Source organism: Phaseolus vulgaris, chromosome 9, assembly GCF_051622355.1.
Source record: "Phaseolus vulgaris cultivar YP4 chromosome 9, ASM5162235v1, whole genome shotgun sequence".
NCBI classification, from domain to species: domain Eukaryota; kingdom Viridiplantae; phylum Streptophyta; class Magnoliopsida; order Fabales; family Fabaceae; genus Phaseolus; species Phaseolus vulgaris.
The window spans coordinates 30,848,264-30,920,352 of NC_143506.1; the positions used below are offsets into that span (position 1 = coordinate 30,848,264).

Sequence of the window (72,089 nt, forward strand, 5' to 3'; positions counted from 1 at the left end):
CACATTGTTAGGAAAGAATTGAAGAAGGATCTCATACATTTGTTTCTCATTTTTTCACAAAGCAATTGACTGACATTTATACAAAAGTCCTAAGTCCTCAATCAACTTACTATATTAATTAAATTAGGTATTATTTTAAAAATTAAAAAAGTTATTGACATTTAAAATATTTTTTATTAATAAATTTATAAATTTTATTGATAATACGAAATACTTTAAATACTAATAATTTTTATAATCTAAAAAATAATATATGATTTAATCAATATAATAATTATTTTTTTTAATTTAAATTTTATTTAATAATTTTCATGTGATATATTGATTGAAATCTCATTTCGTCACACATAATTCATTGATAAAAATGAGTAAAATTAAAATTTAAAACTTTAGAGTAGATAACAATTAATGTAACTAATCACGAATCGCGAAAATTTATTTTGAATGTTAGATGAGTTTAGTTGAACTTAAAATAAGTAGTTTCTTAAAAATATTCAAAATTTATTTATTTTAAAATATTACTAGTTATAAAACTTTACTTACTTTACTATCCAACTAATCTGAGAAAAAATCATGTAATACTAGTGGATCATGTTCATGAAATAAATAAAAAATTATTTAAACACTTTTTTATTTTTAAATTCAAATAAAAGGAAATGCTATTTTTATATAATTATATAATTAAAACAAAATTATTAAATAATCTTATATTTATTTGTTGAATTCTTGCAATGCACTCTGTTGACTATGGTAGTGACCGCTAGTGGAAGGTACTTCTTCAACCACGTTCTGGCTTATCACACTTCACAAATTTGAAGCTCAGTCTTCGTCCACGTTTTGTTGAATTGAATGTCCCGCTACGTTTATTATTTGCCTTAGGTACGGTTAGGTACGGTACCCAAGAAAATTAATCAATAAATTAACTATTATTTTAATTGATACGTTCAAGTATTAATGAAAGAAATTGTAAAATTGTTAGTGCGAAAGAGGGTTTTTACACTACAGTAGTCTAAATTTTTTTCGTAAAGTATAATTTTGAATATTTTATTTTTTACTAATATGGTATGTTGAGTAGAAGTCGTAAATATGAGTATAAAATAATATAACTAGAATCGTACAATATAATATAATTAAAATCGTAGACACTAATATGTTTTTACTTGTTTTGTTCGAAATTGTATGTTATATACGATTTCACTTTTAATAGAAAATTGTCATAATGTTATACGAATTTTTGTTTTATGAAATTGACAAAGTGGTATTGATTGTATTTAATTTTTATGTAATTTTTTTTTGAATTAATGGTGTGTTTGGATTGGGGAGAAGATTTGAGGGAGAGGATTTAGAATGATTTGAGGAAAGAGAGATTGTTTGGATTGTGATATATTAGAATAGATTTGTGAGGAAAATTTATTGAAGTTTGTAATTGATGTGATATTGGATAAGATTTTTTTTAGTTTTTTAAAATGTAAGATAAATAATATTTTTTTAAAAAAATATTAAAGAATTTAAAAATATATATTAGAATTAAAATAATTTAAAATAAAAAATAATAATATTAAATTAAATAAAAATATATATTAATAATTAATAAAAAAATTATAACATATATTAAAATATAGTTTACCTACATAATCATATATAATTTATTAATTTTTTTAAAAAAATAATGTCAAAGTCATCTTTCTCTACAAATCTTCTCATAAAGAAAGAGAAAGTTTTAAAGCAAAAAGTTCCATCATTTTTTGTGTTTTTACTTTTTTTTCTTTTCGTTTTTTTAACTTTCTCTGCACTCATCTATTCCTCGCTTTTCTACCCGGATACAAACAGACCCTTAAAGTCATATCCATAAAATATGACTTTCACTTCAAAGTAGTCTTGTACAACGTTGTATGGATATGACTTAAATTTTTTACCCAAATTTGTAAAAAATATTACACTACTTTTATGCAAAGAGGAATTTCATATTAAATTAAAAATAAATAATAAATTAAGTGATATCTTTCAATTCCAATTAGATCACATAAATCATCTTAAATTTTAGTTTGGAGTGTTTAGTGGGTCCCAAGGATTCCATCTAAATCAAATAGATTGAGATGAATTTCCTTTGTCACTGGACAACATCCAACTAAACTCAAACTAATTTATCTTTTTTAAGTTGGGTTACATGTAATTCAATCTAATCAAAATTATTATAAAAATATTTAATATTTAACAATTTAGTTATTTATTATTTTTAATTTATTTATAAAAAATAATAGGAAAGGATATAAAGTTGGTAATAGTTGGATAGGTAAAACCATACAAATATCTTGAAATGCTTACAAGTTTTAAAACTCCCCTCTTACTAAAAGAATATAAAATAAATAAAAAATAATGACAAGTGTTAGTTAAGGGTAAATGAAATTTCATTAATGTGTTGAAATCTATGGTCACAATTTATGATGCACCTATCATATATAATTACTAAGATGAAGTTTATATAAAGTAAAATAACATGATCTTTGTATGTTATTTACCGTATTATATTTTTATGGATAAATAGCACACAACACGAAAATTATTGAATAAAAATTATTTCTTTTTTTTTAAAAGTAATTAGTTAATTTAGAGATTAACAAAATTATTGATATCTAAATTAGTTTATATTATTAATAAATAATTTATAAATTGGTATCTAATTAGTTACCAAGGTTTTAGCTACCAACTTTAGAATCTAAATAATTAGTAGCTAAAACCTTGGTAGCTAATTAGATACCAATTTAGAAACTATTTTTCAATAATGGAAACTAATTTAGATAATAATAATTTTTTTAGTCTATAAAATAGTATCTAATTTAATTAATATTGTGACTAATTATTTTTTATCTCTAAAATTAGTCTCTATTTAATGATTTTTTTTGTAGTGGAATAACTCATAGACTGCGAGCAGGAATGACAGAAAATAGCATGAATTAATTGGGATAGGATTTGTAAATCTAAACATGTAGGAGGATTAGGCATTAAAGACTTAGAGATGTTTCAACATGACATTATTAGGAAAATGGGTTTATAGATTGGGAATCAAAAAGAGAAGGTTGTGGATAGATATTGTAAAATTTAAATATGGCTCATGACACTTTCTTTTAGATAGTAAGGACTGTAGGATTGAATCACCATGGTGGAGAGATCTTAAGAAAAATTGTTGACTTGGAGAAAGGGGACAAAAGTTCATGGATAATATCAAATGAAAAGTAGGGAATAAAAAATTGTATTTTATTGTGGGATGATATATGGGTTGGTGATAGACCATCAAGGAATCAATATCCCATAATGTATGCTAATTTAGAATAAAAAGGTCTAATAATAATAGGTTAATTTGGATGATGGCAATCACATCAATGAAATTGGTTCTTTTGTTGGAGAAGAGAGTGGTTTAAGTGGGAGAAATCTATGGTAGAAGAAATAGTTCAACAAATTAATGAAATTAAAACTCAAGCACAAAAGTTGGATGAATGGTCATGGAAGGGGGATGATAAGGGTTGATACTCTTTCAAATCTGTGTATAGTTTGATGGGTAGAAATTTGGATAAGAAAATGAGGAATCCTATATATATTTATGGAGCACTATGTAAGATTTAAACATGAATAAACGTAAATTGAACACATACAATTATGTTCACAAATAGATCTTATCATATCATGATTCTCACACAAAACATAAAGTGAAGAAGGAATAGGCACTTACCTTGATCCACGAGTGATCCTAATTGAGCAGTTACTTTATCTCCTTTATCCCAATCTATCTCTTAGAAATTCCGTACTTGTCACACACTTTCGTGATGGTTAACAGTGAGAGAACTATTATTTGCAGAGACAGAACCCTATAGCCTTTAGTACCCAATCTCCATCAGATGTAGGTTTTCCATTAGGTATATCATCAGATATATATTTCTCACATTAACCAATGGGCCTTTAATTCTATTATTATTATTAAATTATATTTGGGCCCAAAGCCCAAACTCTAAGTCATGTGAGTCACTTTATAGAAATTAATTTACATAATTTCTTACATTCTCCCACTTGACTCATATGAGTTATAATACTTTCATGATTTAATAATGACATAAATGCGCATTTAAAAGGCCTTACATAAATTGGTTCTATCATTATTCATAATCAAGAATACATAAATAATAAGAGTCATGGCGGTTACATGTCATTTGAATCAACACATTTCCTTCCATGTACTACTATATCATTCTTTCTCCTTAATATGACTTTATAGTGAGAAATTCATAATAGGTTCAAACATAATGTCATTGTCATCAATAACAACATAATTTGTTTTCCACAACACAATAACATAATTTGCATGCATATACATAAAGTAGAAAACAACATAAATTTCAGAAACTTTATTTATCAATGAGCTCAAAGTGTCAAATAAGCATTAATAACAACATTCATAATTCACTAGTAACATAATGCCCATATTTACAACATGACCCAGTAAATGTTTTGGGCAGTAACCCTTTTGTTAAAGGGTCAGCAATCATAAGATTAGTGCTAATATGTTTTATTGACACTTTATGTTTCTGAACTTCTTCTTTAACGGCAAAGTATTTCAATTCCATATGTTTAGCACCTTTGGAATACTTGTCGTTTTTAGAAAAGAAGATTGCTGCGGAGTTATCACAATAAATTTTCAGCGGCTTGGCAATACTGTCAACAATTCCAAGTCCTGAAATAAAATTCCGCAACCAATTAGCCTGAACTGTGGCCTCAAAGCATGCCACAAATTCAGCTTCCATAGTGGACGCAACAATGACTGACTGCTTCGCACTTTTCCATGAAATCGCTCCTCTGGCTAAAAGATACACATAACCAAAAGTAGACTTTCGTGTATCCATACAGCCAGCAAAATCTGAATCTGTATATCCAATCACCTCAAGATGATCAGATCTTTTATAAGTAAGCATGTGATCCTTCGTTCCTTGCAAGTATCTTAAAACTTTCTTTGCAGCTTTCCAATGATCCAATCCTGGATTACTCTGGTATCTACAAAGCATACCAACTGCAAAACTAATATCTGGTCGTGTACAAGTTTGAGCATACATTAAACTCCCAACAATAGATGCATAAGGTATATTCTCGATCTGTTTCCGTTCCAAGTCATTCTTTGGACATTGCATGAGACTAAATTTGTCTCCTTTCTGTATTGGAACAGGAGATGTCGAACATTTATCCATTCTGAATCTCTCTAAAACTTTATTAATATATGCTTTCTGAGACAAACCTAACAGTCCTTGTGATCTGTCACGGAATATTTCAATTCCTATCACATAGTATGCCTCACCCATATCTTTCATCTCAAAGTTATTAGAGAGAAACTTCTTAGTCTCACTTAATAGACCAATATCATTAGTTGCCATGAGAGTCACATATAGTCTTAAAGACCCATTTACACCCGACTCTCTTGCATCCTTCTGGCAATTCTATAAGGCCTCATACATCATTCTATGCCATTGATTTAAGCTCATCTTTCATAGCATCTAACCATTATCAGAATTACTATCATTGATGGCGTCTGAAAATGAAACTGGATCATTATCAATACTTAATTCATTTTCTGACTCTTGTAGATAAACCACATAATCATTCGAAATAGTAGATCTTCTTTATACTATTTCTTGTGGTTGTTCTACTACAGGTTCATTGTTAACTTCATGATTATTATTTTGTTGTTCTTCTTCATCGTTGAGTGACTCAACTACATTAGGAACAACAATACTTGAAGTAAAGGTACTAGTTAAAGGAACTTGTACTCTAACTTCCTTAATCTCCACATTTTGTGAAGTATTACTCCCACTGGTTTCACCATTTTCAATGAACCGTGCATTTCCAGATTCAACAATTCTTGTTATGGGTAGGACAGTAAAACATATACCCTTTTGACTTTGCTGGATAACCAATGAAATATCCACTGATTGTTCTTGCATCCAATTTCTTCTCTTGCGGATTGTATATTCTGACTTCTGCCTGACATCCCCAAACATGTAGGTGTCTCAAACTGGGTTTCCTTCCTGTCCACAATTCAAAAGGTGTCTTTTGAACTGCCTTACTAGGAACCCTATTCAACAGATACATGGCAGTTTTTAAAGCATACATCCACAATGAAACAGGTACAGTTGACTTACTTAACATGCTCCTAACCATATCCATTAAGGTTCGATTACGCCTTTCTGAAACACCATTTTGTTGTGGTGAACCTGGCATTGTGTATTGAGCACAAATACCACGTCTCTCGAGGAACTTAGCAAACGGACCAGGGTGTTGTCCACTTTCATCATATTTTCCATAATATTCACCACCTCTATCTGACCTGACAATTTTCACCTTTCTGTCTAATTGCCTTTCCACTTCATTTATATAAACTTCCAAGGCATTCACCGCTTGCGATTTTTCATGCAGTAAATAGACATAACCATAACGTGAAAAATCATCAATGAAGGTGATAAAATACCTTTCTTTATTGAAAGAACTTGCATCAAAAGGTCCACATATATCAGTGTGTATAATTTCAAGAAGCTGAGTACTTCTTATGGCTCCCTACTTTGTGTGTTTTGTTTGTTTGCCTTTAATACAATCCACACATACATTCAGATCAGTAAAATCCAAACTTGGAAGTATTTCATTCTTTACCAATCTCTCCATCCTTTCTTTAGAAATATGTCCCAAACGTTTGTGCCACAAGAAAGCAGAACATTCATTCACTAAACTACGTTTAATGCCAACATTATGATGCGAGGTCATAAGAGTTTCAGAATATAGATTATCGAGATTCAATCTATATAATCCATCATAAAGAGTACCAGATACAATCAAATAGGTATGCTGATATAGACTGAAACATCTATTCCCAAATTTAAAAGAGTATCCGGCAACACATCAAGTTTAGACAATGACACTAAATTCCTAGATATACTAGGTACGTAAAAAGTATCCATCAGGTCTAAATAAAATCCAGTGTTGAGGATTAAACGATAAGTCCCAATTGCTTCCATTGGAACCTTCTCTCTATTCCCCATGAAGACAAACTTTTCATTTGGCTTTATGGTTCGGGTTGAAAGTAATCCCCTTCTTTTCGAACCAAGCCTTACGTTTCAGACAATCCTTTTGGAAATGTCCAGCTTTCTTGCAGAAATGACATTTGTCATTCTTCTTCTGGAGCGTAGTAGAGGACTCATTTATCTTCAATGGTCCTTTACCCTTTCCTTGTTTCTTGAAGCCTTTCTTTCCAGCTCCCTGATTGTTCACATAATGTATGGAGTGGTTTCCTCGATTCTTCAATCTAGTCTCTTCTTGAACTAACATGCTATGCAATTCATGCATATTCCACTTATCTTTCAAAGTGTTATAGTTCATTTGGAAAAGATCATACTCAGACGGTAAAGAGTTCAAAATGAACTGTACGAGAAAATTATCATCCACTGCCATTCCGAGAGACTTAAGTCTTGCCGCAATATTAGTCATTTCAATGACATGTTCGTGCATAGTACGAGAACCATCAAATTCCATGGTGATTAATGTAGTCATTAATGTCCTAGCAAGAGACTTATCAGCTGTTTGGGAGCACTCTTTCACAGACTTCATGAATTCTTTTGCATTTTCGGTTTCGGGAAGAGTAGACTTAATATTGTTTGCTATGCTCATTCGCATAAACATCAGGCTGAGTCTATTTGACTTTTCCCAAGCCCTATAATGAGCTTTCTCCTTATTGCTACTATCATCGGTAATAGCAGCAGGTTTCTCGATTCGAATGGCCAAATCAAGATCCAATATACCTAAGTGAAATTGGACTTTTTCACTCCAGTCAGAAAAATTTAGACCATTAAAGACTGGAACAGACGTAACTTGCTAATGTAAGGCTACAGGAACAGATACTGCAATCACACATGCTTAACATTAATACTTCGAGTCATAAACTAAACATATTATACAGATTCAGAAAACATTCTATGTATACTAATGTTCTCCTTTGGGAGATCCATTAATACACAAAACATAATGATGCTAATAATATTAACTTTATTTGGCAAGATATATGCATTAACTAGAAACACTTGTTATCTTTAGATATACAAGCAAAACTAATAACACATACTCACTACCAACAATCATATCCATTAATTATAAGGACAACTAATCAACCTTTGGGTGATCCAAAATGCCCTATAATAATGAATTTCCATTTACCCATATATATAAATAATTTAGCATCCATTCTATAGGTAATTGGAATAAAATTTATCAGTAATCTGGAATTAAATAAAACTTAAAGATTTGATCACTTTGGTGATTAACAAATCTATCATACAAATAATTCTAGAAATTATATCATAAATTGAAATAAAATTCATCCATAATTTGGAATTAAATAAAACTTAAAGATTTGATCACTTTGGTGATTACAAATCTATCATACAAATAATTCCATAAATAATATCATTAATTGAAATAAAATTTCATCCATAATTTGGAATTAAATAAAACATAAAGATTTGATCACTTTGATGATTACAAATCTATCATACAAATAATTCCATAAATAATATCATTATATGAAATAAAATTTCATCCATAATTTGAAATTAAATAAAACTTAAAGATTTGATCACTTTGGTGATTACAAATCCATCATACAAGTAATTCCAAAATTTCAATTTAAAATTAAATACATAAAGCGGAAAAATAATTTTCCATTCCTCACTTTCAGTCTATTAATTAAACTTTAATTTAATGAACATAATAAAATTTCATTAAAACTTTAATTAAACTTTAATTTAATGCAAATAAAATTACGTTAAAACATAATAAAATTTCATTAAAATTTTAATTAAACTTTAATTTAATGCAAATAAAATTACATTAAAACATAATAAAATTTCATTAAAATTTTAATTAAACTTTAATTTAATGCAAATAAAATTACATTAAAACATGATACATAAAACAGAAAATAATTGTTCGTTACTCACTTTTAATTAATTAATTAAAGTTTAATTTAAATGTAAATTTAATTACATTATAACATAACCTAAATTACAGAAAAGTAATAATTGATTAAACTTTAATATGGGGTGCAGCAAAGAATTCATGCATTTCATGATGGCAGAGAATAATTCATACATGGATTCACTAATTGGATTCTTTTCATGCATTTTATTATATTATATTATATTTCTTTGAATCCAACATTTGGTCATATTTCAATTCCGTGAGGACCTGGACCCAAGCGCACCATCATTCACCCACCGTTTTGTAAACCTTGATCCATGATTATTTTGGAAGACAATCATGTAACCAAGAACATATGTTTCTGCATTAGCGTAAAAGGTTCACTTTCCCTCTTCAACCCCAATTAGGGAACTATTATAAAGGAATGAAAATCTTAATCTATAAATCCTAATTTTAAAATTAGAGTTCTTAAATTGAAAATATTTTAAAATTAGGGTTCTTTGATTTTGGAAAAGCATTAATGGAGAATCACAACATGAGCAACAAGGCTCATGAATAAACGTAATTTGAACACATACAATTATGTTCACAAATAGATCTTATCATATCATGATTCTCACACAAAACATAAAGTGAAGAAAAAATAGGCACTTACCTTGATCCATGAGTGATCCTAATTGAGCAGTTACTTTATCTCCTTTATCCCAATCTATCTCTTAGAAATTCCGTACTTGTCACACACTTTCGTGATGGTTAACAGTGAGAGAACTATTATTTGCAGAGACAGAACCCTATAGCCTTTAGTACCCAATCTCCATCAGATGTAGGTTTTCCATTAGGTATATCATCATATATATATTTCTCACATTAACCAATGGGCCTTTAATTCTATTATTATTATTAAATCATATTTGGGCCCAAAGCCCAAACTCTAAGTCATGTGAGTCACTTTATAAAAATTAATTTACATAATTTCTTACACACTAAACCTTTACCATCAATTGTGTTCTTTGTATGGCGTATGTTCCACAATAAGTTAAAAGTTGTTGATAATTTCATATATAGAGGTATTTATGTACCTAGACAAAGATTTGTTATGTGTGATCATATAGAAGAATCTACTAGCCATTTGTTCTTCATCTGTAAGGTGAAAAGCCAAATATGGAATATGTGTGACTCATGGCTTGGGGTAACACAAGTACATCACAACAATGCTAAATCTCATTATCTAGTAATTTTGTAGTCTATTTGAAACCTCATAAATGATATTATTTTTAATAATAAAAAAATTAGATGCATTCAAGTGTTTATGATAGTTTAAATTACGTCTCGGGCTTAGATAACAAACAAATAGCCAAAAGCAGTATTCTCTTATTCTGATTGGTGTTTGTGCCCCTTTATGTGTATCAAATCTTGCTAACATCCATTTCATGCATAAAGTCTATATAATTGTTTAAGGATAACATATTTATCAAGCTACCTAACCCAGATGAGTGTTTTGTAGGTATGACACTGATCTCCATCCATTAGCTTCCTGTTGTTAAGGTCTTGCCCCTATGCTCTAAAATCCATATTTTTGGGGATTTTTTTGGTGATCTTGCCTTCAAGTTTAGTTTGCTATGCCATCTTCAGTTGTCTCGGGTGTTGGGTGTGGAGTTCATATTGTCCCTCTCTTTGTAGTTGTTGTTGCACAAGATGACTTAATTACTTTTTATGGAGAGCGTCTCCTCTATTTTAAGCAATATTACTACAATAGCAATAATCTTTTTTCACTCCACCATGATTTCCATATAGAACTTTGGTACAAAATGTTTTAGAGGTATAGCATTTGTAGGCGGCTGAACATGTGGATTGATATGTTAGTACTGGGTAGGAAAATTTTCTTTTAGTTGTGATATCTTTTATTTGAAGAGTTTTCTGAATGATATACAAGTTTTCTACAAGGTATCTTTTGGTTTGGGGATTTTGTTTCTATTGTGGCCTTTGAGTGTAGTCCAACTTTTAGATGTATAATATGTTGGGCTTAAATAACATTTAGATGGATCTAACTTTTGTATATGGGTTGAAACACCACTTGTGTTTTTTTAATTCATTATTGTGGATAAAAAAACTTATAACTTTTGACCTAATGATAAGCACTCGATCCAATAAAAAATGTTTAATGTTAGGAATTCAAGTATGAGTTTGAGTTTCAGATATAGTAGAAATGAGAAAGTTGAACAACATATAAGGAAAAAGACACAAAAACTTATTATCTTAAGGTTTTGGGTAGGAGGTTTGGTGTAGTGTCTTATATAAGTTTATTTATGACTTGTTGGTGTCAGATCTCCTTGGTGTATTTCACCCCTAGAAAGATCCAACATTGGTATTAGATCCAGTATTGTCGTAATGGTCAACTCAAAGAGTGAGTGAAGAATCATAGGTTTATGAATTTCCTTCTATTGAAAGCCTACGTGTTCCAGGCAAGCCTGTCCCATTAAGATAAATGGAGGTAAAAGTAAAGGTCAAAGTTGAGGGCAAAATGTGGAAGAGACTCGCACTTTATGGGGAGATTGATAGGAATCCAAGTGCGAGTTTGAGTCTCACATTGCTTAGAAACGAGAAATTTGAGCAATATGTAAGGAAAAAAGATGCACAAACTTAATGTCTTAAGATTTTGGATTGGAGGTAGTGTCATGTCTCTTAGATGAGTTTGCTTATGACTCATTAGAACTGAATTTCTCTCTCGTGTATCTTCTCTCAAAAGATCCAAGTGGTATTAAAGTTAATGATTTATCTTAGTGACTAATTCATAAAAGTACACAAAGTGACTAAAGAATCCAAAGTTTGTGTGTCCCATTAAGATAAATGACACTACAAGTAAATGTTGGGAGTATTCCAATGTAAAAATAACTCACTTAAAAAGAAGATTTTTAGAAATTCACGTGTTAGTTTAAGACCCACATTGAGTAGAAATGAGCAAGTTGAACAACATAGAAAAAAAAAAGACTCAAAAACATATTACCATAAGATTTTTGGTAGGAGATAATATCATAGTATCTTATATGTATTTGTTCATAATTCATTAAACAATAATAAATTAATCTATTAGATTATTTTATTATTATTTAATTACTTTATAATACATGCGTTTTTTTTAATAAATAACACACATTATCTTATACCAAAAATAAATAAATTGTCATAAGTAATAAGTAAGAAAACTGTTCATTCTTCCTCTTCATTCTGAACTTCCTATTTTTCTTTTTTTCACTAATATGCCAAGGTATAAAAGTTAAACAGAGTTAATCAATAGATGAATTTAAACACTCCCATATTCTTACCAAACTAATTAAGAAGTCATATTTTATCTAGTATGTGAGCAAAACTTTTAACTAAGTGTCATATTATTTCACTTAACTCCCATTAACATTTTTAAACAGAAAAACTAACATCCCAATAGAATTATAATTAAAGAATCCATGAGTATGAATTTGGATTCTGAAAAAGAACATTATAAGAAGAGTGGTGTTTGTTTGAGGATTGCAATATTTGCATGGCATGGCATTGGGGTAAAGGAAACAGAAAGGAAAAAAACAAGAGATTGAGACAAAGAAGGGTCCCAGTGTTGTGGAGACATGTGTGTGGTAATAATCCCTATTGCCTAATGGGCAATCAAACGTGTTTGTTTGGTAGGACTAGGCTGTAACTAATGGCAACTGTCCAACAAAACCATCATCACATCACATGACTTTTGTCCCTTCCGCACCCTCCCAAACAAGGTACAATCCGTACTGTTCCGTGATACCCGCTTCTAACGTTTCTTTTACCCACATTCTCTTTTCTCTATCTGTCAAATAATACTTTTATACATTTCTTTTAATCTCCCTTATTTTAAAATATCAAATACTGCTAAACAAAATTTTACTTTATTTTTTTACTGCTAAAGTTAAATTGTACCTCTTGTTAAGTTTTTTTTTTATTCTCAATAATCAAAATATAAATTAATTCATAATATAGTATACTAGTATTGACAGACAACCATATTCTTAAATACAAGTATTTCTATCATTGATAATAATGTTTGACTTGATCCAAACACACATATGAACTTTTCTAACCAAACTTTATCACAATTTTTAAAGAATATAAATGTTCATGGTTAGTTAGCAAGTCTTTAAATAAGAATTGAGAAAAGGTAGATTTTTCTTTTTTAAAAAAATAGTTAAAGAAATGAGAAACGAACACATGGGAACTTGCACACTTATGTTCCACAACTTAGTTAATTCAATTCATTTGAAGGAACAGTAACAACCTATTTTTAAGTTTAAATTAGAAAACACCATTGTGTATAGTGGAATATTTTAGAGCTTGAAATTAAGAAATAAAAAATATATAAAAAATATATAAAAAAATACCCTAATGACGAAACAAAATGTTTCACTTCCTACTCTCTTTGAAAAGAGTTTGCATGAAAATATGTATCAATTTAAAGAGTTGTTGAATATGTGAAACTCATTTTGTTCTTGGAATTTTTTTATTTGTGAAATATTTTCATGGTTTGATATTAATGATGAAAACAATGACCTAATTAATTATTTGAAAATTTTGAAAAATAGATGTAACTCCATCCAAACTATACCTTTACTTGAGTAGAATAACATAGATATTTACAAATTGCAAAATGTAGTCTTGTTTAAGCAAGTAAGATTACTATTGTAATAAAATCATAACTACACACCTAAAATTTAAACTCAAAATTTGAAACAATCTCACTCTAATTAAGTAGGAACCTATAGTTATAAAAATTATTTGTTGTCACCAAAATAGGTTATTCATTTGGAAAGAGAACCATACCAGACGGTGGATTCTTAACTGTTTTGTTTTTTTTTAACTTTTATATAAAAATAAAAAAACTTTTAAATTTGAATTATTTTAGTACTTAATGATTAGATGAATCATGGATTGTGTAGTGCACATGTGAGCCCCTTGCAGAGATATGCTTGTCTCAATGTAACTTGTTGATTAACTTCTTCTTGTCGTGTGACCCACTTCAAAATTTTTAAAACATTTTTCTTTTATATTCTTCAAAATGAACTGATAAATAAAATATTTTCACAATTAAGAACAAAATAATTGACGTTGCATTAGAAATGAGAACATTAGTTTTTTGTTTTTTTTTTACAATTTAATGTTGTTGTTATTATGGAAGGTAGAAAGTAGAAGAGAATAAAATCATTTTATTTTAATTATAAGTTACTGATAAAAAATACTGTTACGTTTTATTTATGTGTTGAGAAGTTTTCATAGAATTCTTGTATCTTTGGTTATAAATAGCGTTTACAATTTCTTATTAATTTCGTAATAAATTCTCTCTTTTTTTCAGCTAACTAATAATTTCATATTTATTGCATTTAAAGCTAAGTGGGAAATGGAGAAGTAGGTAAGAATATGATATAAATTCTCATTGTTCATCAATGTGACTTTGAATTATCTCTAACATCACTTTCTTCACTTAACGGATAATCTTTCCTAAGAAAATTCAATTAGTATTAGTGAAATTTAAATAAAATTATCACTTAATTTATTTGTTAAGTTTAGTTATGTCAAACTTCTTTATTAAAAAGATAAAATATTAAATACTTATTTAGAGATAGTTTTGGTAATATATTTACAATACTTTATTGTAAATTAAGGTTTCTAATAACCTTACAAGTCAAATAGATTTTTAAAAGTTTGAGTTAGGTATTCATATAATTAAGGTAACTAGATTAAGTCTGACTTTAAGTTTAAAAAACTTATTATGTTTAAAGGCTTAACTATGGTTAAATATTGTCCTTTTCTTGCCCAATAAATTGTGTCCTTTTCCCTCTTAATGATGATGTGTTTTGTGTAGGGTTTTAGTTAACGATAATAAGAGATTATTAATACTTGTGGGACATCGTCAATTTAGTCTTTAAAGGAAAAAAAAAAAACAATTGAATCTCTAAATATGTAAAATAATAAAAATAAATTTCAGGATATCATAGCTAAAAGACAGTATTGTCTTTGAGTTTTATTAAATTAGTTCTTAAAATTGTAATTAAATAACAAAATTTTATCCGAAATTTAATATCACGGAAACTTAATATCAAAATGTAATGGTAAGATATTTAACATTTCAAAGATTAAAATATATTTTTTATTATTACCGAAAGTGCACAGTATAAATTGCTTAGGATAAGGCCTAATCCTTTTAATGATTTTTTTTAAAATTATTTCTTCTATTATCATTCTTTCTCAAAAAAATATTTCATGAACAGAATAGAAGTTATTGAATTCTAAAACATCTTACCTTATTTTATTTTTAGTAAGTGTTTTTTTACTTTGAAAATCTATTGATTTTTTAGTGTTTGGACTATTTTTTATTTGATCAATTAAAAAATTTATTACATAGATAAATTGATTTTTTTGGTAATGTTTTCTATTGTTTGGTTATATTGCACAAGGTTTCTTAGACTTTGGTGTCATCTTGTTTTTTTTTTAGAAATTACTTAAAGTGTATGTTAAAAGGGGAATTAGTGAAGTTACTTTATTTTAGTTGATTTCGAATTTTTGGTATGGAGTTGTATCTTTAGTTGTAATTTTTTTTAGAATATGTAAAAAATACAAGAAGAAAGAGTTTAATCTATATTTAAAATTTTTGATTTTTTCTTGCAAAGATTCATCATGATAAACATTAAGAGACAAAGTTTAATGTTATTTTTCTTAAGTCAGATGCAAGTTCAACAAAACAAACACAATGTTAAAAATTTATTTTTAAAAACATGTTTTAACAAAACTTCTCCTTACTTTAGTTGCAAATAAATAACATTCAATAAAAATAAGAGATAAAGAGAATTACACACATGATTTTTAGTTCATCTGAAACACAAAGACTACATCGAATTCTTTATAAACCTAATGAAGTTTTCATTAATGCACACTACTCTTGTAAGATACAAGTATTACTTAGACCCAATCACTTCTAGCTAAACTACAAGTATTACTTGGACATGGTATGTTTGGGCACAATTACCTTTAGCTAAACTTGAGTATTATTTGGATCAAACGACTCTTGGCTAAAACACTTTGATAAACAAAAGGTTGTGATCTAAAAGATCACAAATTTTCTCACTAAAATTGATTAATATCCTAAAATAGATACAAGTTTAAAAACACTCTTCTAGTTAGCTATGAACACAATTAATGTTCTTCCTTAGACACTATATTGTTTGGACTCAACCACTCTTGACTAAAACACTTTGAAAAACAAAGATTGTGATATAAAAGTTCACATAGTTTTTCTCACCAAAAGAGATTAATGTCCTAAAATAGATTCAAGTTTAAGAACACTCTTCTAGTTAGTTATGAACGCAAATAATGTTCTTTCTCACACATAAAAGGCTTAGGATTGCTGCAACCTTTATTCTTCACAAAAATATTCTTTATAGAGTTGAGAAGAAAAAAGTTGTTGCAAATCCTTTTGGAGTCGTTGTAAAGTTTACAAGCCTTTCATCTTCTTTGGTTATCGTCTAACCATGTTTAAGTATGTAGACACACTAAATGCTCTTCAAGAAACATTGAATGCATGTGGCCTCTTTACACAACTTCTCTAATACACAACATGATTTATCAAGTATAGGCAAGTAGCTTCTTCCCTTTTCAACGAAATGCATAGGGCTTGATATAGTTTGATGACCTTGCAACTCTAACATTTTGTCTTTTCAGAAAATTTGTTTGTGTGAAGCTACTTTAAGCATATTTTTTAGGATATTTTGATGTAGACATTTTCATTGTAAAAAATAATCTTAGTTAAGGATGATTGAAAGTTTCCCACTCAATATGAGAAAAAAAACCATGACCAACTTTTAAAAAAATAAAAGTGGTGGAGTGAATTGAAAAATAATTTCTACAAACAATGATAAAAAAAATCCTCAATACACATCAATAAAAAAAATAATCTAGCTAACTTGATTTATAAGAAACAACCACAACTAAAAAATAAACTTAGTTGACATTATATTTCAAAGTGTAAAATAAGTCATAGAAACCTCTATTAACTCTCACGACCTGATATCATTTTTTACATGAGTCCAATAAATAATAAAAAGTAGAATAATATCATTTTCTACATGAGTCCAATAAATAATAAAAAGTAGAATAATCATTTTACAAGCATCACGAATTCAATATAATTCATCATTATACAACACATGATATTACCTCTTTGATATTATGTCTACATCACATAATCAACCATCAATTTATATCAACTTACATTCACAACTAATATTTTTTTTATACAACTATATAGAATAATCATAGTTATTTAATTAAAGAAACACATTTTTAAAACCAAAGTAGTTTTTTTTTTTTAAAAAAAAATAGCTTGAGTTAAATTTAAGCATATATTGTCTTTGCTTGATTAATACAATTCCCGCTTAAACAAAAACTGAGTCGATAGAAAGTCTATTTTATCGTTTAATTTTCGCTTGAGTGATATATTACACATTTATGCAAGAACTATGCTATAAAAGCAAGATATGTATCGTTTAAGAAAAAAAATCATGTACAGAGCAAAACCAACTTAGTGTCTTAACTTTGCTTGAGTAGTGTATGTCTCGCTTAAAAAAATTCTTGTACAATTTGAGTATTCAATACATACCAATTTATCCTATATTTCATGTTCCATTATTTCAACCTAATTTAATAAAACAAAATAGTTCATCAACTATTCAAATCAAATATCTATTTCAAAGAAAAATAACAAAAATCAACAATAGTTTCTCAAGTTTCGAACTCAATCAAAACTTTACTTGTGTTATAATCTATTCTTTCGTCAATAAAAAATTCATCCACATTTATTCAACCTTTCAAAACAACCTTCACAATATCAATTCATAATTAAAATGTCCAAAAATATCACACCCTTATTTTACATTTCCACAAACAAAAAAAATCCAACAATTCATATAAAATATATCATTCCTAAATGAATCAATGTATAAATGTGACCAAGTCTTATCATGTAAATCAGATCTTCTACTCTAAGGTTCTATCAAAGTCTATTTAACTTTCCTTACCTAAAATTATAGCTATTTCAAAAAAAATAAAAAAAATTAGACTATCACCTTCAACATTGAACCAAATATATATTACTATCACTTTAGACTAGCAAAAATTATCTTTTCCCATCAAATCCTACATGCAAACATATATTTTTAAACATAAAACGTAATTATATACAAACAATAAAAAAAAGTTTAATTATTGAAAGAATATTTTCTGTTTTATTCAATCTGTCTTTCATCTATAGCAATGATACATATATATAACCATAGCATTAGAACCGTACAGAACCGTACAAATTCTTTTTCTAACATAACATCTGTAATTAAGACTAATTATAGACCCATTAATAGATTAATAGTGATTATATTCCTATAATTAAGTCTAATTATAGACTCATTAATAGTGATTATATTCCTGTAATTAAGTCTAATTAAGTCTAATAATGATTTTGTCCGGTAATATCCCCTCAAGTTGGAGCATGTAAGTCTTGAATGCCCAACTTGACCAAGATGGCTCCAAACTTTTTAGCACCGAGAGCTGTGGTGAAAAGGTCAGCTAGTTGTGTATGTGTGGGCACATAGGATGGAAGAAGGCGCTTGTGAATGATTTCATCTCGAACAAGGTGGCAGTCAACTTCAATGTGTTTGGTGCGTTCGTGGAAGACCGGGTTTTTAGCAATGTGAAGTGCTGTTTGACTATCACAATAAAGACGAATTGGGTCAGGATGAGGAACATGTAGAGAAGCGAGAATGTCTTTAATCCACTTTAATTCTCGGGTGGTCTTAGCCATTGATCGATATTCAGCCTCAGCAGAGGAGGCAGAAACCGTTTGTTGTTTCTAGGTTTTCCAAGAGATTGGGGAAGTGCCGAGTTGAATAAACCATCCGGTGAGAGATTTCCGTGTCAGTGGACAACTTGCCCAATCAGAATCACACCACCCAAAGAGTTGTAAGTTGTTCTCTCGAGGTAGGAGTATTCCTTGTCCAGGATGCCCCTTTAAATATCGAACAACACGAAGAGCAGCTTGCCAATGCTTGGAGCGTGGATTTTGCATAAATTGAGATAAAGCTTGGACACTGTAGGCAAGGTCAAGTCGAGTGAAACACAGATAAATTAACCTCCCAACAAGTCTACGATAAGTAGCCGGGTCAGAAAGAAAAGAACCAGTAGCGGAGCTCAATTTGTGATTTTCTTCACATGGTGTAGTGGCGGGCTTCGCACCCAACAATCCGACTTCAGTAATGATATCTAAGGCATATTTCCTCTGACAAAGGAAGATTCCGTTGGGGGAGCGAGCAACTTCAACCCCCAGGAAGTACTTGAGGCGACCTAAATCTTTCATATGAAAGCATTGATTTAAGTAGCCTTTAAAACATTGGATGGCAGTACCATTATTCCCTGCAATCACAAGATCATCAACGTAGACTAGCACAACCAACTGTATGTCATTATTATTGAGAGTAAACAGGGAATGATCCTTCGGGGATTGTTGGAAGCCGTAACGAGTGAGAGAAGAAGATAGTTTAGCAAACCAACACCTGGGGGCCTGTCGGAGGCCATATAGAGACTTTTGAAGCTTGCACACTGCCCCTGGTTGAGATTCTTGGAAGCCAGGAGGGAGTTTCATATAAACCTCATCATCAAGATCACCATGGAGAAACGCATTGTGAACGTCCATCTGATGAAGCTCCCAATCTTTTGCGGCTGCTACTGCTAGAGTTGTGCGAATGGTTACCGTCTTTACGACAGGAGAAAACGTCTCGTTGTAATCCAAACCCTCCACTTGATGATTGCCTAGAATTACCAATCGAGCCTTGAATCTTTCAATTGTTCCATCCGAGTTGTATTTGATTTTGTAGATCCATTTACACCCAAGTGCCTTCTTTCCAGGAGGGAGAGCGGCGAGTTTCCAGGTGTCATTGAGTTCGAGAGCATGAATCTCCTGTGCCATAGCATCACGCCACTGGGGTTCTCGGACCGCTTGAGAAAAGAACAGGGGTTCCTGCTCGGTGTGTAAAGAGGCAAGAAAACTTTGATGATGTTTAGAAAAGGAATCACAATTCACAAAATCATGTATAGGATATGAAACACCTGAGGATTCTGTTGAAGGAGGTGACGGAACAGAGGGGCTTGACGGTATCGTGGTGGCTGCGACAAAATCGCGTAACCGTACGGAAGGCAGCTTCGCGCGATGCCCTCGCCCAAGGGGAACCGCGGCCGTCAGCGGTGGTGAAGAAACCGACGGCGTCGTCTCCGTCGGACGCGGCGGTGGATCCGCGGGTAGCGTCGAGGCTTCTATACACGGATCGGAGTCGTTGATAGTGTGGTCAAAGTCATCTGTGAGGGTAGCATCCTCCTTGGCTGGGATGGGAGATGCAATGGGTTGGTTGACGATGCATTCATCTAGGTTTGAGGAGGCAACTTCATGAAGAAAATGTGGGTCCGTTCCAGTTTCTAAAGAGTTGGCAATAATTGGGTTTTGCAATGGTGGTGCAGTGTCCATCTTTTTGGTTTCAAAATATGGAAATTTATTTTCGAAAAAATGTACATCACGAGAGACAAAGAAAGTTTCTGTTTCCAAATTAAATAATTTCCATCCTTTTTGGCCATATGGATACCCGACAAACACACATTTTAGGCTACGACTATCAAATTTATCCCGCTGTCTATTTTGATTATGAGCATAACATAATGAACCAAATACTCGTAAGTGCGCGTAACTGGGTACACATCCATGGATCACTTCATAAGGGGTTTTTCCTTTTAGAATGGAGGATGGTGTGAGATTGATTAAGTAGCCTGCAGTCAAAACGCATTCCCCCCAAAATTTAACGGGAAGATTGCCTTGAAACCGTAATGACCGAGCAACATTCAGAATATGCCGATGCTTGCGTTCGATGCGTCCATTTTGTTGCGGGGTCCCGACACAGGAAGTTTGGTGAAGGATACCTTGTTGAATGAAATATTGTTTTAGACACATGAATTCGGTTCCATTGTCAGAGCGAACCATTTTAACACATTTGTTGTATTGCCTCTCAACGAGTGTGAATTTTTTTTTCAAAGTCACTGATACCTCTGTTTTTTCTTTTAACAAATAGATCCAAACTGCCCGTGAACAATCATCCACAATTGTCAAAAAATATGAAGCACCACAGGATGAAGGAGTTTTATAAGGACCCCATAAGTCACAATGAATTAAATCAAAAATATTCAAAGCTTGATGCGCACTTAAGAAAAACTTATCTCTCGTTTGTTTCGATTTTTCACAAACTTCACAAACTTTATTCAACTCATCACGAGTACATTTCCCACTTATATCAGGAAGCATTTGCACAATCTTAAATGACGAATGTCCTAATCTTTGGTGTCAAAGTGCTAGTTGATTTTCCATCTTGACATGACATGCTTGAGTCTTCCGTACCCCACGATACCAATAAAGCCCATCTTTCCGTTCACCTGCTCCAATCAGCGTCCTCGAAGTGCGGTCCTGTATAATACACAATTTATTACAACACAATTTTCTTCATCCGTCAATTGAGGTACTGAAAGTAAATTGCATTTTAATTTGGGAACATAAAGGACATTTTTCAATTCAAGTCCTTCTTCAAGAGTCACTGTTCCCTGTTCGCAAGCTAGAACACGTTCACCATCGGGTAACCCTACGGGACACCCTTGTATAGTTTTCACTCAAATTTTCCAGTGACCCGGTCATATGGTTTGATGCCCCACTGTCAATAATCCACAAATCCCAAATGCTCTTACCAGTCATTTTCTCTGATTCATTTGATTTTTGTTTGCTGATCATATCAACCAGTAGCTTCCATTGTTCATTGGTCAGACCTGCCATCTCAAGTTTCTTGTCGTCATTGTTGGCTTGACTGTTGCTTCCACTAGCGTGTGCCACATTTGCACGTGTCGGGTTACCTTTGTTTCGCATCCCTTGGCGTCCCCTGCCGTTCCATTTGCCTTCACTTTTTGGTCTGTCACCCCACCATTCGGGATATCCGATCAATTGGAAGCATCCCTTCATGTCGTGACCATTTTTACCGCAATGACTGCACGTCATTAATTTTTCTACCATATCTCCACGCCCTTTTTCTTTGTAGTTGGCCTGCATCGCGAGACCCACGACCAACCCCCTTTCTTCCGTTGATTTGGCCATCATTCTCACTCTTTCTTCTTGTACCAACATAGCATATACGCGGTTCAGAGACGGCAATGGGTCTGAGGCCAAAATGTGCTTGCGTCATCCAACCCCGTAAGGAGTTGATGAACCTTCTCCTCCTCCCTTCGTTTTTCCAACTGAGCACCAATCCCACACTTGCATCCACCACACCTACAAGATGGAATTTTGTCACTGTTAGCAAGCTCATCCCAAAGGACCTTCAATTTTCCAAAGTAAGTTGCCACCACCATTCCCTCCTGCTTGCATCTTGACAAGTCCGACCTTAGTTGTTGAATTCTAGGTCCATTCACGACCGAGAATCTTTCTTTAATGTCTTCCCACAAGTTATGTGCAGTCTCGCGTTGAGATCATATGGCGAGTAGGTCTTCTTAGCACCTCCTCTTTCGTGCTCTGCTTTGTTGGCATTATTCTTTTCTGGTGCATCTGCCTTGTGCACCGTTACCTTTGTTTTGTGTTTGTCGGGTATCAGAGTTTTGTGCTCTGATACCAGGAAAGAATATTTTCTGTTTTATTCAATCAGTCTTTCATCTATAGCAATGATATATATATATATATATATATATAACCATAGCATTAGAACCGTACAGATTCTTTTTCTAACACTATAGACCCATTAATAGTGATTATATTCCTATAATTAAGTCTAATTATAGACTCATTAATAGTGATTATATTCCTGTAGTTAAGTCTAATTAAGTCTAATAATTTTGTCCGGTAATAATTATCCTTTTAATCTTTATATTAAAGAGCAAAATCAATTCAGTTTCAAATTTTTTTAAAAAGTTCAATGATCCGAACCATTTTAAAACGATCTAATGTAATTCTAATAAACAGAAAATTATTTTACTTTTTACTAACGTTATTAAATTGATCTTTAAACTTGAAAAGATGAACCATCAACTCACACTCTAAAAAAATAAAAAAATAGATAAATTTGATTTTAAAGAAACAATCATTTTATTATAAAATAAACTTTAAATAATTAATTTTTTTATTTACAAATTTTTTTAACTAATAAAATATTTATATTCATCTCATTGAAAACATTTTAATATTTAGATAAATTTATTCTTGAGATAAATTCAATGGGTCCTTCAAGAAGTCTAACGTAATTGGCTTGCAATTGCCATAGTCATGTGTTGGGTCACAATATTCGTGATAATTTTACATCGTAAAAATAAAAAATCGCAATTATTTAATTACCCAAAAAAAAGAGAGAAATAGGTATGGAAGTAGACATGGTGCATACTACCTATGTAAGGGATGCCACTAAACATTTATTTCTCTCTTATCATGGATTTCTTATCGAAAGTTTCAACAAATTGTTCTTTAAACAAGGACATTAATTTAAATATAAATATGACTATAATTATATGCATCCATTTATCGAGGTTCTAACTTCTATGTGATGAATCTTATCCAAATCATTTTTATATTATAATATCCAACGGTGCAATTTTAATAGGTTTCTCACAAGCAAGATTTTAGCTTGACCATGTGAGGGGCATTACTATCCTTTAACCAAGGACAACCCTAATCCCTAAAGTTGTTTGTATTCTCAAACCCCTATTGTTGGACAAAACTTGTGAAGAAATGAAGACAAGCCACATCAATTTTTCATAAAGTTGTTTTAAGTTGTTGTGTCATTAGGTCACAAAAGAATCCATTTGAAAATAAAATCATTGAAAAAAAGAGAAAAAAAAATAGGAGTGAAGTTTGAAACATCAAACTCAGTCAAGTTGGATATATAATTTTAGAATTCTACTTTTACTACAAAAAAGCCTTTTAAAATATGATATTTTACAATGGTTACTCCAAAATAATTTAGTATACCATGATACTTGAACAAGTATATATTCTACATCAATTACTTTAAAATTGACTTAGAAAATATTGTTTATATTGGTTGTACTAAAAATTAATGTAAAAAATGGATAATTTTAAACAGCCCTAGTAGAATGTGGATTTTCTTGTAATTTTTTTGTATTATTTTTTGGATAATTTGTACAAATATATACATTTTCAATGTTATAAAAATTTAGGAAAAATATAATTATTGATTATTTTTATTTCTTTATTAATAAAATAAATAAATAGAAATATTTCAAGATACCTCAACTCTTATAAAAAAATTACTGTAGAGAAATCTCACAACAAAATCAGATAATTTTAATATCTCACAATAACAAAAAGAAAAAATACAACAAAAATCTTCCATCATTAAACATTATCAGAAAAAAGTATTATTGATTAATGGTATTAATTATTGATGTAAATATTTTTTGCACTGAATCTTTGTATAATTGTTATGTAACATGTGTTGACGTCTTTCCAATAACACACTCATAATTTTATTTTTTTTAATTACCAAACTTTCTATCTTTGTTTTGGAAAATAATGAGATCGATAAAACATGAATATTTTTTTTATGTAAATATGATCGACTTCGGTTTAATAAGTCTTACAAATATCGATATGTTGACACTTAAAAATTTACTTCCATTTTATAATTTAATATATTATTATTTTAATTATGTTTATTTTACATTTTAATATAAAATTTCAATATATACTATTATATTAGTAAAATAGGTTATAAAGTGGAAGTATCTTATCTTATATAAATGTCAAAGTATAACTTTTTAAAGTTTTATTATAGTACTTCTTTTTCTTTTCGTTTTTTAAAAATGTCTTAATGTTTATCCAAAACTTAGCCTTATGAGATCATTTTCTATCTCATGATCTATTTCAATCTTGCATTGTTTTATAAAACCCTAATCTAGTTATCTCTATTGTATATATAGTTGTTGTTTTTTTCCTAAAAAAATACTTCTAGATTGATTATGTTACAAACTATATAGAAAGTCACTTTTCATATTATTTGGACAAAAATAGATTCTAGGGCAACACTTTCATTACATTTATGGCATGTGCTAATACATCAAAGTAGATAAAATTTATACGCCACTCCTCACACTGAAATCCCTAGTTACTATAATCAAAACTTGTTATACTTCCAAATTCTAGTGAATGAGAGGTTTTTGGTTTAGTATAGAAACATGTCAAAATAGGTAATATGTAGAATCAATTAAATAGAAAAAAAGAAAGTCAAAAATATATGTAATTAAGTGCAATTATCTTGCATAAATTAGTAACATTTATTATAAAAAATATTGTAACAAATGTAATAAAGGTAAATTAGTAAAAAAATTAGTATGTTTTAGTAAATAAATGTTACGAAATTTCATTGAAAATGCATTTGAGAGTATCTAATGTGTTCCTTTTTGTATTGGTTAGTCTTTCGCATGTTGTCGTTAACATACATGAATAATATTAAAATGAAAATTCTATAATGAACATCACAATTGTGTTATTCGATAAATAGTAATTAAATTTGGAACTTTTATTTTTTTTAATAAAACTTTATGTTATATATTATTATGAAATTTAATATTTTAGCGAAATTGACACTTCATGATTCAACGATAATATTTTATCACATAAAAAATTATCATTAAAAAAAATACACACCAATATAAAAAATTAAAGAATTAAGCCAAAATTTATAAAAAAAAAAAAAACCTTAAACCTAGACCAATCGAAACATAATATTATAAAAATCTATTATGAAAAACTGGAAGAAAAACTAGAGTATGAAACTTTTACCATTACAATAAAATTATTAAATAAAAATTAATTTTAAAAAAAAATAATTAATTGTTATTGTGATTAAATTAAATACTATTTCAGAAAGTAATAAAAAATTGATTTCTAAATTAATTTATATTATTGTTAAATAGTTTCTAAATTGGTATCTAATTAATAACCAATGTTTTAACTATCAATTATTTAGATTCTAAATTTGTTAACAAAAATTTTAGTTGCTAATTAGATACTACCATCTAACAATAATATAAATTAATTTAAAAATCAATTTTTTTTTAGTCTCTAATTTAGTCATTATAGTAACTAATATTTTTTTGTCTCTAAATTGGTTTTTATTTTGTTTTCTTTTTAGTGTACGCTTTGCATAGTAGCATATTACCTAAGATAAACTTACTGAACATAACGGTGAATTTCATTAGAATTGGTAGATAAAGAAAGCATAGATTTTGGTTAAAGTTGGTCCTAATTTTTTGAAAAATTGAAGTTTGGTATTCCTCCCATTGAAATGAATGATTGGTTGATGGGCAGCTATGACAGTAACCTAAATGTAATAGAAACTGAGAGAGTGTACAAAAGTGATTCCCTTATGGCAATATTTTCTAACACTGGGATTTTTTCTCTTCTTGATTGGTAAATGAAAAGGAAATTTGGCCGTTTGCAGGAGAAACGTGGTGTCAACTTTCTCGTATAACATTCTTTCCATGCACAAAAGAATAATTTACACAGCAAAATCATTTTTCTGTACGAAAATCTCCACACAAAAACAAAACATATTTCTTTTTGAAAGTGAAATCGTGAGGGACTCAGTGTCTATCAACTTTCACAATTCAGTTTATCTTTACCAAATATCATCAACTTTATAATCTTTATTCTAACAACATAAGAATCACAAAAAGCTATAAATGTTTTTGGGTATCACGAAAACTATCTAAAAAGAGGTTAAAGAAAAAGGTTTCCTAAATAAAGTCATAATTTAATTATTAAATAAAAAATATTTTTACAAATAAAAATACCTTTCATTAAAAAAAAAATACAGGTATATTGTCTAATACTTCATCTTATTTTCTCAGTAGACAATTTTTTAAACTTATCCTAATTCACATAAATATCTTTTATTTATATAAATAAGTGAAATAAATGTTTAAATTAATTTTAATTAATTATTATATCATTAAATTAAATATTATTTTATAAATTATAAAATTATCGATATCTAAATTTTTTTAAATTAGTATCTAATTAACTATCAATTAATTTAGATTCCAATAGATTCTAAAGTTGAAAATTAAAATTTTGGTAGTGATTTAAATTAATTTAAAATTTAGTTTATAAATTTTTATTAATAATAAAAACTGCTTTAATATTAATATATATTTTTTAATTTATAAAATAATATCTAATTTAAATTAATTATTTTTTTCTAAAATTTGTGATTTTCTTTTAATTTTTATTGAAACTAAAATAACATATAACGTAGACATACATTGACATGAGGTGGTGTTATGAAAAACAAAACATGATTCCTAGTCATAAAAAAGAGGAAAGAAACACAATCATAGTTGTTCACCACGTGGTTTGTCTTAGTATGTTTTACATTTTGTTAATTACCACACAATATTCTGCCAGCGAAGAACAGAGAATCGGCTTTCAGAAAGCACTTTAAGGTAATAATAATTTAACAAAATGTGCATGCAATGAATAAAAGAGAAGCAATGATAAACTTGTGAGATATTTTTTCTTTTAATTTTAATTCTTGTCGTTGAATAGACTTTTCAGGGATTCATTGTTCTTGTGGCTGACATGAATATCTGATATTGTTTTCTGCAACAAATTACAAATATTAAATCCACAGATAGATATGATATGCATGTGACATTAAGGGTACAGGAGAATATTACAAAGCAATGTGAGGACTTAAGGAGAAGACAAAATGAAAAAAAAAAAAAAACTAACCATAAAAACAAAGAGAAATGGTTTGTGATTCTGGTTGTGGTCCAGAGAATCAACCAAATGTGGTTAAATTTCTTCCAAAGCCTTCACTTCCACCAACATATTGCCAAGGATCCTATAATCCAAAACAAAACAACCACATCAAGAATATTCCACCAAGATGAGCTTTTCCCACTTGTTAAAAAAAGAGAGAGTTGAACTATACTAGTACACAATTTTAGTAATTTTTACTGAATTCAAATTTGAAATGAACTAATTAGTTGCATAAATTGAAGTATGATGACCTAAATGTTTTAGATATTTAAGGGTGTAATATGATAATTTGAAGATGCAATGTTCAATTAAAAGAGAAAGTTTATGCATAAAAATTGAATTTGAAGTGAGCAGCACAATAACATAAGGATGAACTTGAAAGAGATAAATATGAAGAGCTAAGAATGCAAATAATTAAATAAACAACTAGGATAACATGATTCCAAATCTTGTCAATTACCTTTTTGTTGGAGTTAGGTTGTTACATGTTGCAATACCTTCCCTTGCTATTATGATTGTATATCTCCTATGTACCCCTTTTTATTTATATATTATTTTTGTTAATTAAAAAAAACTATCACTTTTTTCTCAATTCTCTAAAAGTATTTCCTTTTTCAATTCTTTCAAGCAATAACTCTTATATTCGATTATTTATAATTTTGTGGAGTTCAAAGTTCTATCCATACTTTGCTGGACTATAATATATTTTAACTTAACTTCCTTTTTTAATTGCCAACTATGAGATCCTATTTAGAGATATTGGTCTTTATGCCAATATACTCTTCCATCAAAATTTTACTATTTGAAGTAACTCAATTCGTCTCTAACTTCCTTATTCTTTTACTTCTATTGCAAATAGGTACGTTTAGACAAACTTCTCTGTAACATTTTTAGAAGGAAAAAATGAAGTAAGTTTACAAATTAGTTTATGAACAAAATAAGTAGTTTATGAAGATTTTTTTTTTCCTCCTAAATATTGATATGTAAATATTTTTTTCAAAACAAACCCTAAATAACTCTGGAGCAACTTAAAACCTTGTAACCCTTTTAGCTGGTGATAAATAAGTAGACAAATAGAAAACACCTTTTACTTTACGACTTGATTGTTTCGGTTTAATTGGGCCAAAAACTTGTCACACCAGGGAAGCGTGTTCAGTTTTATTTATTTATGCTTTCTGCACTATATAAATTTGGGCCTGCAATATAGAAAAATTTTAAATACCCAAAATATCTTTAAAATTTTGATTTGAATCATTGGAGTGTGAAGCTTGGGTTTTGATAGTGGTGAATTACAATGGAGGTGAAGGGAAAAGCTGAGCTTGGATAAGGTGCATTAGTGATTGTAGTTATGATTGAAAGGTTGGGTTATGTAATTAAGATAAAAATGGATGATTGAATATGAGTTTTAGATAAAATGACGATAGTGATTTCCAGAAATCGAATTTTAGAAAGACTTCCAAAATAAGCAGAAGCATTTGTGTATTTTGTTCTTGTCATTCTATAAACTCTGTTATGGAAGAAGGGTAATTTGCTTACCAGAAATGAGAATCTATAAGTGATTTTGAATGAAAATCATATTGCAAAAAGCAAAATTCGGAATAGTAGTTATAAATCCAGGAATATGAATTCAGAAGAAGAAATTTGGTTTACGGATTCAGGATATTTCTATTATTTGACCTCTGTGACATAGTGCAGGTTGCAAAATGATATAATGCAGGAAACAAAAGCCTTATTTATTTGGAATAGAAATTGAAATAAATTTTATTTAATTAAAAGATTCAGGTGAAGAAAAAATCATATATAATGTTCCTACATATTCTAAGAGATGTAAGGCACCAAATATACGAGACTGTAATACATGCATAAATAACAGTTTAAAAGAACACTTTGCCATACATCAAGTTTCTATGGCAGAACAAACGAGCCGGTAATAAAATCATAGACCAAGTGTTGTACTTCCAAGTTTTAAAAGAACAGCATATCAATAAAGGAACCTCCAATAAAATAAATCAATATATACAATTTTCATGGTATGAGCATGACTCATTGTGATCCTATCAAGACCAGTACCCTTCACGAGTTTAACCAAAAGGCAAAACAAGTTTTATGAAAATGATGGAAAATCAGTTAAATTACCTACCTAACTCTTTCACTAAGATTGACACTTCCAATGATTTCCAAACACTCGTTTATGTTCCTAGCCTGCAAAAAAGTCCAGATGTGAAGATATGGTTTCATCGTATGTTGGCCCTTTATACTCTCAGTTTCACCCGTGAAGTATTCCTGTTATTCACATGCATCAATAGTATGCACATGACATATTTACAATGTGCATTCACCAGTGACACGGAAAACCAAACTCACACTCATGAGATTCCACCTAACACTCTCCTCAGATCAGACTTCTGCTCTGGAGTTAGCCTTGAAGGATACTTGACGTCAAGCTTAACTCTCAAATTTCCCTTCTTCCCAGGCTCTTTTGATATAGGCATTCCTTCATCAGGGACAACAATCTCGGCACCAGGTTTGACAATATCTGTCAATGGTAAGACGAGACTCCTTCCATCCAAGGTGGTAAGGTCCAACGTTTTACCTGTAAGGGCCTCAAGAAGGGTTATCTCCTGGTTGATCACCAAATCATTGCCATCCCTTCTATAAAGAGCATGCGGTTTCTCATCTATCACAAAAATTAGATCTGCTGGGATGACACCAGGCTCCTGGTTACCCTTCTCTGGGAAGGTAATCTTTGTTCCTTTCTTCCAACCAGGTTTTATCTCAATGGTCAAAATCTCTTCCACATTTCGAGGTTTGCTGAAATTTCATTGCACGTTACAAATATCGTCAACACAAATATCCACTTCTCAGATGTAAAAGAAAAAGAGCAAATTTTTTCCTTAAAAGAAACATTTCTAGTGTTGTCGGTACATACATACATACATACAAGGCAAATCTTTCCTATTTTCTGGGATAATCCGGTAATTAGATTAACAGTCTGATTACAATTTTCAAAATACTCTGCAACTTCCATATTTGGATTTTAAGAGACCTCTGTCTAAACCTAGTTATTAGAATCTAAGGATTCAGCTAGCTATCAATTTGTATCATCCGACGAATCTCAAATAACTTTGAATCTTTCTAAACATGAACGAATCAGAGTGATTTCAATAATTCTTTATTTTATCTTTTTCACTTTTCTTTCACTAATTCACTGAAAGAAAATGAAAAATCATTTAATAAGCTCAAATTGTTAAATAAAAAGGAATTGACGGAGCACTTTTGAACCTGTCTTATTGGCTGTTTCATATCATCAATTCCCTTCTTCCAAAATAGTGACTTTATAAACTCAAATATAACAAACAATTCGTTTAACAAGACTTGTTGCTAAGTTGTTTTAATCTATTTTTGGTTTAAAATTATAATATTGAATACTAAATATCACCTGTGTGATACATTCAAAGTCATTTTAGATCATCTAGGATTCCTACAATTTAATACAAACTATGATTCATAATTCAAAAATTAGTTTGGTGATTCACAGTATAAATATCGATTTCAAATGTTGGTCTAAACTGATAATAACAGACGCTCCAACTGCAGAAAAAACAATACTAGATTAATCAAATCACTACAATCAACCATAAAAAAAATGGCTTAATTTGGTCCCTATAGTTCCACTAAAGTTTTGACTTTGGTCCCTCATTTTGCAACAATGCACCCCATAGTTCCAAATTGATGCTAAAGTTTGATACCAAATAAATTGACTCTTTATTCACGGTAAGGAAATAATCTTAATTTAAATATATACAGTATTGCCCAAAAGATGCCAGATAAAACTAGCATTTGTAGTAGTCAGAGTTTCAAGAATATGTAATACTTGATTTGCCATGTATTGAAAAAGAAATAGTTTATCTGTGTTTTATATCAATAGCTTCTCCAACTTGAAAAAATATAAGCCTATAAAACATTTTATTTTTTATTTAATAGCCAAGCAACCCTTTTCAAATTAGCCACATTAAATTATATTTAGAGCTAACCTTCAAATTATATGAATTATGTATATAAACTACGACATTCCATACATTGACATGTGTGCCCATTATGAATTATCTTTCACTAGGATAGGCAAAAGCCAGGGTTGGGAAAATGGTAGGTGATAAAATTATTTTTGAAATCTTAGTGTGGAAGCCTAAAGTTCATCATACCCGTGATGATCACTAAAGCAATAGGTTATAATCAAGGCAACTGCAAAGAAATAATATGTATTCGTCTCAATCAACACATTAGCCAATGCCGTTGTCCCGATAGCCGATTGTCTTAACAAAAGTAAGCACTATCCTAACTAAGTCAAGCTGAAGCAGGTGCAAATTGCACATGACATTCACTACGTGCCTCTTACTGACAAACATAAAATGCATACCTTACTGAATTCCCTTTCACAATAATTTATCGTGTCCACAAGGTCAAAAGCATAACAAAATGAACACTAAGGATTCCAAGATGTCAACGAAAACAACTTTCTGGGATATGTTATACCAACACTTACGAACAACATCCCTTTATCCGTAGACAAAAATCAGTCATGAAATTATTTTCTGTTGTTTAGAAAACAGCCCATGAAAAATTTCTATTTGCTTGGAAATTTTGCTCTTCCAAAATTGAAAGTGCACATATTCATCATGGGATTCATATTTACGTTATACAAGAAACCCCATGTCAAACCTGACATCATCACCTATTCCACAACAAAGTCCACCTTCGGTCCTTAGTTTCAATGTAAATTAAAATACTCAGCCATATCTTTGCAGCCAAATATATAATGCTAAATGACCCAAGCATAGACAAGCCGCATACATACATAAAGTGAATAATGTCAAAAGCAAAAGAGGACCAAAAGAAAAGTCGTTACCTAGTTGGTCAAAGATTTGGACTTCAAGAACATTCAAACAAAAAGGTGTTCAGCAACCACTACATAGTTCTATTCAGTCAAAGGATAAGGGAAGCAAAGTGTAGTAGGCAAACACTACAACTCTGGAACTTACAGCTATGACAATCCTTCATGGTAAAGAGATTTCACACACACGTACACACACAATTGGTCTAGTATAGGTATAGAAATTGGAATTAAAAAAAGTGACCCTAACCAACACCCTTTCAATTTCACTGTACTTAACTTTCACCCTCTGTTGGAAATTACACTAACTAACCTATAATCAACCATTTTGTCACACACACACACAAAAGCTTATCAACCGAAGAAAAAATAAAACCCACGAAACAATCCGACACAAGCACATTGAGTGAAATTAGGTTAAAGATAAGACTGTTTTACCCAAAAGCGTCGTAGACGTTCCTGGAGATCTTCATCTTCTTCTTGACGCCCTTGTAGAGGTCCTCCAAGCTGCAGGGGAGCGCGTTCTCGATCGGGGAAGCCTTCCTCGGGGCGGCGGCGCCGAACGCGGGGCCGCCGTTGGAGGTTCGGAAGAAGGCGTTGCGGCGCGAGGAGCCGACGTCGTCCGGGCCGAAGAACTCAGCGTAGATGTCGTCAGCGTCGCGGGGGTTGAAGCGGAAGGAGGAGGCGGGGGGATGTTGGCGGTGAAAGGCGCGGGAGGAGGAGGAGGAGGACTGCGGCGGCGGCGGAAACTGGCCGGATTTGAGAGCCTCCTCCCCGTAGAGATCGTAGATCTGGCGCTTCTGAGGGTCGCTGAGGACATCATAGGCTTCGGAGATTCGTTTGAATTTGGCCTCTGCCTCGCTCTTGTTGTCGGGGTTCTTGTCGGGGTGCCATATGCGGGCGAGGCGCTTGTACGCTTTCTTCAAATCGTCGTCGCTGGCGTTGCGATTGACTTTGAGTATGTTGTAGTAGTCCATGCCCATGACGGTGTCGTTTGGGTGCTCCGGTGCGGCGGAGAGGAGCGTCGGAATTGACGGTTAGGATTTGGAAGAACGAGATTGGAGGAAGAGGAAATTTAAAAATAAAGAAATAATGAGATAGCAGTTTTTTGGGATTTATAAAGTTGGTGTTTTTAAATCTACGTGCAGCGCACACTTCCAACACTCTTTCTTCTTCACCACCACAACACAACAACAACACAATCTTTATTTCTCACAAAAACAAAACCCTACATTACTATCTTCCTAACTACTTCTTTTACATATTCAAATATCTACAATCTATATTTTTAATAAATAATATATTCTCACATTCATTTTCTTTACATTTTCTCTTTTAATATTAAATATAACTACTTCCTCCCATATAATCTATATATTAATTTATTTTATAATTACTTTCATTTCAGCATCTTATCTATCATAAAAAATTTCACCACACCCAACAAATAAAAACACAAAGTATAACACATTTTAAAGTTTTCATTTTCTTTTTGTAAATTTTTAATTTTAATATTAAATAATAACTCAAATTATTTTTTTAATTTTTTTTCAAAAATGAAAGCACGTCGTGTGTGTTTCTATAAAGGAAACATAAGACTAAGTAAATGTGATAAGAAAAAAAAAACACTTTTGGTTGAAATTAATTATGCAATTCAAACTAATCAACTTTTCGTTAGCTTTTGTAATTTCGGAAACAATTTTATTATATATTGTTTGTTGAACAATCATTTTACCTTGAAAATTCATTAATAAAATAATTTATTAAAAAAATTATGAAATAAAAAATAATTTTAGAGATAAAAAATAATTAATTGTTATAGTTATTAAATTAGATAATATTTTAAAAAATAATTTTTTTATATTATTGTTAAATAGTTTCTAAATTTGATACTAGATACCAATTTAGAAACCATTTAACAATAAATAGAAACTAATTTAGAAATTATTTTTTTTCGCTTCTAAAATAATATCTAATTTAGTCGCTGTAACAACTAATTATTTTTGTCTCTAAAATTAGTTTTATTTCATGATTTTCTTGTATTAGTGATTATAATTATTATCCAACATTATATTATCACAATTACAAATTCGTAAAAGATAATTACTTCTCTAATAAGTCTAAAGATTTAAAAAGTAAAGTGCCAAAATATAACATCTTTTTCCAATAGAAGCATCATAATGAATAATTCCAATTGAAACGTGTTAAAAGAAAGTCAAGTTTTTCAAGTTAAAACTTCTATTATAAAAAAAACTTCATTCGGATTAAACTGATTTTATTGGTAAAATTTGTTTCAAAAAATAATTACACATTATAAAATTATATTCAACCATATTTCTAACCATATATAATTTATAATTTTTGTATTTTATTTAATATTTTAAATAATTTTTCTCTTTTGTGTAATATAAAAAAAGTACAGAGGAAGTTGGCATTTGCTTTGTATTTGTATTTTCTGATTCAAATTATATGAGACCTACTACGTTGGAAAGAAGATTTAAAATTCTTCAATTTCGGCTTTTGAATCAATAAAAATACTTTTGAAACAAATAAGCTATTGTCCTTTCAAATTGGTGATTTTGTTTTGAAAAGTTTGAACAAAATGATTTAGATTCCTTGAATTTTTTATAATAGTGGGTTTGAATTTTTTTTTTCAAAAGTAAATATGTTTTTTAAAACAAGACTTTATAATCTTTCTAATCACTTAAATGTTTTAATTTTTTTTACTTCATTTTATATTTTAAAAAAATCTATTAAAGTTTGAAAGGTTAAAATTATATTGATACAAAATTTGAGGATTTTTTTATGATACATAATCTATAAAGAAAATGTTGACACATAATCTCATTGGAAAGAAAAAATTAACTATAAGAAGATGGTTGAATAGAATTATTATAAACACCTTTAGCAAACTATTGGTGAATGATTTATCATATTCTATGCAGAGATGTATGATGGTTTTATAAAAACATGTTCACAATCCTTTTAGAGGGGATAATCAATAAATAATGTAATATGTAATAAAATTATCAACAATAACACAAAAACAATTTTATATTGGTTCACACCAACTTGAATTACATTCAGTTTTCCAATGCTAACAACAAAGGGTTCCATTAATCAAATGAGACTACTAGGGGTATATAAAAACATTTCTAACTATCTGATTACACAACGTCTCTCAAAGCTAAATACACAATGTCTCTCCAATTTATCAGAATTATTTTGAACAATTATATAATAGTGTAATTCAAAGATTAACTTTAATCTTTTATTACTCAATTGACTTATACTTAAGACATTTGTTTTTATCCTTCCATTAGTTGTTCATACTTGATTGTAACTAAATCTGTTGTCCCTATTTCTCCAAACTCAAGAATCTTGCTTTTGTTGTTGTCATCATAAGAGACAAATCCATTTTCCTTTTCTTTGAATTGGTATAACTTTCTTCTTTCTCTAGTCATGTGTCTTGAACAATTATTGTTAAGGTACATTAAGGAGTTAATCTTAATGATTAAGTTTTAAGGATTACCTTTTGTCACGTAGTAGGTTTCCCCTTCTTGTATATGCTTGTTGTGGGAGATTCTTTTTTAGCAAGACTTTCTTTATTTCCACACATCTCCTTCAGCTTTATCCATATATCTTTAACACTTATGCAAGATAAGATTTTCAAACAAATATCCATAGTTAATGCAGAAAGAATGATATGTTTTACCATTGCATCAATTTGATCATTTTCTTCAAATAAAAATATGCATATTTTTCATCTTGCACATTGTTAGTCTCCATTATAATCTAATCTTTACAACCAACAAATTCTACAAATGATTTCATTATGTTTTTCCAAATTGAAAAGTTTTTTCCATAAAACAAAGGTGGCTTGGTTTCAACCTCCTTAGAAAACAAATTTAACAAAGCCACCTTGAAAAACTCAATATCTTTGTTTTGATTAAGTTTCAAAAACCAACTCTAAGGCCAATTGCTAGAAAAAATTAGATGAGCTAGCTAAATCAAAAGAGGAGTAAATTGGTTTTGAAACTAAGCCGATTTTATAAGGTTGAGTTAAGCTTAAATTCAACTCCCTCCTAGAACAAAATGGTAATATTAACTTTTTTTGTTGATACTTGAGGTGTCAGTCTAGCTGAGATGTCAAGTTTCATAGTGATGCCTAACATGATAGCTTTTATAAAAAAAATGGTTTTGAGACTTTTTGAAAACACATCTTTATAAATAAATCATCAAAACTATTGTACTATACTTATGGACTTTATTTCAAGTTATATAATGATTTCTACAAGAGACACACATTTCTTTGATGTGCAACGAGCCCCTCTATTAGTTGCACATAAACGGTCTTTCAAATTTTTCATGCAAAAAAGTTGTTTTAACCTTCAATTATTCTAACATCATATTATTATAGGTGAGAAATATTTCATTATAGTTTATTCTCACTTGTGTAAAGTCTTTTTTCACCGGTCTTACTTTGAATCTTGCTTCCTGCACACCTAGTATTTCGTCCTTTTTCTTAAATACCCATTTTTATCCAATGACCTTTTGAATTCTAGGTAGATCCACTAGAGTCCATGTGTGATTCCTTTTTAAAAATTCAAACTTCTCTTCCATGTCACATTGTCAGTACTGGAATTTTATGTTTTCATAGGTCTCTATGAAGTTTATAGGTTTTGAACCTTTTATCTCTCCAGTCGCACTAAAAGCATAACAAATGTGATCAACATACCTAAATTGATGTGTTGGTTTGTTTTCATCCTCTCTCTATCATGCATAAGCTAATAGCCGAAGTTTAAGTTTACACATCTCGACTTACTTTGATGATGAATTGTCTCTTAAGTGACAAATCTCATCGCTTGAGCGACTCATAAGTATTTGAGTCAAATTCTATCCGTGAGAGAGATTTGATTTAGTTTCTTCCTTTCTTGAACGATGATTTACAATTTGGATAATGAGACTCATCGCTTGATTGATATTTTGTTGCTTGATCCCATAGTATTACTCAATTCTGGCTACAATATATTGCTTGAGACCAAGTTGTTGCTTGATCAATATATATATATATATATATCAATATACTAAGAAAGTGTTATAAATGAGCTAAACTTAAACATTTACATATTAATTATACTCAAATTAAGCATATTGATCCAATTGATATCAAGTTCTCAAACTTATCTAAAGCTTTGAAATTCAACTCAAAACCAATTTTCATATTGTGAAATCATAAATTTTGAAAAAAATACAAAATCTACACAAGAGTGATTTTTTGTACTCTTTGTAAGCCAAAAGTGGTATATAGAATACTTGCAATTAGTTTGATTAGTGGAACCCTTGATGGAGAACTAACATAGTTCTTGTTGACTAAACTAATATAAAAATTAAGTGTCTCTTTGCTTCTACTATTACACTTGTACAAACTTCTCCTATCTTTCGCATGTTGTTTCTTGTAGATTGTTTTTAACTAGTAAATTATCCATCCTAGACCATCTTCCCTTTTATTGTTTTGCAAATATTGTTAAAAATATTTTAAAGCTATATTCAATTCCTTTTTATAACTAATATGTTATTTTCATTTTTTCCTAGAAAAGGAAATGAATAATGATATTTAGACATCCTCTAGTTTGATTTAGAATGCTCAACCTTATAAACAAACATATTAATACGAACTTAGATTAATATAAATTCATTTTTTCACGTTTGTTCATAATTGCGTCAACTCTAAAGTACATACATGAAAATAAAAAGAGGAGAGAATTGAAAATCAAATAGAATATAAAACGTATCCTCAATAGTAATTTTTTTTAGTTTAAGTATATTTTTTAGCTATATTCAAGCTCATGGCTATGGAAAAAGAAAGGAGAAGAAAGAAATTTAGAATTTCAATAAAAAAGAAATAGAAAGGTTAAAGAGAAATTAAAAAAATTGTGCTTTACAATAATTATGAATTTAAAGAAGCAATAATTTCAAATAAGTTGTGAATTTAAATAAATGATGGTGTTAGATAAATTAAGAATAAATTTGTTTAATTTTATATCTTATAACCTTTATAATATATCTTAAAACACAATTATAAACTTTTTTCTTTAATATTCACAAAAATAATTCGATTATTTTATAAATATAACATATCTAAAAAATAATTTTGCATTGAAAACAAACTTTTGTTGTGTATTTTTACTAAAATATGAAAAAAAATACTTTTTTTTTATAAATTCTTTTATTGTTTAATAAACAACATGAACTAGAAAAAAACATTTTCGTTTTTAGTAAAAGCATAAACATGCTTCCATTGTTTTGTGAATAACGAAAACATGTTCTAATGTACTTTTAGGGAAAATTACATACGAAGTTAGAGGTGAAAAAAAAAAGTTAAGAATAGCAATTGGAGATCTTATTGTCATTGTATTTTTTTTTAACGTTACATTTCATCTTTTTCTTATATAAAAGATATACTTTCAGAGTTCTTGATTGTTATTGTACATTTTTCTTATAACTTAAAATATTTACTATGGAAATTGTGTAGCTACATTATACAGATTACTTATGAAATACAATACGGAACGCAATCATGTACTATGGATTGTTTAAGTCGGAAGTTAGTTCGTGTTACACAAAATTCAGAACATAATTATTGATCTTGAAACTTATAGATTAGTTAATTCGTTATCTAGTTTAAAATACAAAAACTTCACAAATATCTCTTAAAGCAACTATGGGTAAAGACGCAAAAAACTTACCTAAAAATGCCACCACCACGACGAACTGCCACCAACAATCGCCAATTGTCATCAACACAACCCACCACCACCATAGAAACCACCGCCACCTTCAACCCACACACCTTTTTCTCTCAACAACCAATTGTATAACACTGTGTCTTTTATTGATAATTTTGGAATTTTTAAATTTATGGGGTTCTTAAAAAGTCATGGAGGTGCGGAAGAAGCTGCCAGAACTTGGTTAACCATTTTCCTTAAAATCCATCATCCCAAACACATTTAGGCCTTTTCTTCCTACACCTCCTCCATTACGAACTACACCTCACTACTAACGACAAAGACTAAAATACCCTCGTTAACTGTTCACACCGCTGTTGTCGCCCTACTTTGCACCATTGTCACTGCAGAAGAAGAGTGCAAAAATGTTGAGGAAAAAGAAGAAAGAGAGAACGTGTTGCTAAATAAAACACGTTTTAAAAAGTTTGTTAAAAAAGCTCAATCTAAAAAGATATTATATATATTTTTGAAAAGTTTGTTAAATAATAATATATTTCATGCATCCCAAAAGTTATATTATATGAAAATCTCATTTTAGAGATTCCAGAAAGCGTGTTCTAGAAGTTCAACAACACTAACATCATCGACTTGACGATAAATCGTAATTATTTCGATTACTTTTAACAGGCAACTTATTAATTTTGATTAATTCAATTTAGAAAAAAACAATTTGCATTCTAATTAATGTGATTATTATTTATTTAGGAAATGTATTATGATTAATTTGATTTAATTTTAGAGTGTAACTTTTTCAGAAAAAGTAACCCAAATTTCAAAGAAAGTTATAATTAATAAATTAATAGATTTTAAGGCTGGGCAAGGATGGAAGTTTAATAATAGTAGCACTAATAATGGGGATTTACTTGTATTTTCATCGAAATTGGTAATATAGTGAGATTTGGAAGGCCTCACCTTAGTCTGATAAAAACGAATGTATTTACAGTTTAAGGGTGTTCCAGATTATGTTCTACCTCATGCAAATTAACCATAAAGTTCATAACAGGGGGCCAAGAGAGAATGTGTAGACAAAGTGTTAAATAGCTACACTTTCAGACAAATTAAATTGCTTCAACTTCCAGATATCTAGACTTTCTATAAACATGCTCAGAAGTTCATATCGCCAATGAGACAAGTCCTATAACTGGTTTTCTGCACACAAGTTAGTAAAATCACATTTACCAATGGAATTATCAAACACAGATATAACACAGATATACAAAGAATTTGTAATTTTTTTGGGGTATGTAGCTGTAGCATGTGCTCCACACTTTTTGGTGACAGGCTATGAACCATCTTTAGTATGCAATTGCAATCCTCCAACGCAAGCTGCAGGCATCTAACATCCAATCCAACCAAGAAACCTAAGCTAATCAACTCCAACTCAAGATCATTATATCTTAAAATACTAAAACTCGAACCTTCCCAAAACTTGCTTTCATGGAGAGATTCCCAAGACTTCCAAGCACAACAAGTGACGCAAGAAAAATGAGTAACTGAGAGAGCATGGCATCAGGTTACTTTAAGAAATTACTTTACTCTCAAACCACCACAGCTTGACCAGTAATTCCATCATGAAGCTGAAGCGAGCCATCCTTCATTAAGTTTAGGCTCAAACTCTTGAATCTCTCTCTTGAATATTGCCTGGATGCTTTTCTCCAGTCAGTTCCAGTTTTCATCATTGCCACGAACTCCTCATAACTAATGCGACCATCCTGTGAAGTGAAAACACGAAATTGAAAAACGACAGAAAGACTTATAGAGAGGCAAGAACGTGTATATGAGATGTGATAACTGAAGCAAATAATTGTAATTTCCATTGAAATTTCTTACATAGTAAATATAATTACTAAGCAACAGTTATTCTAATAATTGAAAGCTAGTAATACTAAATAACAAATAATGAGCATGAAAGTCAAACCTTGTCAGTGTCTACTTCACGCATGATATCATTTAATACATCAGCATCAGTTTCTCCTGACTCATCTGCTAAGGCTTCTTGTAACTCGCCCGACTCAATATAACCACTCCCATCTTTGTCAAAAAACTTGAATGCTTTGTGGAAATGCTCATCGTTCTCCATTTTTTGCAAGTGAATCGTAACAGCTACAAATTCTCCATAGTCAAGTACTCCGTTCCCATCAACATCAGCCTATGTAATTCAGAACAAAGGAAACCATTTTTGAATCACAAATTTGTAACACAAATACACTTGAAAAGTCCAAGATTAAGGGATGAAAAGCAACTCAATTTATTTGACTTCAGATATATGAATCTCATTTCGAATGACATTATGACTGTCTCACTAACTTTATACAAAGGTATGTTGTGTTTTTAATAAACTGGTGCCACTTTCCTCTATGTCTAAAACAATCTCCGCAAGTGAGACATAAAAAGGTGATATTCATAATTGATACAGCCTTTAGCATAATTTTTTAATACTAATTAATAATTACGAAATATTACCATAAAATAAAGGCTTTTACAAGTAGATTCAGACATAAAATACACCACACTACTAGATAAAATGTAGCATACTGGCATATTAAATTATGCTTACTCATTGCAACATCCAAATAGCAAGACAAGTCACATTTATCATACACATGCCACATTCCTACGTAATTGAGTATATGAGAGAGAGAAATTCTAATTACAGTATAACGCGGTAATGATAAAAGAACTGATATTATTTGAAGTAACTACATTATAAATGATATATAATTATAGAAGTTTACCACTTCCATCAGCATCTTTATCTCTGGCTCAGCCAATTGTGAACCAACTTTCCTCAATCCAGCCTTCAGCTCCTCGAATGTTACTCTGCCATCTTTGTCAGTATCCATCAATGTAAACATATCTTTGATTATTTCTACCTCTTCAACAGATAAATGCTCTGCAATTACCTGAAACATTCATTCAAAGAAACCTAAATCACCAACTTCTCAACTTACTATTTAAATCACATAGAGATTTGAGTAAACAATCGTGCATAAACCAGGACAGATGCTAACCCGCAGAGCTCTCTTTTTGAATCTATTCATCACAGAAAACTGCTTAAGCCTTGACCTCACAATATCTCCTAATGGAACATTTGGAGCTTTCTTTGCATTTTGCAGCCAGGGATGCTCTGTAAACATAATTAAAGATGGTAAATATTCACTAGACTTTCTTCATAAGATAGACCTAATGTACAGTCCTGTCTCCCAACCCATGTCGTAAGGCTTCAAATATTTAACAATTATTTTTCCTTTTTGAGAAGGGCGAAATGGGTAAAGGATAAGGTTGATAATTATTTTGAAAAATTAAATGATAGACACAGCTGTTTCAAACTGTTGCAACATTATGATTTTGAAGCCCCCACAAGTTAAACCTATTTAGTTACCAAAACAAAACCTTCTAAGACACAAAATAGACTACAAATATCGCTGTTAATCCAAAGATAAAAAGAACACTATTCAAGTTAAAAGAAGTGAAAATTTATTCTCTCCTCACTCCTATCTACCTTAGCAAGACATAATGCATTTTAAACCCAGAAATAAATAGATTACGAATCCAGCTTAGGCTATAGACGGTGGTTGAAACTTGAAACCCATCTTGTGTAAAGTTATTGCTTGCTAACTAGCCCAGTAGAAGCACAAAATAGGAGGATCCTAAAAATAAACCATAAGTGAACAGTGTGTCCGGTTGAGTCAGCGAAAAATATATGACTTCGTGATGACTTTCAACCAAAGTTAGAGCTATGACTTTGACAAATGAATATTTTAATTTCTATATATTATAGCCAAACATACCAACAAAGTGTGAAGCGGTTTTCTTTCCAAATTCCCCACCTTCCCAGTTTCCACCAACTCATCCAAGCAATCCCTAATTGGATAACAACTAACAATTAATCCTAAGCTCCACCCACTAATCCCACTACAAAGGAAAATTTTCCTCAAGCCTTATAGCTACCTATTCTAGAACTGAGCCATGTTTAACAAATAGTATTAGGGTTTTTACTTTTTTCTTATATGCCATCTTCATTTTACAGGCTTTCTGCGGACAAATTTCGACCACGGTCAAGTCATATCATACGGTGCAAAAATCTAGCAGAGAAGGAAACTTATGTTTATGCCGCATCCATCATGGACACCGATTCCAATGTACAAAAGTTATAGTAATACCTGACAGGTCATTTAATGAAAGCCTACAAAACATACTGAAATCTGAAACACGCTTATCATAATTCTGGACCAAAACCAATTCCTACAAAACACACTGAGATCTGAAGCACACTTGTCATACCTCTCCACTAAACCCAATTCCAATGAAACCACAAAGGCGAAGGTTAACATATATCAGTACAAAAATATAAAAAAATAATAATTAAAAACCTCCCTTGTTCAAAAATCCATCATCTTGCCACCCAGTTAGTAGACAGAAGTACACTAAACCACACACAGTACAGAGAGTGAATGACTTACCAAGAACCTGTTCAGCTGTCAAACGCTTTTTAGGATCGGGCTCCAACATTCGGCGCACAAGGCTTTTGGCACTCTCCGATATCTGCGGCCAAGGCTCCCTCTTGAAGTCAATCACACCCCTCAAGATCGCCAACGCCACACCTTGCTCAGTCTCTGCCCCACCCAAAAGCCACACCAGAATCTCAAATCAAATTAAAACACAGCTAAATCCACCCAAAGTAGAACAACAAAACACAAATCCCTACCTGCCCAAAACGGAGGAACCCCACACAACAAAATATAAAGGATCACTCCAGCACTCCACACATCCACCTCCGGCCCGTAATTCCGCTTCAGAACCTCCGGCGCCATGTAGTAAGGACTCCCCACAATCTCCGCAAACTTCTCCCCTAAAGAACCCCCCAAATTTTTTTCAAAACGTAACATAACTTAAACAGTTCTTGCTGTAAGCTTTTAATTCTCTTACCTGGTTTGAAGAACACCGAGAGGCCAAAATCGATGGCTTTGAGAGCGGAATTTTCCTTCTTATTCGCGAAAAGGAAGTTCTCAGGCTTGAGGTCTCTATGCATGACGCCATTGCTATGGCACATCTTCACAACTTCAGCGATGGTGCGAGCCACGGCAGCGGCGGCGCGCTCACTGTAGTGCCCACGGGCGACGATCCTGTCGAAGAGTTCTCCTCCCTCGCAGAGCTCCATCACGAGGTGCACGTTCTCGTTGTCCTCGAAGGTAGCCTTGAGCCTCACGATGTTGGGATGCTCCGGAAGCGTGGACATGATAGCCACCTCGCGCCGGACGTCCTCAATGTCCACGGCGGTTCGCAGCTTCCGCTTCGAGATCGATTTGCAGGCCAGCGCCTCCTTGGTTTCCCGGTCCGTGCAGAGGTAGGTGATGCCGAACTCCCCCCGGCCCAATTCCCGGCCCAATATGTACGTGTCGCTTATGCGCGTCCTGTGGCTCATTGGAATCACGTCCTTCAGAACACGGATCGGCGCCGCCAACCTCCCCGGTTCCTCCGAAAACGGGTTCGGCATTTTGTGGTTCGCCTCCTTTTTCCGGGCGCGGTTGCCGTCGCTCGACTTGCTATTGTCTTCCACCACATCAGCCTTCGCACACGCGTTACAGTTTCCCATGCTGTGTTGTGTAGAAGAAGCTTCTAGAAGAGTGAGAGAGTCTAGGTTTACTTGAGTAGTAACGCCGGCGGGATTTTCCGGCGAAGGGAAGAAGCAGAAGAAAGAGAGAGAGAGAAAAGTTGAGTGAGAAAAAAAGGAAAAGAAAATGGTGGGTTTTGGAAATTAAGTAATAATAAATTGAGAATTAAAAATACTATCCACTTATATCATTCCTTTCATTCAACCTCAATTTCTATCTTCAATTTTTCCAAAACGAATATCCCAAAGCTCAACACTGTTTCATACCATACACATGTTTTCATTTCTCAATAATTATCAATTTCTAATCATTTTTAATCTCTACAAAAATTGTATTCTCAACAACATACTCTACTATTTCTCTCTCTATAATTTCTTTTTCTATCACACGTGCTTCTAAATTCCTGTTTTAATTTATACACAAAAATTAAATAAATTTTGTCCCCTGTCATTAACTATGGGATCGAAAAGGTTAAAAAAAATATATCTTTATTTAATTCACTTTTTACTAGTGAAAGTTATAACTTTTTTTTATTTGATAATTTCTATTTATAATTTTTTTGTTTTTTATGAGCTTTGACTAATAATAAAAATATGTTACGATCATGTATTTTACCAATTTTTCTCTCTTAAATTATTTAGAAAAAGAATAATATATATGTTAAAATATATTTTGGAAAAAAATAAATCATTAGACCTTTGGATGGCGACAAACGATCTACTATGTCTCGTACTTTTGGCTGTGTCATATTTAATAGTCTTCATTTTCTTTGCTATACATTTATAGCACAACTGTACAAGTAATAAAAGTTCTGCTCTTAGCTAAACATGAAAAAAGAAACTTCTATTTCAAATTAACTTCTCATCTTTGAAAATAATTTGAGAAAATTATAATTTTTTCTAAAAATAATATATTTATGATGTACTTTTTCTGTTTATTAAATTTTCATTTAATTTTAGTTATTTTAAATATTGTTCTTTCATTTGATTTTAAAATACTTAAACTTTTTATATTTTTTAAATCATGAACATGTGTTAAAATGGTCCACTAATTCTCTTAATTTAAAATATTCTGTGAATACATTATGTAAAAAACTTAAGCATGGAACTGTAATTTAAATTTACACTTTTATCTGAAAATAGTTTTAAAAAAGAGAGTCCAATGTTGCTTTTAAACTATTTTTAATGAAAATCTATAAAGAAATGAATTATTGATGCATTGCCCATTATTGACAATTTATGTTTGTAATTATATAAGATATTTTACATAAGAACACACTATTATAAAACACCTAAATTATTAAAGCACCTAACCATTATATCACTACTAATTCTTATTTTATTTTCTTTAGTTCATCTGCATAAGGTGAGATGTTATAATTCTTACAAGTAAGTACACTAAAGATATAAAAAGAATTAAGTATTTACAATCACTTAAAATATAAATACATACTAAAATAATTTAGTGATTGAAAAATAAATTAATGAATTTTATATTATTATTCTCTCTTTTTCATAATTTTTATTTTTGATAAAAAATATTTTTTATCTGTTACTTTCTAAATTAAAGATAACAATTTTTCTTCTAATTATGCTCTTATTTCCATTCAGTAAAAGTTACAACAACATTAAATGGAAGTAAATATGAAAAGGGGAAAGAAGTATAATATACAACTTATTTAAAATTACATTAAAAAAATATTTTAAAAAATAAAAAAAGACGAGGTATTTAATTATAAATTGACATACTATTCAGAAGTATTAACTTTTTATGATAATAAATTTAGAAGCTATATGAAAATTGACTTAAAAATATTTATGTTATTGAGTTAATTAATGTGTTTAAAAAATAAACATACTTTTTTTTGTAATTTTGTGCATTAAATATTATGCTGACTATGGCAACAACCTTGAAAAATGGATAAAATTAAAGGCCTATCTTTCCACGAGGAAGGTCTTAGGCTGACAGCAATAAAACGACAACGCCTCAATGCCCACCAATAATGTTGACCTTTGACCATTTTCATTTACATATTAAAATTTATATATATCTAAAAGTGAAAAAAAAAATAGAAAAAAAGGTGGGAAAAGAAATGCTCTTTCAGATTGTTGAAGTGGTTGAACGGTGGATGGGTTACATTAGGAATATTTTGACTTAATAGCCCAACCAAAACATTATACTATATTCTAATTTTTTAATATAATAGGGTTTTATTTTATTACATTCACCTTAATTTACTAGTTCATTCAAATTATATAAGAAATGTGATATAGTGTTTTTTAGAATTTAAGAAACATTAATAATATAACTAAAATAATATGTTAGTTTTTATTTGAAGGATTATTTTGGACAGTATGAATTGTTTCAGAAACTAACTCAAAATGTCGAATAAAATTAATAAATTACAAATGTCTCCTATTATAGAAAATGATTAAATTTTAACAACTAAATTTGCTAAAAACATATCAATAAATTAAAAAAAATAAAAATCAACCACAATTACATGGACTTGTACCACCCTCCAATCACATGACTAGTATCTTTCTCAATCCAATGCAATTGAACCTAACTATTAGAGTAAACATAGTTGAATAGGTCAAAATTTCCATGCATTAAAAGTTAAAAAATTATTAAAAACTAGTATAGATGAAGACTTTTTTTTTCAGAAACTACTAGTGATATTATTACAAAGTAAATTTTAAATCTAACTCAACCCCATAAAATCGATTCAATGAGATGAGGTTTGCACCCATTTATATACTATGAAAAACTCTAATATCTAGTCGATGTGGGATCTCCAACACATCCCGTCCCAATAGCGGTCTGATAGCAGGTGACACGATAAATCCAACAAACACTCGTTAGGATAGACTCGAAATATTATTTTTATAACTAGTGAAAGTATGTATAAATTACAAAGAATATTATGAATTTTAATTTAGAGCAAAATAATGCATAACAATTCGATTGTACGATTGTCGGAGATTGGACCCATTTGCAATGTAGCTGAAGGCATCCAATACGGCATCGTATATGGTCCAGCTAATGCCTGGTACGGCACACCAAAACAATACTTTCATGCCAAATGCTTTGTTTCATCCTCCATTTTTCATTGTTCCTTTTGGTCATCTTTCACTTCACCATTTTCATCATTGCCTTTTTTTTCAATTCATTTATCTTAACCTATGATTCCAACTTGAGTTTGAAACCAACAAAACTTTTTTTTTTTCATTTTTATGCTCTTTTTCTTCTAAATTCAAACACTCAAACACACCCTCATACAAATATCGTGATAAGAGGTTGTCAATTATTCTTATGCAAGGATATTTTGCTGAGTTATTAGTCATTAATTGTTAACATATGCATGGGGTTGTCCAAACCCTAATCCTAAAACACATAATTTGTGTATGATGTAGGGGTGAATGGAGCTCCTCAAATTGCAGCCTAAAAAGCAAAGCTTGTTTTACTTGCCCTGTCTTACCCAATGGACCTAGTTGAAAGGCTCATAAAATGCAATAGTACAATTTTTTTCTTTCTAAATATACATGTAACTTTTTAAATTGTGTGCATTTTCTATACTTGGTAGTTTTTGCCTATTTATTGGATCAGGGCAATTAAGTTGCTGTCATCATATATTAAGACAAAATAGCATTGCTAATTTGTGAAATTTCAATTGTTATTGCATATAGAATACTCAAGTTGGATCCCTATTTTGGTTTTATTGTAAATTGTTGTTATACGAGTTATGAGTGGTATATATTTCAAAATAGCATGAAAGAGGTTTATCATATTTCAAAATGGAATACATGCACTATTATTCTCTATGACAAGAAGAAGAGATGGAAAACAAAGCAAAACCATTAATTTTATTCAGAATATATATATATATATATATATATATATATATATATATATATATATATATATATATGGAGAAAAGAGAAACAACTAATAAGCATTAAGTGGAAGAAGGAATGACTTATTGTTGGATATCATAAAATATAAAATCTGTCTACATGCAATCTTATCAATCCTTTGTGAATAGAGATATTCTAATTTTATTGATGATCTAAGTTATATAGACTAACTAAGATATCAAGTTATGAGAAGCTGATGAGTGAGTTCGTACATACCGTGACATATGAGATGCACGACTTGGGTTGTATTGAACTTATCATAATCTTTTCTCTTCGCTAGTAATCTAAGTCTTGGGTATTTGATAAAGTATTAGTCTCTGGTAGGACTTACTTAATACAGATCTTCCGGAAGGAATCAATTCTTATTTTGTTTGTTAAATATCCTGGAGGTGTAGCATTGTTTGTGTAGGGATTTGAAGAATATTGAATAATTGAGAATTTGGTTTATGTAATTTGGTTTGCTCTTTTGATTGAATTAGGTATAGTATAAAATTTTATTATGTACACGAGCAGATAATCATACAAGTGCAAGAGAGCTTGAAAGACTTTAGTTCATCAATAAAATTAGAAAGTTTTTAGCTTTGAATTGTAAATATTTGTATTTGTATAAGTCCTAATCATGTATTAGGAATGTTTTGAAAAAACTATAAGCTTGTATAAAAACATGTAGAATTTCTCTTAAAATAGTTATATGTATTTTTGGGGTATTACATTAATTAAATTTAGATTTAGATTATGACTAAATATTTAATTTAATTAAGAAATATGTTTGTGATATATGTGGAATAGCATAATATAATAATATAATAGTTGTAAATTATTTTTGGAAGTAGGAATACCATTTAAGTATTGTAAAAAAAAAAGGAATAAAATGGGTCTAGAATGAAAAATAGAACAATCAAAAATAAAAAAGAGAGGGTGTGAGAAGAAATAATAGGCACTGCAATTTTGGAGTAATAATATAGCCTTTCCTAAACAAAATATGATTAATATAAATTTTCATAGTGTCTATAAATTTAAAGAAATAAGTTAAACATTGAGATGAAAATATATTAAAAATTGTTTCAAAGTAATAATTGTTATCACTATACCATATTCACTCACTAGTACCAAAATAATTGGATCCAACATCTTATTCAAGAATAACAAGACAAGTTTTACCATACATGTGTCATTTCTTTCACTGAAACTTAATATTTCTTCTTCTTTTTATGTTTGATGAATAAAAAAAAATTATATTTTATGTTTATATTCATTCATTTTCATTCTCTAGATTGTTTTGAAAATTCATGTTTATAATTGGAACATTTTATCTGGATTATTGAAAAGCGAACGTGTGAAAGGAAAAAAGCACTTAGTTTGAAAATTTGTATTTGGCGTTTGCGTTGGGAAAGCATGAATTGGTCAACAAGGAGAGTTGAAGTCCTAAAGTTCAATTTTGCATCTAAAAAGCAATGGAAATAGGATATTAAGTTATCATCTTAAGATTCTCTATTCCCTTGTCAACAAATCATGATCACTTTTTTCAACAACGAAAAAATAGAATAACGATGATTCTCGCTAATTAATTAATATTAATCACCCAATCAATTACTTTCATTCAAATGTTGTTATTATTATATTATCATAAAAAATTATTAATTATATACATATACATGGAATTGTTAAAACATCAAATATTAAATATATTTTTTATTTTTATATTTTTACAAAATTAATTTTCATCTATAATCCAAAATTTAGACTTTAAATATATTTGTATTAAGAAAAATGTTGAAATGAGTCATGATCAACTATATTATGTACCGACCAAAATCTATTTATTACTTAAAAAGATATTGATAAATACTTATTTCAATAATTTTTTTATCATAAATATAAAAAAAATATAAATTTATATTAGAAACAAAAACAAAGAGTGAATAATTCATCTTTATGGAAAGGCTATAATAACTTAACAGTCTTCAAATTAATCCTCAAATTACGGGCAATAAATTAATTCATATTACCATTTGGCACAGGGCATGTTTGTTTTCTCCTTGTTTCTATCTTTTTACGTTTAGTTGCATAATGAGAAATGATGAAACTTGAATAAAGTTTCCCTTCTTCTTGTTAATAGAGTATGATTAACGTTGAAACCAAACAAAGGTAAAAGGAGTGAAAAACACGTATTAAAAAAAATCTACATATATTTTTATTTACTTCAGATAACATCTATACACCTTAAACTGTACTTAATCTGGGAACATGATTTTTTGTTTTTAAGAATAAGTTCCGTTTAAGTGTCTAAAAAAAGAGTTTCATTGTAAAGATTATTAAAATGGAAAATTAATTATAAATGATGTATAATTATGGCATGCTAATTAACACATTAATAAACCAATATATAATTTGAGACAGAAAGCAAGTCCACCGTGATAATTAGTTTTCTAATTATCTAAGTCTTTATTCTAGAAGGGGTGTTTGTTTCAAAAATTGTACAAGTGGTTAGAAGTTTCTATTGCTTCTAAGTATTGACTCTTTAAAATAAAATAAAAACAAAAACATTTGATTTGAAACAATTTAAATGAAGTTAATAATTAACAAATAAAGGTTTGTTATATTTCAAAATACAGAAATATTCTATACACGTTGATGAAAATGATTAACTTATAAATATGGGTAGAGCTAATCTTGATGATTTTTTTAATTCTAAAAAAAGTGTTATGAATGGAGTTAGAATTGAATTCATAAGGAAGTTTTATAAAAATTTCTATAAATAGATGAGTCATTCAAGGCGCAAAATGAATTGGGAACCAAAGTCTAGCTTTTAAATTTTGTTTTGTTGGTATGCTGAAAAGCCAAGAATAGAATATAATATGTTAACAATGGCTCTTCAAGAGATATGTATAGAGAAAATAGTAAAGTTCATCAATCTTATATTATACTTGCAATATTTTTTTCTATAAATATAATTCTTAAATTCAAATTGTAGTGTTTTATATAAATTTACACGATGTCATCTAATCAACTTATCATGTACATGCAATTTCTTATTTGTGATTTTATTGCTATTCATTTAGAAAAGAGCATGAATGTTAGAAACATTAGGGGAAATGAATAATAAAAAGATTTTATCCGTTATATTGAATTGATGAGATGATATATTTATAATGGAATCCACTTGTTTGAAAAAATATTAAACACAATTCTTTCAATTTTTTAGAGAAGACAAAAAAAAAATAACGAAAAATTTGAAATGTAGATTTTTCTTTAAGTTTAAAATTAAATTATATATAAGTTAATTTATAGAAATTTTATCATGTGTTTATTTTAAGCAAATTTCTACTTTATTTTAGGTTCCATTCTCATCTATCTTCTATCCAAAATCCCATATTAAGCAAAACATCTATTTTTTAGTGTCAAGTTGAACACTTACTCAAATGTTCATGTCTTTACTCTTAAGACAACATATATCTTCTCAACTTATCCAAACAATCTTCATGTTTATTGCTCCTCGATAAGAACCTAATATGAATATTTTTCATCTTCCTAGCCATTCTAATCAATTTTTTTTGAGACAATAGAAAGAATACAAGTAACGATGAAATGATCAGATTCATAAGGCATACCCTTCCTACAAAAGAATTTTGTTTCTATTTGTACACTGTAAAAAATAATCAATTTACAGACGGATAATTATCGACAAATAAAAATCTATCAATAAAATGCGATTATCTAAAATTTTTACTTACGGATGGCAAAAAACATAAATTTTATAATTCTAGTGTCTATTTGTAGATAAAATTCGTTGGTAAATTGAACGTCAATATAAAAAATAAGTATTATGGAAGTGATGTCCTTATTTGTCGGTAAATGATAACAAATATCTATTCGTTGATAAAGTTTATTGGTAAATTGAATATCAATATTAGAAATTAGTGTTATAAGTGTGATGGTCTATTTCATTGATAAATGACAACAAATGCTTTCGTATTTATTTAATTGATTTAATTATAGTATAATATCCTAAAAAAAACTAAACGTATTTCATGATATATAAAAATAATTCTTTGTATCGATTCCTTATATATCCTTCCACATAATTTGTAAAAACTTATTTTTTTTCAAACTAGTAGACGTCATATTAGCTTTAAAAAAAACTTAAAAATTCTATTAAACTTTCTGTTATTTCACCATACTCCTTTTCTTCTTCTTTTCACCATACTCTTCAATGGTGTAGATCTTTGAAGTGCAATGAGATTCTAAAAGAGAAGAATGTTTTCCTCTCCTCTGCAACCCATCACCTTTTTCTATTGTCTATAGTAATTCAATTTTTTCCCCAAATTTCTCTCTATTTTTATTTCTATTAGGAGGAGTATAAGGTCAAATATGCAACACGTTAAATCATCTGTGCCCTATTTCCTAAACACTATTAAAAACAAAATCAATGCGACTCACAAAAGCCAACAAAAAAAAAACTCACATAAACTTAGGTGTAAATATGTTACTAGGTTTTTATACAATCCAAGGGTTTATTTTCCATTTTCTTGTGTTGACTGAGAGACATGGAATTTTTTTATTCTATGTGCATTTTGTGGTGTAGCATCACTAGTGTATTAAAGCTCCCTGTGATGGCGACACAGTTGTGGAAAACAAATATCATTTGGTTGAAAAAGGATGCAACGAAAAGAGACCAAAGATGATGCAGGAGACAACAGAAGGACTATGGGATCTGCAAATTTTAGGATGGAAGCAACAAGGCAAAAGCAGAGTAAAGCTTTTCCTGGCAAGTGTAGAATGAGATACCTTTTGCAGCAAAAATAGTTGATGCTAGTGCAAGTGAAGACAATGCAGATTGTCTTAGCAATTTTGAAGGGATATTTGACCAACATTAGAGGTTTTTATGGGAATGGTTTTGGGAGTGTATTTGTAAGGAAAACAATTTAAAGTATATTGTGCTGGAAATATGCAGATTTGCTGCATAATATGTTTTCTTTTGTTTTTCTATAGTGCTGAAAAATGCAGAGTTGCGCTGCTCTGAAAAATATTGATTCTTATAAGTTTTTCAATTTGTTGAGATGCTTTTGGATGTTTTCTTGTGATTTGTTTTAGCATTAATATAAGGGTTGGAATACCCCTAAAGTGTTCCCTTTAATTAATTTAATTTTTACTGAAAAAAAACATAAATATCTTTCTTTGTTAAAGACTTTGTATTTGATAACCACTTTCGTATAAGTATATTTTAGACCAATTCTCTACAAATGTCTTCTAATGATATGAATGATATGACAAAACTACGATATTTCAGAAAACACATAATCCAAGTAAGAAAATTAACAAGAATCATAAATAATAGATTTTTTTTTTCACAGAAAACTTTGTTAGGAGGTGGATTTTAAACTTGACTGTTGGAGAAAAGCTACACAATGTGAGATATCTCCTTTGGAGTCAAATTAAACTTGGGAGACTACTCTGCCTGAGGACAAAGCTACCATAGGTTGCAAATGGGTATTCAAAATAAAATATAAAACTAATGGGACAATTGAAAGGTATAAAGCAAGGCATGTGACAAAGGGACACACATAAACAAAATGAATTGACTACCTTGATAATTTTTCCCCAATAGCAAAGATGACCACCATAAGGTTGCTTCTTTCTCTAACTTCTATTTGTAATTGGGAATTTAAACAGTTATACATAAACAATGTCTTTTTAGAGGGAAATTTGAACAATGTGTACATGGTTGCTCCTCCTGGATTGACTTATATTCAACCAGGACAAAATGATAAAAAAGGAAGGCAAAAAATATATGAGAATTAATATATTTTCTATTTTTCTATTGAAATCAAAGTAGATTTTTTGAAAATATACAAACAGTACACACATTCTAGAGTCTAGCTAAAGAGAAAGAATGAAAAATAAAAAAGTCAATCAATAAAGACTAGAATCAGAAAAAACAAAATAAAGGTTTTACACCTGTTTAAAGAGAAACAACTAAAAATTAGAAAAGACACAATTGATTTTAACTTCCTTTCAAAAGCTTTCTGTCTATAACCTTTAATACATAACCTCATTTTTGCCTTACACTTATGCATTGGTTGATTTAACCTCGTTTTTGCCTTACACTTTTGCATTGATTGATTTAACTACTCTAACTTGAATTACTAGATGATTAAACCACCAGATGCAATCGTTGATTGAAATCAAGATATCACCTACTATTCGTTTGATAAAATTCTTTAAAACTGCATGTGAATTACCAATGCTAGTTCCAAAATGAATTTATAGAGTTGATTCAACAATTCAAAAACAATTGTTTCAACTGCTTAAAACAGGTCCATTGAACAACAATATTCATGCTTCTAGCAAATGCACCATTTGCTTTTATTGACAATATCTCCAACGCATGCAGAGAGACGTGCTGGAGAAGAAGTTAGGATCGCAACTCCATGAAATTACACTAGGTGACCTTCGATGTTGCCACGTTAGCTTCCTTGAGCAACTTCGTGATGTGAAAATCTTCTTGAAGGTCGAGGATGAGCTGGCTGATGCGTGTTGCCACACGTCGTCACTAATGCGAAAACACTTATTTCTGACAGCTAATATACAACATTTCGCTACCAAACACCGTTTATCAAAATGCGGTGACATTTTTGAAATTAAAACAGGTATATAGACAACATTTGAAAGAGGAACCATTGTCTATTTAAATCACTAAAGGAATAGACAGTGGTTCCCTCTGTGATTTAAATAGATAGTGTTTCCTCTTACAACCGCTGTCTATACCCTCATTATTACCCTAATTCGATACTCTGCACCACTTGCGCTTTCGTTCTCTGCATTTTTTTTTCTTCTTTGCTCTCTCTCTTCAAATCTTTTGAACGTTCTCTTCACTCATTACCTTTGTATGTTCTTCCTACTCTCATTGTTTATTATTCCTCCATTCTTCCACCTGTTCATTGTTTAAGGTTCTTGTTCATTGTTCCACCACCGCGCTCCACTTTCCCTCTACCGTCGCCGTCGTTGCCTTTGTAAGTTCTTCCTACCCTCATCTTATTTTTCCTCCATTCTTCCATTGGTTCATTTCCTATTCTTCCATTGGTTCATTGGTTAAGGTTCTTGCACTCCGCTTTTCCTCCACCATTGTCGATGCCCTGTCCTTCACCATCGTTGCCAACCTTGAGGTTGGTGTTGTTTTTATTTATTTTTAATTTTTTTTTTCTATATGTGACTTATAGACAACGGTTCTAGAACAAATGTCGTCTATACTCCAATAGAGGGTTTAGGGTTTAGGGTTTATTACTTGCTAATAGACAACGATTTTGAAATCAACGTGTAATTACTAAAAAAAAAAGGTTAATACATCTTGATCATGTGCTTTGCAGATGACTTTGATGAGGTTCGTACGCACCGAAACGTCAGCCGAAGGAGGAGACTGCGATAGAAGGCTCTTCAGTGGTTGATTGAGCACTGCCCTCACCGCACGAGCCCACTTCTCTCTTGTCGGAGAGTAGAGAAGCCACGAGGTAGAGAGGAGTAAACTTGAACTACGCGTGGTGGTTGCTCACCGCTCACGAGAGCCTCCTTGGTCTTGTGCGTGAACTTCTTCTCCACTCCAAATTAATGAGTTTCACACATTGCAGCGCTCGAGTTAAACCAGCTCCTTGTGTATGAATCAGTTCTATCTAATCTCATGAAAATCGCACGTATGAGCAATTATTCACGCCACGCGAAAGAACGGATTTGCACCGAACAAGCACACTGAATCCAACTGAATGAACAATCTTCGAATCACCACTTCAATCACTTGCTCGCAATCAACTGCCTCACGAATCATGAATTGCACTGTGTGCCACTGATTCAGTATACGCTTGAATAAACTCGTTTCGCGCTTCATCATGCATATCACATACTTCAAATTCAATGCATCACGCTTCAACTATTCATTAATATTTATTTAAAACGAAATCAAACAATGAAATTGCCAAACACGGAATGCGCCTCTCGTGTAAGATTTCGAATGGACAATTGTAACACGGAATAAAACAACGCGTTACAAAACATTATTGGAGTGGTGGAAACAGAAAAAACACCAATTACTGATTGCACCACCACAAAATTTCAGAATAGTGACAAAAAATACGACACTAACTTCGGAAATGTCGAATTTGAAAATACTAATCTCTTTTAAGATAGTTTCACATAATTCTCACCAAACGATTGGCAACACATAAAATATGGAAAAGAAGATCAAGAAACTATAATCTAGAGGCCATAATCAAGAAAAACTTAGAGTAGAGAAATATATGCTACTTTGAATTGAAAAATCAAATATTAAAACCAAAAATTCTAATGAAATATCTAAACAAAAATTCTAATGAAAAATCTAGACGATGCTTTTAAGAAAATAATTCAAATTAATTAATGGGCAAATTCAAAATTGTGAGTACAAGAATCTCAGTGTACCTTATACTGATGATCCAAACACTACTGAAGTACATATAATAAATCTCTTAAAACTAGAATTTAAAAAATCTCTTACGATACAAAAAGTGGCAACATATATAAACTGAATACAAATAAAAGAGAAAAAATAATTAAAAGATTCAATAAAAATCTAAAACTAAAATATTACTGTAGATTTTGGTTATTGTGGAACTATTGTTGTGTTTGACTGAATGTGTTTCATAATGTTCCATTGTTAAACTTTTCAATGAGCAACGCGCCGACTTCGATGGATGAAGTTCGAGAAGGGATTTGGATCACAGTAGTTAATGAGGTATGGAGGCACAAAAATAAGGTTATCTTTAAAGGAAAAGTAGTAGATGTACTACAAGCTTTCGCATTAATCCAATTAAAGACTTGGTCGTGGGTTTCATCCAAGTCATAGTATGCGTTTTTTTCCTTTTCTAATTGGTGCATAGACCCGATGGTTTGTATTAGGATAATCTTATGAGATATTTACTTAATACATCGGGTGACTTTCTCTGGGTTAAGTTAGAAGTTGTTATTATGTACAAGGACAACCCTTAAAGTAATTCATATTTATTTATTTATTTATTATCAATAAAAAAAATATTAGATAAGAATAAAAAAATTCTATTCTAACTCAAATCCTACCCGGTAATCTCAGAAATGTTTCATCCATAATATTATCAACATTAATACAAACTGCATGATACTATCAATAATTAATATAAAACTAAAAAAAAAATCATGAAATATAAAGATGATACATAAAGATGGTGATAATATACACAAGTATGTTTCATTAGTCATAACTATAGATGTGAAGTTTATAATATTTGAGGGATGTGTTTTTTCACACGTATAATATCCTCAGTATTTGTTTTCATAAACCCTTATTAAGAGTTACTAATTCGAAAAGATATATGATATATTCGATTTCTATTTTAAATTGATGATTATAATTTACTCCATAAAGTGATATATCGTTATCCTATTTTTAAAAGCTTAGATTTTGACATTTATCCAAAAAATTATTCTTTTATCACTATCAAATCTTTGGTTAAAAAACTTGAAAATATTAACTCAATTTATTGTAACATTTTGTATACTTCCGTTCATCAATAGTAGTTCCCTTCATTTATTTGTGTTTTGAAGAAATCAATCTACATCACACACTTTTCTTTACCATCTATTTTCATATTTTATATATTAAAAATGATTATTTAATATACATTCAAATTATATAAAATAAATATTTATCCGTAGAATAAATAAAAGAAAACTACTAATCAGGCCAAATAATTTAAAATATATGTTCTTTCGCTAATTCGAAAGACTAACAAATGAGCTACGTGTTCTTCGTGTCGATCACGCGTGAGCGTGGTGAGCAAGCACACGCGTCTTCTCACACCAGAACACAGAAAATTAAAAGTAAAAAGGAAATGAAATTTACGAAGAGTTGGTTATTATGGCTCCATTTAAGTTTAATCTGAATTGTTTGAGGCCAAATTAATGAGTCAGCAATTGCATAGTATGAAATAATTTTAATATATATTAAAAAAGTCGTAAATAAATATTATTACATATAAAATAGTAATTAAATATAGAAAAAAAGTTGAGTATGCGGGTGGGTGAAACCGGTTGAAGCGGGTCGGGTCGGGTGCGTGAGATGAGGGCACACCTCAGCTCATATGGATACATTAGCTTCTGCCCCAAGTTGTTTGGAAAAGTCTACCCTTCAACGCCACACACAACACAAACCATACCAGCCGCCACCCTTTCCTCCACCTTCTCAACCCCTTCTATGCTTCCATAGCACCATTCAATCATGCAGGTACCTCTCTTCACTCCCGCAACGCCTTGCATATGTCTTCCTTCGTTCGGAACCATCGCATGTTTCATGTTTTGTTTTTTTTTCTAAATCACAGGTTTTTCCTTTCAATTGCTTTAAAACTTTAACGACTATGCTTACCCTTGCCCCTTGTTAGTGTCTTTCTGGGTCAAATGGAATTGCCGCAACGTTTTCTTCTGTAAAAATGCATGTTTTGACCATGTTATTTCAATTTTGTTTATTGGACATTATTTAGTATTGAAACAGTGATAATTAGGTGTATGTTGTTATAGTTGGGGCTATGGGACCTGCATTTCGCATTTTGCTGTGGTTGTTATTTTGTTTGTTTGTTTGCTGTCATGTGATTCTACTTTCAATTTTTTTTTTTCGTTTTGGTTTTGTTATGATGACATGTTGAGTTTTGTTGGCAGAATATGTTAAGAGCAAAGCAGATCAGTACCCTTTCGAGTAATGCTAGGAGTTTTTTGCTTGGGGGTTCGCGATGTAATGGAGCTGATGGCAATTCATGCACTTGCCCTGAGGATGAAACATGTATCTCAAGAGGACAGCAGAGAAAAAATAGTGAAGATTTGGTTGTTCAGAAACCTTCTTCCTTAGTATCCAAAACCACATCTCAAGTTGTAGGAACACTGGTCTCGGGAAGCTTGGCAAATGGGCCTGCTTCTCACAAGGCTGGGGATGTTGGTCAATCTGGTTGTGTACAACAAATTCGGTCTACTTCGTTTGCACCGAGTAGGCCGGACTCTGTGACATACGCTTGTGTTGTTGATGGTGTTCAGGACCATGTTGCTCATTCGTCTTCTGTTAATGCTGACCAGTTTTATAGGGCCGGTATTGCTGCTGTTAATTTTATTTCTGATGTAGTTAATTATAAGTTTCCTTTGTCAGATGGCATGGGAATACTAAACTACTCTAAGAATTATATGGTTGATCCTGGCAGAGCCCTACCCAGCATTAGATCTTCCAATGTGAAGCAAATTAGAAAGGAGAGTTTTACTGCCGTTCATCCCAAACCACCTGTCTCTACTCATCCCGGGCCATCAAAACCTACGAATAATCATCATGGGGCAAAGGGAAAAGGTGATAAATCAAATTTAGCTAAAGGCTTTAAGCCTGTTGCTTCTCCAGGGATAGAGAAGTCAGGGGAAGCTCCAAATATTCCAGTAAATAGCCATGATCGCAGAGCCTTGCCACAGAGAACAAGAACTCGTCCAAACCGCTTTGTGACAAATTTTGGTTCTAATATGCCAAGTTCAAATCCACAGATGGCAGGGTCATTCAAGGAAAGTTTCTGTAAATACACAAGGAATGTGAATATGGCAGCAGGAATTGCTCCATCAAACAGGCATTTTACTAATTCTGGGCATGTTGTGGATATGGTTAAAGATATGCTGAGACAGTTAAAGTGGGGTCCTGCTACGGAGAAGGCTCTTTGTAACCTGAATTTTTCAATTGATGCATACCAAGCTAACCAGATCCTAAAGCAACTTCAAGATCATTCTGTTGCTCTAAGCTTCTTTTACTGGCTAAAGCTACAACCGGGCTTCTGGCATGATGGGCATACTTACACCACCATGGTTGGTATCCTGGGCCGGGCAAGAGAGTTTGGTGCTATTAACAAATTGCTAGAGCAGATGGTCAAGGATGGATGCCAGCCTAATGTTGTTACTTACAACCGTCTAATTCACAGCTATGGCCGTGCAAACTACCTAAGGGAGGCACTGAATGTGTTCAACCAAATGCAGAAGATGGGATGTGAACCAGATCGTGTTACTTACTGCACACTCATAGATATCCATGCAAAAGCTGGATTTCTTGATGTGGCTATGTCTATGTATGAAAGAATGCAAGAAGTTGGCCTTTCTCCTGACACATTTACATACAGTGTCATGATCAACTGCCTTGGAAAATCTGGTAACTTGTCTGCTGCTCATAGGCTATTTTGTGAAATGGTTGAGCAGGGTTGTGTTCCTAATATTGTCACTTACAATATCTTGATTGCTTTACAAGCTAAAGCAAGGAACTATCAGACAGCATTGAAACTATACCGTGACATGCAGAATGCAGGATTTAAACCTGACAAAGTTACTTACAGCATTGTAATGGAGGTACTCGGTCACTGTGGGTATCTTGAGGAGGCAGAAGCAGTTTTCATTAAGATGAAACAGAACAATTGGATTCCTGATGAACCCGTGTATGGTCTTCTGATAGATCTGTGGGGAAAGGCTGGTAATGTTGAGAAGGCTTGGGAATGGTATCAGGCCATGGTGAGAGCAGGTTTGCTTCCAAATGTACCAACTTGCAATTCACTTCTGAGTGCATTCCTAAGGGTGCATCGATTACCAGATGCATACAATCTTCTCCAAAACATGGTGGCTCTTGGCTTAAACCCCTCTTTGCAGACTTACACTCTACTTCTAAGTTGTTGTACGGAGGCACAATCGATGTATGATATGTGTTTTTGTCGTGAGCTTATGGCAGTTACTGGCCATCCAGCACATACATTCTTACAGTCCATGCCAGCAGCTGGACCTGATGGTCAAAACGTGCGGGATCATGTGAGCAGATTCCTAGACCTTATGCATTCTGAGGATAGAGAAGGCAAAAGAGGGCTTGTGGATGCAGTGGTGGACTTTCTTCACAAATCTGGGCTGAAGGAGGAGGCTGGTTCAGTTTGGGAGGTGGCTGCTCAAAAAAATGTGTATCCTGATGCTGTGAAGGAGAAAAGCTCTTGTTATTGGCTTATAAATCTTCATGTCATGTCTGATGGAACTGCTGTAACAGCATTGTCTAGGACCCTTGCTTCGTTTCGCCAGAAGATGCTGACATCTGGGGTTGGCCCTAACAGGATAGATATCATCACTGGATGGGGTCGAAGGAGTAGGGTGACAGGTTCTTCTCTTGTGAGACAGACAGTGCATGAACTGCTGAATCTCTTCAGTTTCCCATTTTTCACTGAAAATGGAAATTCAGGCTGTTTTGTAGGATGTGGGGAGCCTCTTAGTCAATGGTTGAACCACTCTTATGTTGAGCGAATGCATTTACTATAATTGGTAATTGTAGAATTGTTTCCACTTCAGCTTAGACACAATTTTGCTGAGGGAAATGAAGTGGAATTCTTCTGCACTGTTGACATTGTATGTAATTTTAGCTGGTCAGTGTGCACTTATCCAAGTTATCAATTTTTAATATTGGGAATGATAAACTCAGTGCTTGTTAGCAATCTTCACTCTGCAATTCTTCATCTTCTTATTAGTCGCTTATTTAAAATTCAAAACAAAAGCTACGAGACTCGGACACTTATCTTAAATTGGACACACGTATCAAACATCGATACTCAAAAGATACTTGTAGGACACATATCAGTGAATTGTCTAATTAAAAAAAAAATTGTTAGATTTCTGACAATTCTAACATGATTTTAACACAATTTTAAAAAGGAAAAACACATTAATTTTCTAAAAACTCAAACTTATTGTTTAAATTTTTAGTATGATTATAAAAATAAGGAACAAATCTTTTTGAACTAGTCATGAAAAATATCTTTTTGCTAAAAAAAAAACCTGAAATATATTTGTGCATATAAATCTTTATTATCAATTTATATCATTCATAATTATATAATATATAGATCTGTCCATGTGTTCTATATTCTAGAGATTATACGTATTTATGTGTATGTGTCGTATCAGTGTCCGTGTATGTACTACATATATAAGAAGGAAAAACAAAAGGTGAAAAATGATGAAACGCTATTAAAAAAGAATAAATGTGAAATTTGTTTCTTAATTTTTCTTGCTTTATATAATTTCTATTTTTTTTGTGATCTAAAAGGGTTCTTTTTAGTTCTTTTAACTGTTATGTGTTATGTGATAATAATAAATTTTATCTTCAGCACTTTCTATACTTACTTTTTCTCTAAGTTAACGATTTGTTTCCACAAGTTTCCTAACATATAAAAATAAAAAAATTGAATAAACTTAAGTTAAAATGATTTTATGAAAATATTAAAATAAGAATTTAGAAAAATTATATGGAATAAAATTTGCAAATTGTTTGGTTGAACAAACTTCTCCTGAAAAAAAATTGAAATGAAGTCCACGTATAAATTAATTTGTACAGTTTTTGTTATATATTTTCTCTAAGTTTTATTTTTAACTTAGGTACACGTTAAATTTTCATCTCACTTTTTTTATTTTTATCTTTTAGAAATTTTTATAGAGAAATTTCTCAAAAAACCCAAATCATCTCACAAGCTAATTGTAGGATGTGAAAAGATTATTTTATTTTTCTTTTCTAAACATACTTATAAATAAATTTATCCAAACATAAAAAAAATACTTACACTAAAAAGTGAAATAAAAGATTTTAAAAGCCAGATATAGAATTAAGATTATTGTTGAATTTTAATAATTACATTGATTGATCGTTCACGTTATTACTATTATTTAAGAATTTTAGTATAATAGAAGACATTCTATTATTAAAGAAGGAAATCATTAATTAACTAAAACAAATCTCAAATGTAACTTCTATTTAAATATTAATCAAATGATCACTAATATTAATTAAATATATATATATATATATATCAATATTTTTTTTTAAATAATATTTCCCTTTTTGAATAGTATAATAATATTAATTAAATTTAGTGATCATTCAAGTAATTCTTATTATCATTTAAGAAATTTATTATTAAAAAAACATTATAGTATTATATATAGAAGGAAACCTTAATTAACGGAAACAACTAAAAACGTGAGGTCTAATTAAATATTAATTAAATACATTAATATAATTATTTAAAAATGTTTATTTTAGATTTAAAATTTTAACCCTTGTTAAGTAAATTACTAATAACTCTACCTCAAAAAGCTTACAAGGTATTTTTTTTAATAGTTTGTTGTCTTTAAACCTTTATTACGGCCAATATTAAGGAGCCAATGGTAAAATATGCAAAATTAGAGTTTAATCTCAACATATTTTCTATAAATTCGTTTATTAGGAGAAGAAAATAGAAATGGAAACTAAAATAATTAGTTGAATGATTTGTATTAGATTTGAATGGTCTATTCTTAATAATTTATTTTTTATAGTTTAATTTTAGTGTAGTTGAACTTTGATAAAGACTTAGATATTTCTAAATTGTTTACGGTGATATATAATATTAAGTTTTGATGTATTAATTTCTTTATTAAGTTTATGATCATAATAAAAGATGATATATTAAAATAATTTTGTTGATTCTTTACGTCTTTAACATGTTACAAAGAAGATGAGAATAGATAAAGAAGAAACATTTAGAAGCACGACACTAAAGATAATACACTTTTAAAACACAACCACCCCACCACCTTTATCCAACCAAAGTGTTACCACACAAATACCTAAGACAATTCTCACACGTGATTTATTGATAATTGGTAATTACCTACAATGATGGATGTTGGTAATTATGTTTGAAACTAATACAAAATAATCAATTAATATCAGAATTATTAATCTTACTATTATTATTATAAACATTTGTTAAAGGAATGAATCTAACAAAGTCCCATAATTACATATAAAACCTTTAAACACCACATCAATTTTTTTATAGTATATTATTAATATTATTATTATAATTACTATTATTATTAATAGGAACAATAACATTAATAATAATTAATAATATTGATAATATTAATAATAATGTTAACAATATTAATAATAATAATATTAACAATATTAATAATAATATTATTAATAATAATATTAATAATAATATTATCATTAATATTAAAAATAATAAAATTAATAATATTATTAATAATGCTAACAATAATATTAATAACACTAATAATAACATTCATAATAATAATAATATTATTGTTAATAATAATATTAATAAAAAATTTAATAATATTAATAACAATAATACTAATACTAATATTAATAATTATATTAAAAATAATATTAATAATGTTAATAATAATAATAAATATATATGTTCCTCTTATGTAAAATTCAGCTTGAATGAGAATGTTATGCGGCCTATTTTTGTCATAAACACTTGTTCTTGAGCTCCATTTAGGGTAGTCTCTTATGTAGTCTCCCCTAGACTCCTTAGTGAGTTGACCTCACCTCTTACCTCTCACTCTCCCAAACTCATTTTCTTATCTTCAAATCCAGAGTATTTGCATCCATTTGTTGGAAATCCCACATCGACTAGAAATTAGAGTCTTTCATAGTATATAAGTGGGTGCCAACCTCATCTCATTGAGCCGATTTTATGAGGTTGAGTTAGACTTTAAACCCACTTCTTAACATGATATCAGAGCACCGATCCCTATCAGTAAAAATCTCATTCCCATTCATAATAATTGTAGACAATGCTACGCGTTGACAACGGATTGAAATTTATTTCAATGTATGATTTTTTTCTCAAAAAAGGTATTGAATGTCAACGCACTTGCGTCTACACTCCTCAACAAAATGGAGTAGTAGAACGCAAACGTAGACACGTTTTAAACACAACACGAGCCCTCCTATTTTAGTCCAATTTACCATTAGAATTTTTGGGAGAATGTGTTTTAACCGCCACATATATCATTAATCGTTTGCCATCACCTTTACCAAAAAATAAATCTCCTTTTGAGCTACTATATAATCAACCACCTTCACTTTCTCACCTAAAAACTTTTGGTTGCCTCTGTTACGCAACTGTTGTTTCACCTAAGCAAAAATTTGATCCCTGAAAGTGTTTTCCCATTCTGCCAACAGTCACAATACAATTCTCACCTCCATTACAAAGTATTTTGCCCACTATTGACATTGACTTACCCACTCCTGTCCAACATTCACTCCATTAACCTTCTTCTCTTACTCATCACAATGCACCTGAACCTCCATCAAACCAACTTTCTTCTCCTACTCGTCACAATACACCTGAACCTCCATCAAACCAACCAACCCTTTTCTCTTACTCGTCACAATGCACCTGAACCTCCATCAAACCAACCTTCTTCTCCTACTCGTCATAATACACCTGAACCTCCAGTAGACCAACCTTCTTCTCCCATGCCAAGAAGTCTAGCACCCATTACCAAACCTTCTCCAACACACCCCCCTCACGTCGAGGCTACCAACTCGTGCGTGAAGATATATGTTATGGGTGGTCCGATAACGGCCCGATGGCGGGTGGCCTGATAAACCCAACAAATACTTGCTAGGATAAGCTATGATACCGTGTTAAGAAAATGATAAAAAAGGGTAAGAAGAAGAGATGTTTCTTATTCTCTTATGTGTATTGTTACATCACTTCATGTATAGGAAATATATAGGGAGTTTCTCTCTTCAAATTACAATCTAATTAGGTAGGGATACTAATCATGAGATTCTATAATTATTAAATTAATTGCATATAATTGGGTACAATATCGTACAATATTGCATACAATAATTGCATAAAATTATTACAATATTACAATCCATTTTCTGTTGTTTTCGCAACTCCATACAAAATTGCAAATTAAAGCAATGAATGGAGAAGACAATTTCCATCATTTGGTATCAGAGTCATGATTATGTTGAGATAAGTAGCTCTTATTCTTCTAAAAAAATCTCCATTACTTTCATGTTCTCCTCATTGTATTTTAATTATCTTGAACATATTTTGTTTTCATTTGTATGCTGTTTTAGGTGCTCTATTTTTGTAGAACCATGTGTGCTTTTGTTTTGCTTGAGTCTTGTTTCATTTTATTTGGATAATTCACTTTTATTATTGTGTATTATTTTAATTTTCTAAATTTGTTCTATTTTTTCAAGCAATGTTGAATCCATAGTTGTTATAAAATTCTTGTAGTACTTTGATCAAATATTATTTTCTTGCTTTGATGTCCACAAAATATATTAAAATACTCTACAAGAAAATCATTAAATAAAAACTAATTTTAGAGAAAAATAATAATTAGTTATACTGACTAATTTAAATATTATTTTATAAACAAAAATTATTTGTATCTAAAATAGTTTTCATTATTAATAAAAATTATAAATTAATTACTAAATTGATATTTAGTTAGCTACTAAGGTTTTAACTACTAATTATCTTAGTTTTCTCGTGAAAATCCACTTAAGTGTCTAATCATTGTCTTATTGTGAAAAACTTTTCAAAATATTTTTAAAATATCTATTTAACATGACCTCTAAAGACAACCTATTAAATCAATTAGTTTATCGAAACTAAATATTATTTGTTATGATAAAAAAATCATAGATTATTTTGTCTTTGTCTAAGAAAAATATATTGTCTTTAATTAGACTATTGAGACAAAATCGTTTAGATACAATCATCTAATAATCAAAATTGGTTGGGTTAACAAATCTATCATGCCACCACCAACTCCATTTACTACCTCTCTCTTTCCACCCTTCCACCAATAGCCCTTGAACCAATACCTCTTACACCATATGTTTTTCAAATAATTCATCATTTATCCCTCCAACTCAGCAATCACTTCTCCTAAACCTTAACCCTTACATTCATAAACTCTATCAGCCTTTCAATCATCAAACAAGTCCATCAACCAACTAGTTGCACCCATGCAATCATGGTCTTCTCATCCCTCTCTTTTTTTTGGATGAAAAGAATGTGAGAAGTTGTGAATTAGTTATTTTTCATAGACATTCTTCTTCTTGAACATGTATTAAACTTCTGAGGAATCTTTGTTTATATTTCTTTATAATGCATGAATGTCTTATCCATCTCCATGTCTTATTCTTTTTTGTGTTATGGTATCTTATTTTTGTTTTCACACTATATGTCATATCACATATGCTTTGTTTCATATATATGTTATTTATATGTAGCTATCGTCTTATCGTCTTGTGAGGAATGCTTTGCTAAAATAAGTTAGATTATTTGATTTTTGCTTAGATAAAAATCAATCGTTTTTTTTTCAAAAATGTCTTAATATGCTACGATAGATATACTATGTGATAACAAAACCTTTGTTAAACTTACTTGATCAAATGTGCTTTAAACATTTAATTGTCTTCATGCTTTGCTTTGATATTTTATCATCCAAACATACTAAGAAAACTGTGTTTCGAAAGTGAAAACCAAGCGACTAAATGGATGATGATAGCATGTTTCATTATGATAAAAGTACAGTTACTTGCAATCATAAAAAAAGAAATATTATACTTGAATTGTCTACTCTCAACAATGTAGTCATGTTTTCATAAAAGACGTAGATATCCTTAGTGTCTTGATCCTAACAAATAATATTAAGTTTTGGTACACTAACTTTGATCAAAAGAAAAGTATACTTTGCACAAAATATTTAGTATTACATTAAATATGTCAACAACATAAAATCATCACGCATCTCTAAAAGCACTAACATAAGATAAATGATATACATATACTCACTATTCTTTAGACTACCTACTCATACTTATTTTTTTAACCATAAAAACTCTATTAATCCCTTCTTAGAACTAATATTTTGTTTAAATTTCTAAACTATTTTATAAAAATTAATATAAAGTAATTTTAACTTAACAAATTTGATGGAATACCATCCCAGCCACCAAAACAATTAGGCTCATAAGAGAAGAAGTTTTGATCATAATATTCTTTTATAGAGAAATCTCCTTCTGAAGCCTTGTAAATCTTTTATAGAGTATATAAGTTTTTAATTTCAGTCTTTAAATTATGTATATGAACTTTGAGCCTTGTATTTCAGTCATTTTAATATAAGATTGTAGAATTTTAGAGAAGTTAAGTGAAATGCCTAGATGGCACACACAAGGTGCCACACATAAGCTTCCAACATGGCACCTTCCTTTTTACTTCCTTCTTTTTCCACAAGGTGACTTTTCCTTTGCTTTATGGAGCACATGTGGCGTCTCATGCTCGTCTTCACCTCTTCCTTGTGCCACATGTCAAATTTTAATGGAGAGTTTTTCAAGACATGACAATCCACCACTTGAGAGTTTTTAAGGTGTCACATGGAGAGTTTTTTAGAGCTCTAATAGTCACATTAGTTTTATAAAGAGAGAGTTTCTTTTATGTAATTCTAAGACTTGAATTGAGTAATGAACTTATGTCGATTTCTCTCAAGTCTCACTTTTCTCTTATGCTCCTCTCACTCTAATGGTGTGTTTGGATTGGGGAGGGGATTTGAGGGAGAAGATTTGAAATGATTTGAGAGGAAAGTGAGATTGTTTGGATTTGAGTATATTAGAGTAGATTTGTGAGAAAAATTTATTGAAATTTGTAATTTATGTGATATTGTGAAAGATTTTTTTTAATTTTTAAAAATGTATAAAATGTAAATTTACAAATTTGATAAATAATAAATTTTTAAAAAATTATTAAAGAATTTATTATAAAAGAATTTAAAAATATATATTAAAATAAAAATAATTTAAAATAAAAAATTAATATTAAATTAAATAAAATACGTATTAATAATTAAAACTAATATTTTATTTATTATAATATAAAAATTAATATTAATAATTAATAAAAAAATTATAAGTGTTATATATATATATATTAAAATATAGTTTACATACATAATCATATATAATTTATTAATTTTTAAAAAATAATAATGTAAAGTCATCTTTATCTGCAAATTTTCTCATGAAGAAAGATAAAGTTTTAAAGCAAAAAGTTACATTGTTTTTTGTGTTTTTACTTTTTTTTTTTCGTTTTTCCAACTTTTTCTACACTATTCTATTCCTCATTTTTCCGCGCCCGGAACCAAACGTTCCCTTAAGTGTAGAAGTCTTATAAATTGCTAGAAAGTTGGTCTAACCTTCTTCCTAGTACCTTTCTCCTTTCTCCTAAATACTGCAAAATTCATCCATTTTTATCCATTGTTGATCAATTCTTTCCTTGTCATGTCTTTCCTAATCATTGAAATCATCTACCGCCAAAAAAACTTATAGAAAGAATAAAGAGAACTCCATAAAATATATATATATATATATATATATATATATATATTTACAAATATTTTTAGAAAACTTTACACCAACAAACCTTTAGGTTAATTTTTAAACTTTAACTGTAATAATGATTTAGAAATTCAAATGATAGACATTTTGTTAATAGGAGAAATGATATATCCTTTCTCGTTTCCCTTCTTTTTACCTTTATATTTCTCTGACTCTAGGATGAACTAAACATCTTTTCTAGTTTAAACTTTACTTTTCTATAAATTCTGATGAATTTGCTTTTTATCCATTTTCGTAGATATTTCATATTTCTATTTTTAGCATTATAAAGTATGTTTAAATATTACTTAAACATACAATTTAATCATGAATATATTAAATTTGCAATTAAAATTAATTAATTTATAATTTAAACCACGACATGAAATACCACATCATACGCAACCTATTTATATTATCTAAATTGTATTATTATAAAATAAGTTTGAAAAGTCTAACTCGATTAAAAATTGTATGTTAATTATTTAAATTTTTTGACATATGGTTAATTTTATACCTAAAAGTATTTTGTTATAAAATAAAAGATCGTGCATCACACTAAGACGTATACTAATACTAAAATAAATAATATTGTATAAAAATTACATAATAATAGTTTTGTAGGTCAAAATAGTTAGGTGTCTGACAGTTTCATGTGCAGTATTAATTAATCAAAACGTGTCTTAAAGCTTCACGTACACTTAGTACAGTAATATAAACTTTACCCCTAAGTCTTAAAATTATAACTTGCAAATTATTATTCCTCCTTTCTTTCCTATCACCAACAAAAATTCCTTGTCACTATTAGGAAACCAGTGGCTAAAAAACTAGTGTTTTATTAATAAATTTATCCTGAAAAATAATTTATTATTTTCTCAAAAATTTCATCTAAAATTAATCTAATTCAGTAAAAAAAAAAGTAAGAATGAAAAAAAATACAGTTCTGCGAGAAAAAAAAAGTAATGCCTGAAGTATGAATTATTGGAGAAATTTTCACCCAAATTGTACATGATGTATTTTTGTTCTTTTTTATTTTAAAAATAATGAAAGGAAAGAAAAATTAGGGCGGGGATATTAATGGTTCTAAATAAATAATTTGAGGAAAAAATTGAAATAAAAGTGTAGAAATTTAAAAAAGAAAATTAAATGGAGGAAGGTAATTACAATTAGTAAGTGTGTAGGATATAATTACTTAGACAAGTAAAAAATTAGATAAATAATATTTATAATAGATAGATTTTAAAGAAATTTAAATTAGTAAAATATGTAAATAAGAAAAAAATTATAAACAAAAAAGAAAAGAAAGAATTTAAGAAGTGATGGAAAGTGTGTGATATAATTAAATTTATTGAATATTAACTTTAAAAAAAATAAGTGTATGTAATATATTCTATGTGACGGTCTCAAATTATTCTATTTTAAATTATTAATATTTTGTTTTTTCTATTCTTTTCTTCTCTTTCATTATTATTTTAAATAAAAAGGAAATAAAAATACAAAAAGTTTGGAGAACTAAATTTCTTTCAACCTGCATCTAATTAAAGATCAGAATTAGATTCTCTAAAAACAGATTCTAACCTGAAAGAGGACTACTGTGTAGAAAAAAGTCTACATATTTTTTTTTCTATTTTTTTAACCAAACTATCATGTAATTTTCCCTCTTTTGGATG

General features: G+C 30.2%; 5 protein-coding genes across 5 annotated transcripts in view; 2 read left to right on the forward strand and 3 right to left on the reverse strand.

The window, feature by feature from the left end:
• Positions 1-7,083: 7,083 nt before the first annotated feature.
• Positions 7,084-22,488, reverse strand: LOC150025260 (uncharacterized). Its single transcript, XM_090295690.1, has 2 exons — positions 22,348-22,488; positions 7,084-7,899 (listed from the first exon to the last, which is right to left on the reverse strand). The coding sequence occupies exons 1-2, from the start codon at positions 22,486-22,488 to the stop codon at positions 7,084-7,086; spliced, it is 957 nt and encodes a 318-aa protein (XP_090151816.1).
• Positions 22,489-29,888: 7,400 nt separating this feature from the next.
• LOC137821273 (DNAJ heat shock family protein) lies at positions 29,889-34,042 on the reverse strand. The gene is made up of 2 exons (XM_068625787.2): positions 33,237-34,042; positions 29,889-30,718 (listed from the first exon to the last, which is right to left on the reverse strand). Exons 1-2 carry the CDS (start codon positions 33,779-33,781, stop codon positions 30,274-30,276), a joined length of 990 nt encoding a protein of 329 aa, XP_068481888.1. The 5' UTR covers positions 33,782-34,042; the 3' UTR covers positions 29,889-30,273.
• A 6,564-nt stretch (positions 34,043-40,606) lies between these two features.
• Positions 40,607-45,525, reverse strand: LOC137820505 (calcium-dependent protein kinase 10). The gene is made up of 7 exons (XM_068624629.2): positions 44,516-45,525; positions 44,295-44,438; positions 44,050-44,202; positions 42,598-42,713; positions 42,322-42,489; positions 41,505-41,735; positions 40,607-41,298 (listed from the first exon to the last, which is right to left on the reverse strand). The coding sequence occupies exons 1-7, from the start codon at positions 45,180-45,182 to the stop codon at positions 41,125-41,127; spliced, it is 1,653 nt and encodes a 550-aa protein (XP_068480730.2). The 5' UTR covers positions 45,183-45,525; the 3' UTR covers positions 40,607-41,124.
• A 13,651-nt stretch (positions 45,526-59,176) lies between these two features.
• On the forward strand, positions 59,177-62,650 carry LOC137820532 (pentatricopeptide repeat-containing protein At1g18900). The gene is made up of 2 exons (XM_068624667.2): positions 59,177-59,403; positions 59,832-62,650. Exons 1-2 carry the CDS (start codon positions 59,398-59,400, stop codon positions 62,469-62,471), a joined length of 2,646 nt encoding a protein of 881 aa, XP_068480768.1. The 5' UTR covers positions 59,177-59,397; the 3' UTR covers positions 62,472-62,650.
• Positions 62,651-71,944: 9,294 nt separating this feature from the next.
• The window catches only part of LOC137820499 (protein NUCLEAR FUSION DEFECTIVE 4), a 2,707-nt gene continuing 2,562 nt past the window's right edge, over positions 71,945-72,089 (forward strand). Inside the window, exon 1 of the mRNA XM_068624621.1 lies at positions 71,945-72,089. This exon is cut by the window's right edge and continues 715 nt beyond it. The gene's annotated coding sequence lies outside the window, so the exon portion shown is untranslated.

Bases quoted from the DNA above. Each gene is read 5' to 3' on its own strand.
- LOC137821273 (XM_068625787.2), bottom strand. From the start codon at position 33,781: ATGGGCATGGACTACTACAACATACTCAAAGTCAATCGCAACGCCAGC. The intron at 30,719-33,236 runs GTAAAACAGTCT...ATGAAATTTCAG, and splicing joins AACGTCTACGACGCTTTTGG to CAAACCTCGAAATGTGGAAG.
- LOC137820505 (XM_068624629.2), bottom strand. From the start codon at position 45,182: ATGGGAAACTGTAACGCGTGTGCGAAGGCTGATGTGGTGGAAGACAAT. The intron at 44,439-44,515 runs GTAAGAGAATTA...GGGGTTCTTTAG, and splicing joins CTCGGTGTTCTTCAAACCAG to GGGAGAAGTTTGCGGAGATT. The intron at 41,736-42,321 runs GTAAACTTCTAT...TGAATTACATAG, and splicing joins TAAAGATGCTGATGGAAGTG to GCTGATGTTGATGGGAACGG.
- LOC150025260 (XM_090295690.1), bottom strand. From the start codon at position 22,488: ATGGTGGTGGCAACTTACTTTGGAAAATTGAAGGTCCTTTGGGATGAG. The intron at 7,900-22,347 runs GTTCATCAACTC...GCCTTACATTAG, and splicing joins AACGAAGGGAGGAGGAGAAG to CAAGTTACGTCTGTTCCAGT.